Genomic DNA, 72,089 nt, shown 5'->3' on the forward strand with positions numbered 1-72,089 from the left:
AGAAGGACATAGAATAATCACAGTTTTAATATGTAGTGCAGTTTATACTTGATGCATCTATGATAATGAAGACAGCCTGGCAGGAGGTCAGGAGACCTGTGCCCGTCCAGCCCTGTGCTGACTGTATTGATAGAGGTTTTATAATAGGCTCTTCTTTTCCCTTAAACTTGGGTGGATTCACTAATATTTTCCATTCAAGTAAGGTGAAGAGGTTTAAAAGAGAAGATAAATGAATAAGAACAAGAAAGATTCTACAATGAAGCTTCTGCTATGGATGGGTTCGACTTTTGAAGTCAGAATTTACTCAAAGGTGTAACAGGACATATGGGTGATGGATTCCTTTACAAAGGAAAGCTGATTGCTGAGGCAGACTGTAAATCAAAGGAATTCTTTTCATTTATGCATAAAGAAAAAAGAATTGGGGAAGGTACAAATGCTGATAATATTGGTATTCATGTGGTCCCTAGAATGACATTGAATTTTCTAGCCAGCTTGTGAAGTCATGGTTTGAATTTTTATCTTAAATTGATAAGCTTATCAAATTCTAGCCTGAAAAAAATCTATTATCAAAACCCTTTCTACAAATGTAAATTTACTTTAGGAAAGGAGGACAGGTATTTTAGATGCTGGAAGATGAGTGTGGGACTGATTGCCTTGGGTAGACATCACAATATTTATTTTAAATTCTTTTGGAGAATAAACCAGGTCATTGATTAAAAAAAAAGATAATCTCTTTGGAATCTGAGTCAATGAGCTGATATAGTACTCAAAATTCTCAGTAAAACAAAAATGAATGTTAAAGTAAATATTCCCATATAATGCATGTAATTGATATGCTGCAAATATGCTTAGTGAGTTAGCAGTGTTTATATGAAGACACATTATAACAATTTTTTGGCAGTACAGAGCTTGTTTGGTGAATGTTCATCCTCATTATGTTTTCTGGAAAACCTCACCTGATAATGGTATAGGACATTTCTGTTCTTTGGCCAAGACTGCTTTGTTGAGCCTGGTGTGAGAATGTACATCTAGAGCTCCTTCATGGCAAATTCCTGGACCTCTTTGCATGGCCAAGGGGCATGCTTCTTGAAACCCACTCCAGGAATGCACTTGTGAAAGTTGATAGTGTGTTCTCTGGTCACCACCTCATTGATAGAGAACGACCCTTCTTCTTCACGCCACCCTTCTTGTGGGAGCCATTATGCCAGGCTCAAGTTTGAAAGAAAAAGTGCCACATTTTAACTCTTTTACATGAAATATTATTTCAACTAAATACCTAAGTTAATGTTCATCTTAGTGCCTCCTTGGTTTGGTAGAAACTCAGGGATTAAATATTTTGTGTAAAATATTTGTTATAAGGAAAACTGCATAACCCTTGGTAGTATGCTATTTAATATGGCAAGTGGGAAGCCCTTTAGTGTAGTTTATACTTGGTGCATCTATGATAATGAAGACAGCCTGGCATGTGGTTAGGGGACCTGTGACCATCCAGCCCTGTGCTGACTTGAAGAGTGGCTTTGGGCATGCCTCTTAACCATTCTGTGCCTTAAACCATGAGTGTGTGGTGTAGATAATTTTACTTGCAGCTCTAAAATTTATCTGATAATTCATAGGAAAAATATGGTTATTTAGGAGTTATGTCAGGAGTTGATTTTCCTGAATTTAAAAATTATTAATACTTTTGGGGAGAAATTCCTGAGACTATGCCATAGATGAAGAGGAACTATATTAAAGCTGGTTTAGTTTCATGCTCTCTAGAGTAGATGGAGATTAAAGTGCAATTACAGTATAGGTTCAGGATTAAGGTTGAGTGTGGGTTCTGGAAGATTTATGTAATGCTAACATTGTCAAATTTTGTAAGCAAAATATCCCAAATACGCCCTGGCTGGCATAGCTCAGTGGATTGAACTCGGGCTGCAAACCAAAGTGTCGCAGGTTCGATTCCCAGTCAGGGTACATGCCTGGGTTGCAGGCCATGACCCCCAGCAACCGCACATTGATGTTTCTCTCTTTCTTTCTGCTTCCCTTCCCTCTCTAAAAATAAATAAATTAAATCTTTAAAAAAAATATCCCAACTACAAGGAGCATGGAGGCAAAAATGATATGGTTTACTCAATGATGTTCTCGATTATGATGACAGATATGCACACTTACTGAGCACTCACTGTGTGCCAGGCACTGTACTAAATACATGGAATCATTTTTTTTCTCAACACTGCAAAATAAGATAGTGGTATGCCTATTAATCTAATGAGAAAACAATACAGTTTAGCATTCAGTTCAACTCTAAATTATCTTCACCTGGAGGAGATATAATCCCCAAACTTAGTTATAGTCGTATATAGAAAAAAGAGTGTCCTTATAGTGTACCAAGTGGGAACTTTTCCTAGCTTTCTTTCCAGGTCTTTACCAGGAAGAAATTGTACTCCAAAATATGATAGTTATGTGAGGTATGTTAATAACATTGTAGCTTCTTGTTCTTTCTGGGGACTTTTGAGAATTTCATAATAGGAAGAATAGGGAAAACCAACTCTTATTCGTTCATTTTCTTCATCAAACTGAATGGCTACATACCTTACCACCTCTTCAGTCTGTCTCAACCCATGGCTCCCACCCAGGCAGGTGGGGGTTCTTATTTATGTTATATGGTTGCTTGGTTGTGACATTAATTACCAGGGACTCAAAACACTGTGCCTGATATGCTTCCTCCTAGAACTGCCTTTGGTGGCATTATAGCAAGCTCTGCTCAGTGATGTTTCTCTTTCCATTTCTAATATGTAGGTTAAATTAAAATTTATTGATTGATTGATTGACTGCTCACAGTATTAGGAAACTTCTACAAAGACAGCATGTGGAGCAGAAGAAAGATTAGACAAAATCTTCCTAGGAAATCAGACTGTGTTCAATGAAGAGGCCTTCTTTCTGTATGCAGTAGTTCTGCCCTTATCTGCCAGTTTTGCTTTCAGTTACCTTCATCAACCACAGTCCAAAAGTATTAAATGAAAATCACAGAAATAAACAATTGTTAAGTTTTAAATTTCATGGTCGTTCTGACTAGTGGGATGAAATCTCGCACCGTTCTGATTGGGACATGAATCCTCCCTTTGTCACACATCTCAACGCTGCACACACTCCCCGCGTGTTAGTTACTGTGTCACCATCTTGGTGATGAGATGGGCTGTTCAGTATCGAAGTGCTAGTGTTCAAGTCACCCTTATTGTATTTAACAATGGCCCCAAGGCAGAAGAATAATGATGCAGGCAATTCTGACAAGCCAAGGAGAAGCCAGAAAGTGCTTCTGAAGTGAAAAGGTGAGTACAGCACAATAAGATATATTGAGAGAGACCATGTCCACATAACTTTTATTAGTTTATTGTTATAATTATTCTATTCTACTATTAGTTGTCATTAACTTTTTTTGGTACTATCCATAGTTTCAGGCATTTGCTGGGGGTCTTGGAGCATATCCCCCACAGATAAGGGGGGACTACTGTACCCAGGGAGAAATTCCAAATGACTTCAAGCCTGGTATTAGGAAATGATGTATGTTACATGTGTGCAGTATACTTATTACTTAAAAATTGGTATATTTGAATATGATTGAGTTAGTTGATATATACACATAATATAAAAATCTATATACAATTAATGTTTATAAATTAATTTATTTTTAAATGATGAGAGAAAATACATTTTTAAAGCCAAAGGTAATCTTTTTGTAATCTGAAGAGTGATTGTTTAATTTTCTATATTTTTAAAAAAATTGGTTATGTTCTAGAACAGGCTTTCCTAAAAGGAGGTAGCTATTAATTTTAATACATGTCATGTGAGATGTATTAAACTATATAAAAGTTTGCAAATGAAAATATATTTATTGTATAAATATTGTTTTTTACCATGCTATTTAAGTTGTACTAAATAAAAATGTATTCATGATCACACAAATTCTATGTAACCCTCAGAACTTTAAATCTACAACATATTAAAAATATTCAAAGGTCAAAGTGCAACTTATTCAAAGTTTAACAATTTAAATTTATAGCTAATTCTTGAGCCAGTGGCTATAAATGATATGCTATTAATGGCTTCAACTTGTTCTGAGCTGAAATAAATTAAAGAAAAAAAAATTTGAAAACTGCAAGAAAATTGAGGTGAGCTTTTAAATCTGGTTTCATCTTAAATTCAACAAGGTTTGAGAAAACCTTCTTCGGTATGCGTCAGAGTCCCCTGCACAGAGCACAGGTCGCAGAGCCTTCCCTGAGTCAGGAACCAAGGTGCAGGGCCCACAACTTGGATTTCTACCAAGTTCCAAGGCAATGCTGATGCTGCTAGTACCTGGATCACAGTTTGAGACCCACTCAAATTTTCCTCTTTATTTATGCCAATAATTACTTGGCGCTATTGCTGGTTTTCATTTTTGAAATCTTCCTGGTTCTAAAAAAAACCTGCAAGAGCAGTCCACCTATTGTTAATATTTAAGACACAGAATTCAATGCTAAAGACTCAGGTCATTTTCAGTTACCCACTTTTGATTCTATAATGGTGATGAGGCTCAGTCCTGTTACATCAGTGACTGTAACTAGGAAAACTATGTTTGGTCACCCAACTAATGTTAAATGGATTACTATTTAATATATCATAATGTTCAGCCCTGCTGTCCATCTGTTTTCCAACTTTATTTGCTGATGATTGCAATGTTTATTTTTTTCTAAAGTATTTGATCATGTGCATGTTCAGCTGTGTTGGTATCTTGTCCATAAAACTTACTTTGGCCAACTAATATAGAAACATTTACTGGATTCGTTATGAGTAACTAATAAATTAATGTAGATGAAAGAAGTAGTTAATTAGCTCTAATCTTCACAGAAAGGAACACTAGCATTAAATGAGAATTAAGAATTTCATAAGACATAGAAATATATTGCCCCAAGCCAAAAAGTTTATAACCATAGTATTGCAAATTGCTATTTAAAATTAATGTATGACATTTTCCACATATTGTTAGATGATCTGTAATATTTTTATGTGGTACCTCTAGGTCCAATGAAGTGTATACTAGGGTCATGTAATTTCAATGTGATTATTCCAGTTAAACTGACTTGCGATTCTGTCCTCCTGTGAAACGCTGATCCTCTTTTCCTGGCTAACTCCTACTTCAGTTTAAATACTGCTTTCTCTAAGACACTTTCTCTGATCCCCTACATCCATCCATCCCCCGAGTCTCTCTCATGGTGCCCAGTTCTTACCCTATCAATCAGAAAACTTACTGTGATTAGTAAAAATGTACTTACTTTCATGTTTTTATGTGGTTACTATTTCTCTTTCTGTTTGATTACAAGTGCCATGAAGGACAAGCACAAAGGTCCATGATATCATGAATGAAGACTGTAAGTGTGAAAGACATCGGATAACCCCAAAGTCTAATTTTTCTTTATTGGCTATAAATGAATCAGGGATTAGTTGAATATGTCAGGTCTAGTCAACTTGAAAGTTTCTATAGCCATCAGTGAAGTCCTCTTAAAGGTTTTAGGCTGTGTTGCTAATATGACTCTAAACTTTGACTTTGAAAAATAATAGTAAATAAAACCAAATACCTATCCTATCCAGGCAGCATCATTTACCATTGATTGTGGTATTGAATAAAGGTCAGTTTTTCTCTCTTAGTGACCATTCTTATGAACAAAGCAGTGAAACTTCAAAGTAAATCCTAATGTCACCTTAATTGTGACATTGGATCAAGAGAATCTGTGAAGGGTCAGAAGTTGTTATCTGTACTCTTGGGTAACAGTCGACACTGCCCTGCATGATTCTTCCATGGTGTCCTGTTTTAGCAAAGTTATTTCATGAAGATCCTTTATTTTCAAAAGTAACTTAACTTTTACAAAATATCCTTAGGCTAAAATCCATAATAAGACAGAGAAATTGCCCCTCATCCTCGTGTGAGAACATTTTATCACTTTAAATGAGGCTACTTGCATTACGGAATGTGGACACTGATACTATATTAGTACATAGAATCCCTGTACCCTAATATGACAGAGCCTCATTTCTGCTCACTTCTAGGCTCTTCTTCTCCTTACATGTTACACAGTGTTGCTATTTTGTCTTTCTGAAATATAATAGTTATGATTGTACCATGTCTCCTTCTATCTGCTGAACCTTCGGAGTCTCCTGGCTTCAGAATCAAGCCCAAATCCTTAGGATATGACCTCTGAGACTATTATGATGTGACCTCAGCCAACATTTCCAATCTTAAGCTCTTCTACTCCCTTCAATAAATCCTGCCCTTGGCTCCACCAAACACTTGCTTTCTGTTACCTACAGGCTGCATTTTCTCAGCTATAGGCCATTGCTCTTCTTGTTGGCGATAGCCGTCTTCTTGATTTCTGCATTCTAAATCCTATGCTTCAAAGACTAGTTTAGTTGTCTTGTCCTTTATGGAGCCTTCCTAAGCACCTGAGAGTTGCTGCTGCTGTCCCTGCCACCCATCTGGAATAGCATTTTTGCCCAGTTTTAAGACATGACTTTCTACCCTACCTTATGCTTATTAACGTTCATTATATATATTTTTAATATATATATTTTGAAAATAATATATATGTATTATTTTGAAAAGTTATCACAAGAGGTAGGTTTCTATTTTCTTATTTCCCAAAGTGTTTAGTATAGTTCTAGTTTGGCAGGATGTTGCAACACTGAAGGAATTAATGATGAAATAAATACTATAATATACTATAATGAAATACTTTTAGTTTCAGCATATATCTGTTTTATATTGTGCATACAAGTGTGCTAAAATCTTGGTACAATACTAGTGTGTTTATGTTACAGTTCACAAAATTTGCTGAGTCAAGAATGGCAAATAAAGGGGTTAGAACATGCCACCCCACAATGTGCCACTTTGGCATAAGGATTATTTTGAGCTGAAGGCACCTGAGAAGCAGCAGATGTAGGAAGGGTTCTCAACTCTCTTTTCCACCTAAAAGCAAGTCATAAATTTGCTGTGATAAAGGTGCCCTCCCTGAAGCAGAAAGAGAAGAATGTTCTTATGATCCAAGACTGGGAATCAATGCTGAGATTCCCTAAATTTCTACCAAAAAAAAAATAATAAACCTAACAAAAATAATCCTTATCTTCCATAAGTTCCCTCATTTACTTCTTAGTCACTTTCCCACAATATACTGCCCCTAGCCCCAACCCCCTTTTCTTTTGCTTGTCACATCCCTGCAGTTTCTCACTGTTTCAGTGGTGTAGAAGCCCTCAGGCCTATCCACTGCTTTTCATCTTTACTTCCTTTATATGAAGGGCATTGTGTATACATAGAAATATTAACATCAAATAAAACTTGTATGCTTTCCTCCTATTAATCTGTCTTTTGTCAGTTTAATTCTTGGGCCCAGCCACAGAACCTAAGAGGATAGGGGGAAAGTCTTTCCAGCCCTACATAAACATTTTATAACCAAGATATATTTTTCTTTCCTTAAAGTCTTGAGAACACTAGAGTGAGTGTGTGTGTTGTTGGTGAAGGAATCCTGATGAAAAGCCTCTAAGTTTGTCGGGGGAGGGGATTTTGCTGGTACCTGTGCAATTGTTATAATTTGCTGAGGGACTGAGACCAAGTATGTGCCCTTCAGATCTTCCTGATTCTTTCACAGCCTCAGCAATCTGTATTCCATGACTTGCTATCATCTTAGTTAATTCATAATGTTATCTTCCAGAGTAACAGTTCTGTATTTTCCACTATATGCTGAAATTGGATGTCACGTTAATAACTTAAATTCAACATCTTTATTACTGAGCTCATCATTCCCTGTTTTTTACCTCCTAGCCTATTTGTCTAGACTTGCCAAACTCAGGGTCCTGTTACTCTCACTTATGTGTCCCTACCGCTCCCTTTAACACACTCTCTAAATCATGAATCATATCATCTTTGTTCAAAAACTTTCTTTTGTATTGATTCATGTTCACACTTCCAGCTTAGACTTCAAAATCCATGGCCAAGAGAGAACCAGTATGACATTAGCAGTACAGAGCTGAGTCTACATGGCTGGAATGAAGCAGATCACAGGGTAATTATCTAGTAATTTCTAGAACATTCTTGACAAGTTGACGAGGCAGACCAGACATAGCCATCACACTGGCTTTTGTGCCTCTCTGGTCAAACTGACCACAATCAAAACAAAAACAAGAGTGTCCTGACTCTTTTTTTGGAGGATTTACTGTAATTTGTTGAGAGCCTCTCCTCCATGCCCTGGCAGTCTCTAAGTCACTTCTGCTTGTAGATCCTGTGTGCTAGCCTCAGGAAGATGACTGGAGGCAGGGGCAAAGAGTATTGCTTGATGAGAAACACAAGGTGACTGTAACTGTCTTCCTCATATTGCAGGAACACAGCCTGCAGATTCAACTCCTCACAGAGCACCTTCATGCAGGCCCCCCTCTTGGCCTCTTTCTGCCCATAGTTCTCCTGTCGGATCTGGCGCTGTTCTGGAGAGGCTTGTTGCAGACACTGAATCACCAGCCAGCTGTATTTGTTGTCCTGGATGTTAGTGCCAATCTTGCCCATCACACTGGAGTCCCCAAAGAGGGCACAGAATCATTCTGAATCTGAAGGAGCTCTCCCATCTCCAGCAGGATCTTCCTGGCTTTGGCATGTTCCTTCTCCCCCTTTTCCCCACCATATACATGGCAGCAGCTACAGGAAGGCGGAAGGAGTTGAAAGCTGTCTTACACTTGACAATAGATTTGTACTTCCTTTTGGTGAGTCTGCCATGATCCCCATTGCCCTATGGGGCTGTGCTAAAGTCTGGGTCTGTCCAATCTCAGTCTGCTAGAAACTCTGCAGGAAAATCTTGATCAGATTCAGATATCAGGGCTGCTCCCAGTACTAGAGCTTCTGCAGTAAGTAGATGCATGCTTCCAGAAGCATAACACCATTTATCGCATCCAACCTATGCCTGGCTTCTGATACCAGCAGATCTGCCCCCATTGGGTGAGGGATGAATCCATTAATGTTGTCTGATACCAGGAAGAAAGCTTGGAGCAGTTCCACATGCCAGCCCACAGTCATAGCCAGCTGAGCCTATCAGTGTCCTGCTTTCTTGGTTCCACCAGCTCCTGAAATATAAAACCCCACTGGGTATTTGCCTCCAATGACATTGTACTTCAGGACCTCCTTGAGCCAGGCAATAGCATCTCCAGTATCTTGGTGCCCCATGTCATCCTCAGTCAGCGCTTTGACAATCTGGGAGAAATGCTGGATGAAATTCTGCTTTTGGGGGTCATAAATGTCCAATTTCTGGTCTCCATTCACTCTGAGGGAGGAGTAAAGTACTCTGTTTTGGATGCCAGTTCTTGTGTTCTGACTTTTGTAATGCCTGTGTGCTGGTAAATATTTAAGTTCCACACCATATCAAGTCAGCACACTATTAGCAAACTTTTCTTAAGTTTTAAATATGGGGAAAAAAGTAAAATGAAAATCCAAAACAAATTTTGCTCAAGAATAAACTGATGGTGTGTAAGTGTTGGGGGGAGTATGAATGGGGAGGAGAGAAAAATGTGTTTCTGAGAGTTCTTTTTCTTTGTATGATTTAGCTTAGCTTTTTGTACTGATCAAATTCACAAAAAATTATTGAGCTCTGTTTTACTTTGCCTGAGGACTCATGGCTTTACTGATATTGCCCAGTCATTCGGAAAAAAAACTTAAACATGGTCTGAAGTAGAAAACCATTTTCTGTAAGGCCCATGTTTAGTTTTTGTCTCTGCTTCCACCCAATCCCATATAACATAACCAAAGAGTCAGTGTGAAAATATTGAAATGCTTTTTTTTGTTCTGTCATGTAAGCCTTACATATTATATATTATTTCAAGATCTTACCCATTTGGGATTTAATAAAAAAAGAGTCAGACTTACTTGTTATGGGTCATGACCTAAGATTTAAATTCTTAATCAGATAGCTCTCCTATTACTAAATTGTGTTCACTATTGATGCAAAAATTAATTATTCAGCATTTGCAAATTCTTAGTTAACAATGAAAGGAGGATCTCATCAATTAACAACTGTTTGGGGTTTATTGATTTAATTCCATCAATCTATTCAGGAATGGCTATTATTTAACTTGTTCTCTACAAAAAAGAATAGAGGGTGGAGCAAAAGTAGGTTTACAGTTGTTCATATACAAAATAATACAATAAATAATAATACATGAACAAACTCTGTGTTTTACATACTCACATCTGTAAACCTACTTTTGCCTCTCACTCTGTATACGCATATTTATTTTATCTGAAATTCTTCTGTCTCAGTCCTCTCTTGTCATACAATAAGGCCCTGACTTTCTGCCAACTTGAGTACAGAAGATTACAAAGTCTCCCTGCTCCTTCTCCCTGTTGCAAAGGAGGCGCTATTGGACGAGGAGTCCATACCCCTGGTGACAACAGCTTTTCTCTGTGCACAAGCAGCCTTGACCTCTGGACTAGGTTCAGAAAATTTATATTCTACTTTTAGCTCTGCTTCCAACTAAGTGTGCTTACTTGTGTATTTATTATATTTCCCATAATGTAACAAACATCCTAAAACCCATTATACAAAACAAAAGTTAGAACCTTGACAAATAACCCCAATCTTAACCATATGGCTTCCTCCCCATCTCATATAACCTTCCCTGACCTCACATAACCCTCTCCTGACCTCCCATAACTCTGACTTTCCCTGACCTCATTTAACCCTCCACTTAAATCCTGTGTTCATACTTTCTTTTTTCTCCCTTTTAATATGGTTTTATTGCATGTGTGTTTTTTAAAAACCTTTTCTGTTTCATTGTTTTTCTACCTCCAGACTTACCTTTTGTGTGCCAGTGAGTTGTGATTGTTTAAACTAGTTTGAGTTAGGTTTTTCTGGCACTTATAACATAAAGACTCATAACTGCTTCAGTGACCAGGCTTAACTGGAAATGAAGGACATGGTCTCCTTTCACATTTGTTTACATGAGCCCAGAGTGTTTACAGATGTCCTGCAGCAGCATTCGTATGCATCCATGCTTCTCATGTATGTAATGGAAGGGAATTCTTAGATATAATGCTTTTCAGATACGATGGAAGGGAATTCTCCTGCCATCTCCTAGACAGGGTTTTAACTAGAGTGTCTCAGTGTTAACCTTGTCTTAATTTATGGACTCTCCTCACTATTCCTAATTTAAGGGTTAGATTTAAAGACAGGGAAAGGAAGCTAGCTAACTCTCTTATTGCAACTGAAACTTGCCCCCTGCTTTTTTCATTTTATATTCAGCAAAGGTAGGAAACAGCATAAAATTCCTTTCTTTTTTTCATGAAAGAGATTTGTTTTGTTTTGTTTTGAAGATATGGCTTAGCTATTGATGTCAAGAAGGACAATTACATTCTTCTATGATAGATTCACCAATGTCACAATATAAAGCTATCTCAGAGTAGCAGTTTTTACGAGGTCTGTCCAGAAAACGTCCAGCCATTGTTAATATAACAAGAACAGTTTGTGTGATATCGATGTAACCTGGCAGCCAAGGAGAATGGACTGGAATGGGCATTTGTGACCAATGACAACTTCACTGTACTAGTCAGTGCGGGCAGTAGATACTGTTGAGTGAGCGTGTGTACTGTGTGACCATCTCATTCAAAATGACTGAGTAGAGCAACGAATCTGCATCAAATTTTGCATTAAGCTTGAACATTCTTCCACAGAAACAATTTGGGTGATTCAGAAGGCCACAGCTATGGGCAACTACTGATTGGCAGCTTCATCAGGGCAACATGGCCACTCATGTATCATGTCTTATGCAGAGTTTTTTGGTGAAACATCAAATCACCCAGGTGACTCTGCGCTCCCACACCTGAGATTTGGTGCCTTGCAACTTCTGGCTTTTGCAAAACCTAAAATCACCTTTGAAAAGGAAGAGATTTCAGATTATCAATGAGATTCAGGAAAATATGATGGGGCAGCTGATGGCAATTGGGAGAGCTGTGTGAGGTCCCAATGTGCCTACTTTGAAGGGGACTGAGGCACCGTTGTCCTATGTACAGTGTTTCTTGTATTTGTATCTTCTTCAATAAATGCCTATTTTTTATATTACATGGCTGGATACCTTCTGGGCAGATCTCGTATATTTTTACTGAGAGCAAACTATTTAATTCATTTATTTATTCAACAAACACTTATTGAATATCCACCATGTGACAGTGTTTTAAAAAGTACCTGGGATTTGCTTTTATCAGTTGTGGTAAGACACACAGACATGAAAATAATTGTCATGGAGGAAGATGTTCATACAGATCCCTAGAATCAGGAGGCACGGTATAGCACACCATACAGGGCCACATGGGGAAGCACCAGAGCTGGGGAAACATGGACAGTAGCCTTTATGGTGGTTTCTGTGGAAAGAACTAATGAGCTTGGGTAAGCAAGCTTTGGATTGACTAGTTTGAGTAATTTCAGCAGGCTCTGGGGTATAGGAGCTGTCTCTAGTTGTCTCTTACCTGGCTCCAGAGTAATTAGGGCAGAGGAATAATGGTGTGGAGTATTGAGGGCCTTGTGAGAACCTAATAAAGGAGGTGGTTAGGTGTATAGCTTATGGATTGGTTAGTTTGCATACAAAAGGTGTGTCTGCAGGTGAGTCTTTTACTATCTCTAGGAATTGACTAGGCCTGGGAAGGACAGTCACTCCAAGGTCAGGGAAATCCCAGATGTAAAAATCTCAGAATAAAAAGACATGATATAGACAGGTACTATGTTAGATGGCAAAAATGAGTAATATATAGTCCCTGCATTCAAGGAGCTCACAATCTGGAAGGGAAACAAGCACAGACATGTTGATAGAATAAAGCAGCAAGTGCAATGATAGAGATGTACACTGGGTATCAATATGAAAGATAGTCATCTAGCTCAAATAGAGATTATTGGAAAAACCAGAAAGAAATTTCTTGAAGAAATGATGCAGAACTGAATGTCAAAATAGGTGTCATCTAGATAAGAAAGCTAATAAAGACAAACTCCTGCTGAGAGCAGAGCCTGAACTAAAAAAAAAAAAAAAAAAGAAGCCAACAACATGGTTTATATGGTTACTTACAAAAATGTAGTGTTGGAATTTAAGATCTCAGGCAGCAAGCAGAAGGATTTGAGGTTCAAGTGGTAGGCAGAGATGAGGTCAAAAAGTGCTTTGTGTTTCTTGAGGCTTTGATTCTGGTTAGTTAGACCAGAATCACACTGTACTGTGTTCTTAGAAATGCGTAGGTACTGTGAAATGGTAATAGTGGGTTTTTTAAGGAAGGCTTTGTTCAAGACTGTTACAACATGGGAGAGATTGAATTCAACTCCCAGGTAACATGGTGTGTTTTCTTTTTCAGTTTTATTGAGGTGTTATTGACAAATACAGTTATAAGATATTTAATGTGTACAATGTGATGATTCAAAATGTATATAATTGTAAAAGGATTTCCCCCATCAAGTTAATTAACATATCCATCACCTCACAAAATTTTCCCCTCCCTTTTTTTTGGTGAGAACATTTAAGTTCTGCTTACCTACCAAATTTCAATTATACAATACAGTGTTATTGACTATGGTCACCATGTTACACACTAGACCCTCAGACTTCACTCATCTTAGAGCTGAAAGTTTGTACCCTTTTACCAGCCTCTCCTTATGTACTTTTCCCACAGCCCCTGCCTACCAATTTTTTACTCTATGTTTCTCTGAGTTTGAGTTTTTTTCAGGTCATAGTATTTTAACTCATTCCTTCCTCCCACTAAAAAATAAAAGTTTAAGCTCGCCAAATATATTTGAAAATCCCTGAATATTCCATTATTCTCAGAAATCCCTAATGCACATTGGCGTATTAAAGGTTCTGAAAATTGAAAACAAATTAAAACAAAACTTTGCTTTGTTCAACTCAGTAACTCCTATACTTATTTGACTGCAAAACCTCTTTTTTTCACCCTACAACACATCTTGAGAAATGCTGCCAGCAAGTGGTGGTGCCCCACTGAACCATCTGACATTAAGGAAGGACATTGTTAACTTTAAATCTTATAGATTGCTTTATAGATTATTCCAGTTCTTAGGACTAGTAACAGTGATAGGAATGGAGAGGAACAGATAAATTTAAGAATTATTTAGGAGCTAAAGCCATGTTTTATAGATTAAACAGAGGTAGTAAAGCCAGATTATGGGAAAGATTATGACATTTTGGGTTTGAGGAGTCTGTCTGACCTTAGAGATATACACTGGGCAGTTAGGATAGAACTTCTGTATAAGAGATATATGTTTGAAACAGTAAGATTGTATTTTATTTCACCAGGAAAGTTTGTTGAGCAAGAACAGCATTGGACAAAGTATAAATCCCAGAGAAAGAAACTCAGCTCCTAAGCAAGAGAAGAAAAACGAGTCAAGAACATAACAAGCAAGAAATAGTCAAAAACGTAGGAGGGGGGTCTCAAAGGTATGGTGTCATACAATGCAAGAGAGTGGGAAGTTGAAACAAGGATTGATCAACAGATACTCATGTAACAGCAGGTTTAGAAGGCTTGTAATGACTCACAGACCCAATGTTAAATTTTCAGTTTTGTAAGCCCGTTGGCACCAAGTTGGTAGCTGAAATGAGCCCTGGTGAACATAGTTGCACCACTGAAAGTGCAATACACTACTAATCCAGGCTCCTTAACTCCTGTTCTTAGAAGCTAGTTGTTCAATATTTACTGGGTCACCACTGGAATAATGACTAGAAAAAGCTCTTTGGATTTGTCAGGTAGGAAGTCATTCCAGAGGGCATTCTCATGAGTGGTGGAAGCCAGATTGCAGTGGGTTAAGGAGTGGGAGGTGTGAAAATGGAAAGGCTTTAATGAGAAAGGAAAATATAAATTATATTGTAACCAGAGGATAATATGAACTTTGGGAAAGAAGAAACAAGCATATTTATAGCTCAGAGAGATGTTTCCAATACAGAGAGAAAGCGAGGCTGAAGGTACAAGATGCTGCAAAGTGAAGGTCTCAGGAGAGTAAGGAAAGTTTGGGATTTGAGGCAACAGTGTAGGCATCCAGGAATATGAGGAAACATGGTTTGTCATTCAAGGTTAGAAGAAAGATGGAATATCTAAAAATGAACAAATATTTGCCATTCAACCTGTATTAAATTCATAGAACTTCACATTTATTTTCAAGTAACCTGGGCTGCTTCTGGCTTTGGAAGCTAACAATTGCTGCCACTTGTTTTTCCTTTGGGCAAAAGTCTGGATTTTTCCCTTAGTCACTCACATGCGACACCATTAAAAATACTCATATTTTAAAAAAGATTAGCCCTGGCTGGTGTAGCTCAGTGGACTGAGCGCAGGCTGCGAATCAAAGTGTCGCAGGTTCGATTCCCAGCCAGGGTACATGCCTGGGTTGCAGGCCATAACCTCCAGCAACCGCACATTGATGTTTCTCTCTCTCTCTCTCTCTATCTCCCTCCCTTCCCTCTCTAAAAATAAATAAACAAAATATTTTTTAAAATACTCGTATTTCTAAAGAAATTAAGGGAGATATAACATGTGTGAAAAGGAATATAAGTATTGAAATGTTTAGGTCTATACTCCAGTAAATTCCAATCATGGGTAATTTAGCTGTCCTAGATTCCATATTTGGATGGGCAATGAACAAATCCTGTATTTATTTTGTTGCCCCCATTTATCCTGTTTCTCCTGACATTTTCAGGCCCAGATTCAGGCTGCTGTAACTGCTTATCTTAGTCAATTTCTCACCAAAGTTCCTCTCACTAAGGAATATGAAGTCAGGATCATGGATGTCATCTTGCTCTTATTGCCATTTCTAATCCTGGTAAGGAAAACAAATAATTGAGACTGGAGGGAAAGATTTGTATGTGCATTTTCTGAGCTAGGAGTGTGTCTTATTCATCTTTAAATCCTCATTATCCATTTAATAAATATTTATTAAGAGTACAGTATTTTCTGGGCAAATTGCCAGAGGCTAACAATGAGGGGATAAACATACAGAGCTTTTAGTATAATGGGAGAGACATATATTAAGTAGCCACACAAATAAATATATATAATTACAAAAGGTAGTACATGCTCTGAAAGAAAAATGATGAGTTATATGAAATATTAAAAAAAGAATAAGCTGACCAAATTTCTAGAATAAGAGGGCCCCTCTTGGAGTGTTCTGAGTAGGAGCTCAATAGGGAAAGAGCATTCTAGGAAGAAGGAACAGCCACTGAGAAGGACCAGAGGCAGGAAAGCTTCATAATCTTTAGGAAATAAAAGTAATGTGAGAAGATCTCCTGCAAAAAGAAGGGCTTGAATAGGTAGACTCTCTTAAAAGTTTTGGATTTTACTCTAGGTGCAATTATAAACCAATGGAAGGTTTCAGGCAAGGAAATGACATAACCTAGATTTTGTTTTTAAAAGATTACTCTGGCTGTTAAATGCAGGAGGAATGGAGAGGAACAGAGAATTGAGAAGTCCACTTTGGAGGTGAGATTAGTTGATCAAGTGAAAACGTAATGGTAACTTAAACTAAAGAATTTGCCTTGGAGATTGAAAATAGGGTACTATTTGGATTAGATTTTCAGAGAAACTCTACTATTGCATTGCATTTGTTCATTACTTTACTGTATGTCTTATATAAAAAATAAGAAAAATAAAGGGACAAGAATTGGAAAGTAGGAATCTAAATTTTTTTTCATTTTGCAGATGACATACCTAGAGACACTACAAAATCTGCCAAATTAGAAATTATCTGAGAGTTCATTAAGGTATCTAATCATAATACTTTATTTTAAAGTGAATAGAGGAGGAATTGAGTACAGGAGACAGGTGGTAACCAGAAAGTGGAAGAATATTGGTTAAAAAGATAAAAGAGGGAAAGGGAGAAAAAGAGAAAAAAGGAAAGAAAAGAAAGAAAGGAAAGAGGCAAAGGCAAAAACTCTTGTTTTCTAAGTACTTGAAATAGAAGGACATAACAATTGTTGGAAGGGGGCGAACATTCATTAGTATCATTGATGTGATGCAGGTCCTGATCTAGGTGTGATTTGGAAGTGGCTCATCAAAGTGGAAAAGGAAACATAACGAAAGAGGAGACATTCAAGTTGTTGAATAACTAGTTGATGGGTCACCTAAGCTTGTGTTGAAATGACTGAAGATGGTTATAGGAGCTGAGGTAAAGGAAGCCTGAACCATCCACTGGACATGAATGAGGAACAGTAGATGATTGCTGGGGAGGGGAAAAGGTAGGTATAAGCAGACAGTTAATTCTCTAAGGAGCAGGAGTTTTACAAAAGGGAGAGGAAATAATGTGCTGGGAAGGGGGTGTTTAGGAGGGTCCTCTATTGGGGAGGACTGCAGAAGACACGGTATCCCTATGGGACATTTATGGCTCAGTCATGGCAAGAAATTGAAGTGGTTATTTGGAGATGATAAAAGTAAAGAAGAGTTTGTTCATTTTAGATCAAAATTTTTAAGAGTGTCTGATCAAGTATCAGTGCATAGTAGATGTTCAATACACATTTACTGATTGAATTAATGAAGCAACCAGTTAATGATGAATGGAGTAGAGAAACCTGTACCATCTCTAGCCTATAATCCAGCCTGATTTGCATGTTACCATTGAATGGGCTATTTGACTCAGACTTCTTCAGCTCTGCTTTCTTTATTTTAAAACTCCATTCAGGCATCATGAAGACCCTCAGCTCTCAGTTGAAGAGATACCTTTTTTTAGAATTCTTTGTTTCTATATACAGGGGGGTTGTAGTCAAAGAGAATGAATTTCCTCCACATTATCTTATAATTATTATTCTCAGAATGAGGTTAAATCTGATCCTCATATTTCTGCTAAACTGAAAGTATCAAATGCCTTTAACAAGTTCCTACTTATCTACTTCTTATTTTAATTTTCTCTACTGACACCCTTAAACACACTTTTAATTTATTTTTAAATCTTTATTTATTTTTAATAGTTCATTTTTGTTGTATTTTTTCATTACCATTTGTCCCCCCAATACCTTTTTCCACCTCTACCCACCCCCTTCTCACCACACTGTTGTCTGTGTCCATGTGTCCTTTTTATTTTTTTTTCACATTTTTTACTTGTTGTTTAAGTATAGTTGTCTTCATTTTCTCCCCACCAGTCCCCAACACCATGGCCATTCCCATTTCCCCTCCTTGATCCTGCCCTTCTTTGGCTTTGTCCATGTGTCCTTTATACATGTTCCTGAAAACCCCTCCCCTCTTTGTCCCCATTATCCATTTCCACCTCCCCTCTGGTTACTGTAGGTTTGTTCTTAATTTCAAAGTCTGTGGTTATATTTTGCTTGCTTGTTTGTTTTGTTGATTAGGTTCCACTTATAGGTGAGATCATATGGTATTTGTCCTTCACCACCTGGCTTATTTCACTTAGCATAATGCCTTTCAGATCCATCCATGCTGTCACAAAAGGTAGGTGTTCCTTCTTTCTTTTTGCTGTGTAGTATTCCATTGTGTAAATGTACCACAGTTTTCTGACTCATTCATTTACTGATGGGCACTTAGGCTGTTTCCAGCACTTGGCTATTGTAAATAGCTCTGCTATGAACATAGGGGTGCATAAGTTCTTTTGAATTGGTGTTTCAGGATTCTTAGGGTATATACCCAGCAGTGGAATCACTGGGTCAAAAAGCAGTTTGATTTTTAATTTTTTTGAGGAAATTCCATACTGTTCTCCACAGTGGCCGCACCAGTTTTAATTCCCACCAACAGTGCACTAGGATTCCCTTTTCTCCACATCCTCATTAGCACTTGTTTGTTGATTTGTTAATGATGGCCATTCTGACAGGTGTGAGTTGACTTCTCATTGTGGTTTTAATTTGCCTCCCTCTGATGGCTAGTGATGCTGAGCATCTTTTCATATGTCTATGAGCCATACATTTATCCTACTTGGAGAAATTGAAAGGTTTTCTTAGACTCCTCTGAGGAATAAATGCTAGTCAGCCACAAAGTTAGGCAGCATAGAACTTTATTGGAGTTTGCGTACCCAGGCGAGGTTACCCAGTCCTCACAGTGGGGCTGAGAAAGTCCTGCAGAGCAGGGAAAATGACGGGGTTTTATTTTGGGTTGGCTCTCCATGGGAGCTGGGGATTGGTCCCTTGTGAACAATGCAGCAACATATCATTGGTGGTTCCCCTCACGCCCTCCTTTGACATAGGCCATCTCTTCTGGGTTATAGTTCAGCTTCCATGATTAATTGTAGTCTAGCTGCCATTTTGATTGTAGTCCAGCCACTGTCTTGTCCTACCCTGCCCATCCTGACAGAAATGTCTATTCATCTATTCAGGTCCTTTGCCCATTTTTTAATTGGAGTGTTTGTCTTCCCAGTGTTGAGTTGTATGAATGAATTCTTTATATATTTTGGAGATTAAACCTTTGTCTCATGCATCACTGGCAAATATGTTCACCCATACACCAGGTTCCCTTTTCATTTTGTTGATGGTTTCTTTAGCTGTGCAGAGGCTTTTTAATTGGATGTAGTCCCATCTGTTTATTTTTTCCTTTATTTCCCTTGCCCTAGGAGATATATTGGCAAAAATATTGCTATGTGGGATATCTGAAATTTTACTGCCTGTCTTCTGCTAGGATCTTCATGGTGTCACATCTTATATTTAAGTCTTTTATCCATTTTGAGTTTATTCAGGTGTATGGTATAGGTTGGTGGTCTAGTTTCATTTTTTTTTTTGCATGTACAAGCTCAGTTCTCTGACCACCACTTATTGAGGAGACTATTTTTATTCCACTGTATTTGTTAACATTTATTAAATATCACCTGTTCTTCAAAATAGCACACTATTGTCCTGCCTGGATAGCTCAGCTGGTTAGAGCACCATCCCAATAAGCCAAGGTTGTGGGTTTGATCTCCCATCAGGGCACATACAAGAATCAACAAATGAATGAATAAATGGAATAAGAAATTGATGTTTCTCTCTCTCTCTCTCACTCTCCCTCTCTCTAAAACAAACAAACAAATAAATAAAAATAAAATGTTCTGGTTAATGACAAAATAATGTACTATTTTTAACTAAGTAAATTTGCTTATATGTGCTTTTAAGCTGGGAGTAATGCAGCCATATTTTTTCTTTGGATTATCCATAGTACCTAATCTGCATGTTCTTCACTCATTAGAATAGGATTTCTGTCTTGCTCCAACACTTTTTCAGACCTGAAAAAGAAAACCTCCATTATAGTCAGAATGGCTTAGTCCCCCTCAACCGTAGGCAAGGAAGCTAAGGAAGCTCTTAGTGAATTCTCTAGTTAGCCACAGTAAGGCAGTCATATTGAGCAAACTTATCTATCTGCTGCTGAAATATGGATTTAATCTTATAAAGAAAACCTACACATAGGCACTCTGGGCACATACAGGCCTATTCTTGCAGTGTTCACTGGGCATCCCTCTTGGTTTTCTTATTTGCACAAGGACCTGAGCCTTCCCTGAACTTCAACTTAAACCAAGGTTCTGGTACTCTGAGTGGGGTTTACCATCATTGTTCCTAGAGATTATGTCCCCCAGGAATGAGCTAAGAATTTGTCCCTAACCAGATATACCATTAGCAATCAGGACATCACCACAGTTCTGTCGCCATCTCTGTCCTCTGAGTTAAACCACCCTTGATACCAAAACAAGTTCAGATCAGTCCTGGGGTTACTATACACAATTCTACATCTCAGTTAGTTTTCCAAAGTCTGTTTCTGCCCATTGTAGATTAGCCTGATGCTGAGATCTCAGCATGCTTGGAGCTTGTGCTTGTCCAAAATTCTTGGGCTAAATTTACTCCCTAACCCTGAACTTTCCTCTTTAAAAATGTATGGAAAGAAAATGAGGTATTTCTCTATAAGCCAGCTGAATATTTAACAGGAGGCTGCCCTACTTTGAACACTTTCACTTATTTTATTTTAACTTATCTTTAGTAAGGATATATAATAACCTTTATACTATTTTAGACATAATAGTAGCTTTAAAAACACCTTTGGTTTTCTACATCCCAAGTATCTTTAGTTTTCTACAACCATCATTGGAATCTGTGTATGATGGTTTTTAATTTTTTTTATTGTTGTTAAATGTATCCCTTCTGTGATTAGCAGTGTACATCCAAGCTTAATAGACAGACTGAAGTTCTAGGCTTTGAGTGTCCCCAACAAAGGTGGCTCAATCAAGACTGAAAAAGCCAATGCAAGAGCTGATATATCCAAGGAATGTAGGTCCCTACTGGGAGCACTACAGTTTTATAGTGCCTTTTTGTTTGAAGAGTTGCTGATTTAAATATCTATGAGTTAACTGGGGACTTTATTCCATTTACAGTGCAATGCTCAGTAAACATTATCATCATTGTGCATTATTGTCATCCTCATTGTTATGAGCTGACATTCTTCAGGTATAAGCTTACCCTTTTGTGAATATTGTACATTAGGAACACATTCTCTGTGAATAAAGTGCTATGGGATGAGATAGAATAACTTTATTGCAGTGAGTGGGTTTAATTTCTTATGCACAACTTTGGTTCAGAGGATAAGTGAACCAAACACCATGGTAGAAGGTGTCTATTCAACATACTAGAAGTGCACTGTGTAAAAGCCTAGTAAGAGCTAGAAATTGGAATGATGTTGTGCTCCTCAGCCTACCCTCTCACTACAGACCTGGAACAAGAATTCAACCATTACACAAGGGCAAAAGACAATGCACACTTCTTGTCCAAGAACTTGCCTTGATTGAGAAGGAATAAGGAGAAACAAACCTGGATACGTTCATTGAGGCTAAACTTATGGAGTGCTGCTCAGTGCTGGGCACTGTGACAGGCATGTTACACACAGGAGCACATTTATTCCTTTAAAAAACCCAGTGTTATAGGAGCTCTTATTGTCTTTTTTATAGATGAGGAAACTGAAGCTTAGAAAAAATAACACAGCATATATTATGAGCTACTAAGCAGCAGAGCTGAGCTTTGAAACATTTCTTCCAGAATAAGAAATAAAAGAAAAAATGAACATCATCTAGAAGAGTCAAAGAAATCTCTGAAAATAACCTGTTGCAGGACTCAAAAGAAAATTTCAGAAAACTGCTTCTTCAATAGGCTGCAAGAAGACATGGCCCCAATGAACTGGACAGAGAAGCCATAAAGATACTTAAGGTAAAAGTTTAACAGAATACAAGGAAAATATGAAAAATAAAGGGAACCAGAATAAATCATCCAAGTTCCTATTTTTATTTGCATCTATTTCTAGACTATAAAACTGCCATTGTTCTATCTATGTTAGTGTTAGTACCACACTCTTGGTTGTAACTTTGTAAGACATTAATATGTGGTAGGGCAATACTGCCTTCATTTTCTTCAATATGCATTTACAATTTTAAAATCTCTCTCAGAAAAATACAATAAAAAGGAACTTTCCCATTATGGTGAAGAGTACTTAGGAAAAACCTCCTGCAAATGTCATATTTAATGGTGCACTATTGAAAACATGTCCTTTAAAGTTGGGAACAAGACAAGGATACCAGCTATCACTGCTCCTATTCAATATTGTTTGAGAGGTCCTACCCAGTAAGATAAAAAGAAAACCAAAAAATATAAAGATTTGAGAAGAAAAACAAAACTGGCATCAGATGGCATGATTGAAAGCATAGGAATTTGGAGGGAATCTACAGATTAACTATTAGAACTGATATAAATGCTCACCAAACTTCCTGAATACAAGACCAACTATCAAAATAAATTACATTCCTATATAATTAGGAAACATAAATTTTTAAAAGCTTCCATTTACAATAGCAATATAAACTATAAAATATCCTTAGGGCTTGAGGAGTTAAACAATAATGACCTAACCCCTCCCTACATCTGGGCTTGGAAACAATTGGAAGATAGATAGGGAAGTCAAGGAGAAGGCCTTCAAAACATCAGCATAGATCTAATCAAAGCCGGGGGTTGAGACTTAGGAATATGTAGAGAAAGAGATTTCAAGTAGAGGAAATAGAAATTGCCAAGATTCCTGAATAGGAACATGCCTGGTGAGCTGAAGCAGCATGATAGTAAGGAAGCTGGTGTGGCAAGAGCAGGACAAAGGAGCAACAAAATGGTTAAAGTTAGGGAGGCCAACTCAGGGGCTATGTTTGGATGGTACACATGGAAATAGTAAGAAGTTTTGTCAAACAAACATTAAACAATAATTCATGAAAATAATTATTTTAAATTGGCATAAATACTAAAAAAGAAAAGTTAAAATGCTAAACATGAACATAGTAATAGGATATAATATGGCAAAGAATGAATAGCCCAAGACATAATTTCTTACATGTGATGGGAAAACACAAAGTCCTTAATAATTAGTGTCTACCCTGCTTGCCTCTGTGAACTGATTGATATTCATTCACAAACTTCAAAATAAATTCTGGTCAAGTATGTTGACTTAAAAATCTATTGACATACAGCAAGAAAAGAGAAACTTCAAAATGGATTAAATTCATTCACTGGTTGAAAAGAGTAACACTTCATTCTGAGAGTCAGAACAATTCCAAGTACTTATGAGTTAGAAAATACAAATAGCATATTTTAATCTGGATAATATAAATCAAAATTTCCATCTAGTTTTTATTGTTGCCATTTAAAAATATTCCTGATGGGATGTTTTATGTGAAGAATCTGGGAAATTGTAAAGAAAAGGCAAGCCCATGTTGCCACGGCCCAAGCAGCAGCAGCAGGTCCTACAGGGAGGACACAGCACTGCCTGGGGGGAGAGGGCTGCAGTAGGAGGCAAGGCGAAAGAAGGAAGAAAAATGAGAGATGCCACGAGATACTACCCAGACATGGGTATAACATCTTGGGAAACACCCCTAGGGGCTCCCAGAAATCTTTTCCAGAGACATCGCTAGAGGATGAAATTGATACCTTCATACATGTCCCAGTCTAAGTATTATTATATTTTAAAAATTAGAGAAAACACCCCTTGAAATAAAGGCCACATTTAGAAATGCTTGAGCTTGAGAACTGAACAAAGCAAATGGTTGTTTACCTTTATAGACAACTCAAAGGTGTAAGTCAAATTGATACCATCTGTGCCTGTCTCATGAAAAAAGGCCTTCTTCACCCTTAAAAAAGATGAGACATAGTTTGTGCAGAATCATTTGAGTCCATGGGCAGGCATAAAGCCAAAATTAAATCCCTGTTGGCTCCTCCACTTCCTTAGGTGTATGAGCACCACTGCAAGCTGACCCCTTTGTTCTCAGCTTTTGGTTGTGAATATTACATTTTAAAATATATAGTACCTTGAGCACTGCTTTAAAAAATCTTTACTTTAATTAAAAAAAGCTACTGAAAAAAGAGGTAGCAGTTGGAAGAGCTGCTCTAAAAAAAGTCTAGGGTAGTTCTAAAGCTATATTACTGAGGAAGTCAAGGGAAATGGAATCAGTTTAAGTCTTGAGAACTTATCTCTTATCTCTTACCCCAGCAAATCTGTTCTCACCATTTTGCATGAAATCAGAATTAGCTATGAACATTGATGTTTCTTTTTATTTTGTTCCATTTGAATGGTGTTTCTGATTTGGTCTACCATCAAAAAGAATGGAGATAAGAATCAATCTGCCTTTGAAGACAGGAGCACAATGCTGGTGACAAAAGAGAGGACCTGGGCCAAGGTAGGGCCTTGAAGTCCACCTGGTGTTTATGCCGAAACATATTTCCTAGGAAGACTCAGATTTGGATCGCTGCCCTGTGCAGAGTGCTCTTTCACTTCCCTGGCCTATAAGGAACAACGGAAACAGGTCCTGGATGATTTTTTAAATGTGTTGAAGTGATACTGGAAAGCCCAGATGATGGCTGGGGATGTTGGAGAACCAGTTTTGGGGAATGTGCAGGAAGCAGGATGATAGGAAACAGCAGGAACTGTACTTGAATGCTGCCAAGGAACCACCTGTGGGGCCAGTGGTATCCCTGCAGCACCCCCTCAGCCTTCTTTGGTGCCCCACACCCATACTGCCAGACCCTCCCTGCTGCCTCCCTGGCATTTAATTCATGTCTCTGGTAACTGTGTTGGTCAAGCTTAGGTCATACATCTGCCTCCAACTGCAAACAAGACTAAGAACAGAAGATCTGGACTTTTCAGCAATGTTTCCTATACAACACTCATGAGATAGGGAATTCCTCACACAGAGGGGTTCCAATGCTGGGCTGTCAAAAACAAAACAAAACAAAACAAGACAAAAACACAAAATAGCCTCCTACAAACGTCCATGACACACCAGGTTTAAGGTGCAGAATGTAATTAACTGTTGCTGAACTCAAAATATGGCAAAAGTGCCCATTAAACAGTGTTCAAACTCCATGGTTTAAAAAACCAAACAAACAAACAAACCTCTAGTTAGAAATGGTGAGCCTGTTCCTCAATTTCACACTGATGTTAAAGAAGCTGTTGTGTCTTCATGCCAACAGTAACACATGAAGAGCTATTTTGGGCCACTTCCTCTGACAGTGATTTTGTGGATACAGGTCCATGCACAGCAGCGCCCCATTGTTGGCTGCTGTTGCTGCATGTGAGGGAACACGCTGCCACATGCCTTGCCAACCAGCATCTGAAGAAGTTCCACTCAGATCTTGGTGAGCAATGGTGGGAACCTTGAGCATGGGGTTAAGGGAGAATGACATCGAGTCAATGTGCTTGAAATGACACCATGTGTGCGAAAGAGAAACTAATTAAAAGGCCAACTAAAAGACCAAAGATATTTTCTTCCATCTTCACATTTTGTAAAATAGATGTGGATGTTTACATTATTAGCAAGAGAGAGAACTCCCTTAGCAAAGCTACCTGCAAAGCACCAACCCCATGTAAACCAACCATGTACAATGCAGAAAATAAGGACACTCTAAATAAATCTGGGTTGTTCCAAACAGCATCTATGCATATCTCATAGATTAAAATGGGAGAAGAAAAGGAAAATAAAGTATCAGTCTGAAGAAAGGTAAACTGTTTAAGCTATCTGGCACTTGATATCATAGCGATATCTAGCCAAGGGTATATATTATAGAGGTTCTGTGGGGTTTTTTTTTTCTTTTTTCTTTTCCCAAAGAAAGTGCATGTCTGGCAACCTTCCCATGATTTGTGGAATGCATCTAGAGCACTGTCTCTACACTGGGTGGTCAGCCGACTCTCCTAAAGTTTCACTTGGCAGTTCCTTTTTAACAAAATTTAAGTCCCAGAAAGGCCTCTGGACCCTTCATGTGTTTTTCCTTTGCTGCTGCTCACAGCTGACTCATGTCAGTGGTCACTTAAAGTCTGTTTTTCTTGTTGTTTACTGACGTGTTAGAGATGTGTCTTGCAGATGGCAGATTGTTTTAATGTTGGCTTATAACACGTCATGTCAATCAGTTTGCACTTGAGATATACTGAGTGCCAATTGAGCTAGAGAAGGGTTAACGCTTGGCGTGATGCGTCTTTATGATATTTGAAGAAAAAAAATATGTTGGCCTTAACAAAACCCCTGCTTTCAAAAAAGAGGAAGTATTTTTTCAGAACACAGCAGTGGAGAGATAAAACTAGAATAATTCAGTTTAGCTACTTTGGCCTGGGGTTCTTCAACAGATGTGATAACAGAATGTAAATATTGATATCCAGCTGTCAGCCTATTGGCCTTCCTCACAGAGGTTAGGAGAACTTGGCTTCTCTTGCTGAGAGCTGGCTAAGGGCAGACAGGAAATTCAAAAGAGAATATATTTATCAGATTTTTTTCCTTCTCAGTTTGAAGCTTTAAAAAAGAAAGAACACAGAGGAAATGCAGGGCTTCCTCTCCTATGGGTCTTGTTTGCTGAACTCCCACCTTTTTCATCTGTCACAGGTCCAAGGGACTAAGAAGCTGGCTCCTACAAGCATGTTTCTAATAGGTTAAATTCGACCTTGATGGTGAGTACCCAACCTGACTTAGCCACAAGGCACAGAGTTTGACCTTGAGAGCTTCAGGGTTCACCACCAGCCTCCTTGGCTCCCCCTGGGTCCTCTGTGTTTGCTTTCACCCTCTCGGGTTTGCCTTCACATTTACTGCATGAGTGAGTCTTCCAAAGTGCCAGCCCGGTCCCATCATGGCCTGTATGTAAAGCTTTCTGAGTGGGGCCTACTGCTTAGTGAAGTCTTTTCATTTGGTTTGCACCCTGAAATATGAGAATAAAGAAAATATTAGGTAATAATGAGTACTATGATGAAATAAAACAGGGCAGAGCGAGAAAATGACTGGGGCTAATTTATATGGTGTCAGAGAAGGCCTCACTGAGAAGGCAATATTTTCACTGAGATCTGAATGAAGAAGCAGCCAGCTATGTGAAGATCTGAGAGAAGATAAATCTAAGCAGATGGAATAACAGAAGGCCCTAAAGCAGCTATTTGGAGAACACTGGAGCTCAGGGGAAAGGAAAAAGAACTGGAGTCCACCCCATATTGGTGGCACTGGGCGTTACGGAGCCTTGAGTCTATGGCAAAGGCTTTAGATCTTATTACATTAGTAATGATAGAATTTTAACTAGGGGAGTTATATGATTTGGTGTACAGTTTCTAAATATCTCCTTGGCTGCTATGTAGAGAATGAATTATGTGTGCATGTGTGTGGTAAGGAATGGAAGAAATTATCTCAGTAACAAGATTGTCATAGCAGTCCAGGAAAGAGAGGCTGCTGGCTTAGGCTCAGATGGCAACAGTGGCAGGAGAGACAATGGATGGATTTAGGATGTGGTTTGAAGGTAGAGTTGACCCACCTTGCTGGTAAATTTGATGTTGGGAATGAGAGACAGGGAGAACAGTAATATGATGGATGAGTTTTTGGCTTGAGCTACTGAGGAAATGGCAGTGCCATCTACTAATGTCAGGAAAACTGGAGAAAGAACAGATCTGTAGAAGGGGACTTGAACAATTCTTATTTGGCCTTAGGAACTGTGAAATGACTGTCAGAAACCAAAGTGAAGATGTTAACCAGGCAATTAGATGTTATAGAGTTTATGTCAGAAACTCCAGGTTAGGTTGAGACTAGAATGTAAACTTAAAAAGTAAAATGAAAAAGTTCTTAAAATTTTTTTTCTTTTATTGATTCTAGAGAGAGAGGAAGGGAGAGAGAAAGAGAGAGGAAGAGTATTGATGTGAGAAACATCCATTGAGTTGCCTCTCATACATGCCCCAACCAGGGACTGAACCCACAACCCAAGCATGTGCCCTGACTGGGAATCAAACCCACAGCCTTTTGGTTTGCAGGACAACAACCAACCAATTGAGCCATACCAGCAAATGAAAAAGTTGTAACAGAAAACTAAGATGACTGTTTCTATAATCTTGAGTATTATAAAAAATTTGTGATATCAAATATAATTTCAAATCATAAATAAAACAAAAAGACTGACAGATTTGACTATATAATTGTATTGAGGTATAATTGACATATAACTTTATGTTAGTTTTAGGTGCACAACATTGTGATTTGATATTCATATATATTGCAAAGTGATCACTAAAATGTCTAGTTTACATTTGTCACCATCCATAGTTACAACATTTTTTTCTTGTGATAAGAATTTTTAAGATCTATTTTCTTAGTAACTTTAAATTTGCAGCACAGAATCATTAACTTTAATCACCATGCTGTATATTACACCCCAATGACTTATTTATTTTATAACTGCAAGTTTGTACCTTTTGACCCCCATCACCTATTTCCTGCACTCCACCCCCTCACGCCACCTCTAGCAACCACCAATCTATGTTCTATATCCATGAACTTGCTTTCTTGTTTGTCATTAGTTTGGCTTTGTTGTTGTTGTTTATATTCCACATATAAGTGAGATTACATAGCATTTGTTGATCTCTGTCTGATTAATTTCATTAGCATAATACCCTCAAGGTCTACCCATGTCATCACAAATGCCAAGATTTCATTTATTTTTATGGATGAATAATATTCCAATTCATATTTGTACCCATATTCATCAATACATATTTAGATTGTTTCCACATCTTGACTATTGTAAATAATGCTGCAATGAACCTCAGGGAGCATATATCTTATTGATTTTATTTCTTTTAATAAATTCCCAGAAATGGAATTGCAGTTCTATTTTTATTGTAGTTCTATTTTTAATTGTTTAAGGAACCTCCATACTATTTTCCACAGTGGTTGTACTAAATTACTTTCCCACCAATATTGCACAAGGGTTCCCTTTTATCCATATCCTCACCAACACTTATTTTTTCTTTTAGAAAATAGCCATTCAGGTGTGTGGTGGCATCTCATTGTGGTTTTAATTTGCACTGCTTTGATGATTAGTGGTGTTAGGCACCTTTTCATATCCCTATTGACCACCTGTATGTTTTAATTTACACTGCTTTGATGATTAGTGATGTTAGGCACCTTTTCATGTCCCTATTGACCACCTGTATGTCCCTTTTGGAAAAAGTTGTATTCAGATCCTCTGCCCAGTTTTAAATAGAATTTTGTTGGTTGGTTGGTTGGTATTGAGTTGTGAGTGCTTTATCTATTTTGGATATTAACCTCTTATCAAACATATGAGTTACAAATATTTTTTCCCATTTAGTAAGTTACCTTTTCATTGTGTTGGTGGTTTCCCTTGCTGTGCAGAAGCTTTTTAGTTGGAAGTAGCCCCGCTTCTCTATTTTCACTTTCGTTGTTTTGTTTGTGGTGTTATATCCCAAAAATCATCACCAAGACCAACATCAAGGAGCTTACCATCAGTGTTTTCTTTTAGGAGTTTAATGTTTTCCAGCCTTACATCCAAGATGTTAATCCATTTTGAGTTGATTTTTGTGTATGGTGTAAGATAGTGGTCCAGTGTTTCCAACACTATTTTCTTTAATCCTCACCTGAGGATATGTTTTTATTGATTTTTAGAGAGAGAGGAAGGGGGAGAGAGAGAGAGAAACATCAATCAGTTGCCTCCCATATGCACCTGACCAGGGATTGAACCCACAACTTAAGTACGTGTCCTGACTGGGAATCAAACCCACAACCTTTTTTAAAAAAGATTTTGTTTATTTCATTTTCAGAGAGAAGAGAAGGGAGGAAGAAAAAGAGGGAAAGAAACATCGATGTGAAAGAGAAACATCAATTGACTGCCTCTTGCGTGCCCCTAACCAGGGACCTTGCCCACAACCCAGGCATGTGCCCTGATGGGGAATTGAACCAGTGATCTTTTGATTCACAGGCCAGTGCTCAATCCACTAAGCAACCCAGCCAGAGCCCAACACCATTTATTGAAGGGACTTTTTCCCACATTATGTATTCTTGGCACCTTTGTCATGCATTAGTTGACTTCATATGCATGGGTTTATTTCTGGGCTCTCAATTCTGTCCCATTGGTCTGTGTGTCTGTTTTTGCACCAATACCATACTGTTTTGATTAATATAGCTTTAGAATATAATTAGAAATAGGGGAGCATGATGCCTCCAGTTTTGTTCATCTTTCTCATGATTGTTTTGGCTATTCAGGGTCTTTTGTGGTTCCATTCAAATTTTAGGATTGCTTGTTCTCTTTCTGTGCAAAATGCCATTGAAATTTGATAGGGATTATGTTAAATCTACAGATTGCTTTTGGTAGTATCAAAATTTTAAAAATATAAATTCATCTAATCCTTAAATACAGAATATCTTTCCATTTATGTGTGTCTTCAGTTTCTTTCGTTAATGTCTTACAGTGTTCAGTGTACAAGTCTTTAACCTGCTGCTTGATTAAATTTATTCCTAGGTATTTTATTCTTTTGGTGCAATTGCAAATGGGATTGCTTTTTAAATTTCTCTTGCTGATAGTTTATTACCAGTGTATAGAAATGCAACAGATTTGGGGCTATTGATTTTGTATTCTGCAACTTTATTAAATTAATTTATTTTAACAGTTTTGGTGGGGATTTTAGGGTTTTCTGTACACAATACGATGTCATCTGTAAATAGTGAGAGTTTTACTTTTTTCCTAACTTGGATGCCTTTTATTTCTTTTTCTTTCCTAATTGCTATGACTAGATCTCCCAATACTGTGTTGAATAAAAGTGATGAAAACGGGCATCCTTGTCTTCTTCCTCATCTTAGCTTTCAGCTTTTAATTATTGAGTTAAGATGTTAGCTGTGGGCTTATTATTTACAGCCTTTTTTATGTTACAGTATGCTTCCTGTATACCCATTTTATCAAATGTTTTTTCTGCACCTATTTAGATGATTATATGATTTTTATCCTTTATTTTGTTAATGTGGTATATCACATTAATGTGTTTGAAGTTGTTGAGCCATACTTATATCCCTGGAATAAATCCCACCTTTACCATGGTATATGATCCTTTTACTATATTGTTGAATTTAGTTAGCTAATATTTTCTTGAGGATTTTTGCATCTGTTTATCAGGGATATTGGAATGTAATTTTTTTTACTATAGCATGCTTGTATGTTTGATAGCAGGATAATTCCAGCCTCATAAAATGAATGTAGAAGTATTCTCTCATGTTTTATTTTTTTAAGAGTTTGAAAAGAATTGGTATTCATTGTTTTTTGAATGTTTGATAGAATCTACTAGTGGAGCCACCTGATCCTGGACTTTTGTTTGTTAGAAGATTTTTAATTATTGATTCAATAGCCCAGCAGTACTTGGGCTATTCAGATTTTCTGTTTTTTCATGTTTCAGCCTGGATATGTTGTAGTTTCTAGGAGTTTATTCATTTCCTCATAGTTGTCCAATTTGCTGGTGTATAATTGTTCATAGCTGTCTCTTATGATCCTTTGTATTTCAGGTTGTATCAGGGTATTAGTTATAATATCTCCTCTCTACTTTCTGATTTTACTTACTTGAGTTCTATTTTTTTTCTTGTGGAGTCTAACTAAAGGTTTGTCAATTTGTTTTTCTTTTCAAAGAACAAACAAATTGTTTTGTTTTCAAAGAACAGGCTCTTAGTTTCATTGATGTTTTCTAATGTCTTTTTAGTGTCTGTTTCATTTATTTCTGCTAAGATGGTTATTTTCTTTCTTCTACTAACTTTTGGTCTTTTTTCTTTTTTTTAGTTCCTTGAAGTGTAAAGTTAGGTAGTTATTGGGGACTTGTTTCCTTTTTTTAAAGATTTTTAAAATTTATTTTTAGAGTGAGGAGAAGGAAGGGAGAAAGAGAGGGAGAGAAACATTGATGTGAGGTAGAAACATTGATCAGTTGCCTCTCGTACGCTTCCTGTCCAGGGACTGAACCTGTAATATGTGCTCTGACTGTGAATCAAACTGGTGACTTTGCACTTTGTGGCACAACACCCAACCAAACGAGCCATAGCAGCAGGGCAGATTTTTCTTATTTTTTGATGTAGGCATTTATTACTATGAAGTTCCCCCTTAAAACTGCTTTGCTGCATCATATACATTTTAATAGATTTCCATTTTCATTTGTCTCAAGGTATTGTTTGATTTCTCTTTTGACTTTTTTTGACCCATTAGTTGCTCAGTAGCATGTTGTTTAATTTCCACATGTTTGTGGATTTTCCAGTTTTCTCCTTGTAATTGATTTCTAGTTTTACACTGTTGTGGTTTGAAAGATGCTCAATATGACTGAAATTTTCTTAAATAATTTTAAGACTTGTCTTTTGGCCCAACATCTGATATATCCTGGAGAATGTTGTATGTACACTTAAGAAGAATGTGTATTATATTGCTTTTGGATGGCATGTTTTGCCTATATCTGTTTAGTACATCTGTTAAGTTTGTGCGTCAAACTAGTACTTGAACCTCAGGCTGAAGCTCCAGGACAAACAAGTAGGTTTCTTTCACAGAAAGACTAGGAATGTGTTTCATCTGCTGTCCATGTTTCCCACAAATGGGAGCCAGCCCAGAACTGTCTTTCTGGTTGTTGCAGTCCTGTGGAACTCAAATTCCCTTTGCTGCCAGAGCCAGGAGATCTAGAGGTGTCCCCTGGCAGCAGCCACAGAAATCCAGGGCACCAGAAAAGGGTCCAAGTTCCCTTCTGGGAAATCCCAGCAAGCTAGAGTGAGGCAGAGGGAGAATGCAAATATGGCTCCCACCAGCCTCTGTTTCTAGTGAGTACCCCAGCAGGCCCCTAGATGTGTACCAAATTAGATGTCTGCCTCAGAGGCCAGTGCTTTAAAATAAGCAAATAAGCCCTTTCACATGAAGTCTGGGTGCCTCTCAATCATCTGGTTCTGTGCTGGTCCCTGCCTAGAGCAGGTAAGCACGAGCACACACAACCATAAGAACCATTTCTCTGTTTACTATAGTTTTGTGGGTCTTACGAACATGAGCTCTGCTGGTTTTCAAAGCTAAGTTATTTGGGGGGTTTGTCTCTCAGGTGTAGGTCTTAAAAGCTGGGGTGCCTAATGTGGGGTTCATAGCCTTTGCTTCTCGGGAAGAAGTTCCAGGTTCTGAGTTCCTTCGTGATTGTGGGTTGCTGCATCAGGGGTGAGCTTTATGGCCATATTGTGTCTCAGCTCCTTCTATCTGTATCAATGTGAGTTTTTCCCTTCATTTGCCTGGTATGTCAGAGTCACTCAGCTAATTTTAGTGTTTTCTCCAGAGGAAATTGTTTCATATGTAGTTGTTGATTCAGTGTGTCTGTAGGAAGAGGTGGGTTTAGAATCTTCCCATTTCGCCACCTTGAAAGCATACCAAAAACTCCTTTTGATTTTATATGAAGGGTAAGCTGGAGGAAAGTGCCAAAAACATCCTTTAAGGTTTCAAGTCTAAGAAACTAAGAAAATAATGGTGCCAATCCAAAAAATATAAAATCATTGGGTGGGAAAGGATATTGACCTAGGGAAAAGGATGAGTTTCGTTTTAAACAGGTTGAATTTCAGGTGACAACATTTATCCAAATAACATATGGCTCTCAGGCAGGTGGAAAAGTGAGTCTGAAGCTTAGAGATGTCAGAGGCAGACAGATCAGGGACTCGTCCAAAAAGCAGCCATCAAAGCAGATGAAACTGCTAAGGTTGGGTGACCACAGAGAAGACCTATATGAGAACAACTGAGTCTTGAACATTGTCCACACTTCTCAATCTGAAGGAGAAAGTAAATCACAAAATAAGAGAGAAATATTCAAAAAGAAGTAGAAGGAGAAACAGAGCAGGGTAGCATAATTCATGAGAGGACACAGTTTCAATGTGAGGGTAAATGACCAAGACAAAGTGAATATTATATATATCATAAATTATATATAATTTTAATTTGGTTATTCTATATGTAATAAAGTATAACACAAAAAGTCATCCTGCCATTTAAGTGCTCAGAGCTGAATGTTTCTGCAGATCTTGTGGTATTTGTCTCTCTGGTGTGATATATAAAGGTGCAAATAAGACAAATTTCTAATCAAGGTGCTGTTAATTTGCATTAACACTATAAAAGCTTTTATACTGTTACATACTATATTGTCATGCAATAGTTTTATACCCTCTGCATAATTAATAAAAATGCATGATTTTTTTTTAATAGACTTTTAAAATTATAATTTTAGGTTTGACATGTAGACCTTTATACACTTGACTTTTTGACATAGCAAGGACAAAAATAACCTGAATATTATTTTCTTCTGCATATGTGGAGAGGGCATTTTTTATTACAAGTGGGCTAATCAATAATTTAAAAAAAGTTATCATTGTGCAACTAACAACAATAACTAGCCCTTAATTTTTATGACAGTTCCTTATTGGTGTGTGTGAGATTACTCCAGCAACTATTACAGTGAAAGACAATTGGATGATTTCCCCGCTCCTGCCTGCCCCCCATATCTTATTGTGCAGATCATTTACAGTTCTATTAACAGTGAGGTCGATAAAGTATTTTTAAAGATTTTATTTATTTAGTTTTAGAGAGAAGAAAAGGGAGAGAGAAAGAAAGAGAGAGACATATTGATCGATATGTGAGAGAAACATGGATCGGTTATCTCTCAAATGTACCCCAATCCGGAACTGGGCCTAAAACCCAAGCATGTGCCCTGACAGGGAGTTAAACTGGTGACATTTTGCTTTGTGGGATGATATTCAGCCAACTGAGCCATGATGGTCAGGGTGAGGTTGATAAAGTATTACTGATTTTAAAAATTAAGATTATCTAAGGGAAAAATAACAAAATTATTTGTTGTAGCCATCTTACATGCTTATGTGTCCTACAAAAAGCTAAATATTTTAGCAGTGGTGTAATGAAATTACATCCTACTGTTGATGGGTATATGCTGTCATACAAATGTCATTTTCATGTCATAGCACTATAGTAAAATACACAAATAAAAATTTAAATTTACCCAATCATCTGTTGACAGACACTTGGTTGTTCCCAAATCTTGGCTATTGGGAATACTGCTGCAATAAACATGGGAATATAGACATGTTTTTGACATAGCAATTTCATCTCCTTTGGATTTATACCCAGGAATAGAATTGCTGGGTCATGTGAGAGTTCTATTTCTAATTTTTTCCATACTGTTTTCCATAGTGACTGCACCAATTTGGGAAGCATCTTTGACTCTGCTCAGACACTCATTGGTACCTTGTTGAAAACCCTGAATTCTGCACTCTAAGCATAGGAGACATCATCTTGGTCTGAAAGAACTTTGGGGGGTTAGCGGTAACAATCATCTACTTCCACTATAGTAGCACCTCTTTCTAATGCCTGTGCAATGTTTGGCTTTGAGCAGGTCTGTGGACAGACCATGATGATTTAATTCCAAAACCCACTCTTAAAATCAGTGTAAACCAGAAAGGTTATAGGGGCTCAGCTCCCCAGAATGTGACACCTAAACCACGTCTATCCAGAAAGTCTCCAGGTTCCCCAGACCAAGCTTTAAATTTAGGGTCTTTGGAAAAATCATATTGTCTACATCCGGTGAGGTGCTGCCATTTTTGTGGAATTTCTGTATGTACACAGTTGACTCTTTCACTGCTACACATGCCTGACAGCTTCTGCAAACATTTTCCAGAGTCACCCACCAGACAGGCCATGCAGAAAACCTACAAAGTGTGGGCACAGATTCAAGAAATAAGAGCAGGCCTCTTAGAGTGGAGCCAGGAGCTGTAACTTCAAACCAAATGATCTTAATTAGCCTGTGTGGAAAAACACCAAAGATGTTTGCATTTCACGTGCTGCAAGGCTCTCACAGCAGCCTTTCCATCCCAAGCCCCTCTTTCAGGGTGAGGACCCTGCAAACCTCTAGCTAATAGGTTCTAGCTGTGTACCCTGCTCTCTGCTTCTTCTTTACCCCTGGGGGTGTAATTGAGTGAATCTCACTTTTTGTTATTGCATGACAGGTAAGTCCCTTCAATTTCCCAATTAGGACATAAATACCCATGGGCAAATGATCTTGTTGGACAGGAGATAATGCCTTTTCCCTGATTCTTCCATGGCCAAGTTCTGTATTTTTTAAGTATATTTTACTGATTATGTTATTATAGTTGTCCGAATTTTTCCCCTTTGCCCCTTTCTGCCTGGTACCTGCCTTCCCTCCAGCAATCCCCACCTTAGTTCATGTCCATGGGTTGTGCATATAAGTTCCTTGGCTTCTCCATTTCCTATACTATTTTTAACACCCCCCTGTCTATTTTGTACCTACTAATTATGCTTTTTAATCCTTGCACCTTTTCCTCCATTCTTCACCTTCCCCCTCCCAGCTGATAACTCTCCAAAATGATCTCCATACCTATGATTCTGTTCCTTTCCTGGTGTTCGCTTAGTATTTTTTGTTTTAGATTCGATTTGTTGCCTTTTTAATGTCCATAGTTTTGATCTTTTTTTTAAATAAGTCCCTTTAACATTTCATGTAATAATGGCTTGGTGACAATGAACTCCTTTAGTTTTACCTTTTCTGGGAAGCACCTTATCTGTCCTTCTCTTCTAAATAATAGCTTTTCTGGATAGAGTAATCTAGGTTATAGGTCCTTGCCTTTCATCACTTTGAATACTTCTTGCCGGACCCTTCTAGCCTGCAAAGTTTCTTTTGAGAAATCAACTGATAGTCTTAAGGAAAGTCCTTTGTAAGTAACTCTTTGTTTTCTCTTGCTGCTTTTAAGATTCTCTCTTCATATTTAACCTTTGAAATTTTAATTATGATGTGTCTTGGTGTGGTCCTTTTTGGGCCTAAGTTGTTTGGAATTCTCTGTTCTTCCTGGACTTGTATGTCTATTTCCTTCACCAAATTAAGGAAGTTTTCTTCCATTATTTTTTCAACTAACTTTTTAATTTCTTGCTCTTCCTCTTCTCCTTCTGGCATCCCTATGATTCAGATGTTGGCCCTTGTGGAGATGTCCCAGAGTCTTCTTATACTATCCTCTTTTTTTTTAAAATTCTTGTTTCTCCTTTCTGTTCCGGTTGCATGTTTATTTCTTCCTTATGTTCCATATCATTGATTTGAATCCTGGCTTCCTTCCCTTCACTGTTGGTTCCATGTAAATTTTTCTTTATTTCACTTAGTGTACCTTCAGTTCTTCCTTTATGTTGTTGCCATACTCAATGAGTTCTTTCAGCATCTTGATAACCAGTGTTTTTGAACTCTGCATCTGATAGGTTGGCTCTCTCTGTTTCACCTAGTTCTTCTTCTGGGGTTTTGTTCTATTCTTTCATTTGGGCCATATTTCTTTGTCTTCTCAATTTTTCAGCTTCCCAGTGTTTGTTTCTGTATATTAGATAGAGGTGCTTCAACTCCCTGTAAAAGCACCTGTAATCTGTGTGGAGTGGAGCCCTAGGTAATAGCCAGGGTAGGGCAACTGCTTCATTGCTTTGTGGCTCTGTGTGGGGGAAGGACTCAGAGAGGGGACTGTGCCACTCCCTGGCTTCTGGGTATTTGCCCAGCACTTGCCCCTTTTCCAGTCACTTCACCCACTCTCTATATTCAACTGGCACCCTTCCAGCTGTTGCCCTGGTGTTGAATCCCAGAGAGGGTGGGTTTATGTATATTTTAATACCATGTGGGTCCTTTAAGTGAAGTTTCCTGAAAATCCAGCTCTTTCCTCCATCGCCACAACCCCCATTGATTTTTACAGCCAGAAGTTATGGGGGATTTATCTTGTTGGTGCTAGAATGCTGGGCTGTGCAGTCTGGACTGGGGCTGGGATTGCTTGCTCCCAAGGTATCCCTCCTTCTTTTGATCCCACCACATGTGAATGTGGGACCATCCATGCCTGTTTCACTGCCACCACTGTCTCACTGCACCACACCCTATCTCCTTGCCTCTCTGCTCCATCTCCATGTCTCCATCCCTCCTACCCATCTGTATAAATGTGGCTTCTTTAAATCATTGATTGTTGGACTTCCATACAGTTTGATTTTATGACAGTTCTGGTGTTATTTGTTTTGTAGTCTAGTTGTAATTCTTTTTGTTGTTGTGTAAGGAAGTGAAATGTTTCTAGCTCTGCCTCCATCTTGACTGGAAGTCCCAAGTTCTGTATTTTAAAACAAATGTTTATGGATGGTGATTGTGGGGGCAGGGAGGGCTTGGTGGAGGTGGAAGAGGGTATGGGAGGATATAAGGTGATGGAAAAATTAAAATTAAAAAAGCATTTTAAAAAGTAAAATAAGTAAATAAACGTTTGTAGTTGTCAATGTGCTAATGAATAGGCAACTTTTAATAAGAGGACCAGAAGGATAACAGTAATCCATCTGACTCCCAAGAGTATAGAGAGTAGTGAGCAATATTATTATCCAGAGACTGGATCCCCTCTTGCCACCACTCCAAAATCATAAGACAGAAATGCAAAGATTTCCTGGCTGTCCCCCAAATGCATTCATTAACATTGCTATCCTCAGGAAGCTTTAGAGAACATGTGGAAGTCCAAGCCACACAGAGGAATGGAGAAGGAGGAAGGATTGACCCAGGGCAGATATACTGGGGAAGGGGGTCTGTGTTCTCTTCTGGTAAGTAGGCCATCAAGAGGTGTTCAGGCTCTCCATCTTCAAGGATGTTGGGAGGCTTGAGCAAGAGAGAAGGGGTTGGAGATGGGGTTTGTGGGTTTCACCTAAGGATTTGGCTACTGCCTCAGGGTGCTCAGGGAGCTGTCCTGGTAAGGAACCAGGGGCCAGAGAAGGCAATGATGACCTCATAACAGCTCCATTTTTGAACACTTGGAGCAGGCTTTTGCCCCAAGTGAAGTGTAACAAAAAATAGCATGGACAGCATTCCAGAGTGTACCCAGAAGTTCTTCTATCCCCAACCAGTAGTTCCCTGAGCATGGGGCCATGCCACCAGCCCAACAGACACCACAACTGACTCCTAGAATGTGTACTAATACCAGCAGTATTAGCATCAAAGGTCCTGGGAGGGGAGATGAGGCACTTAGCAGCATGGTACCTGTCCCCAGTCTGCTATCCCTTTTCTGCCCCTAAGACCAGCACCGGAGCATAATGGGATGTAGGAATGGGGGGAGGGGTGAAACACTACCTCAGGTTTCAGTGGGGTGTCAGAGGTTAGGTGTTCTGAAAGCACACAGTGAATTTGAGGTATAAGATATTTACTAGAGGTTGAAATCTGTGGAGGGGAAGGGAAGGAAGGAGAATCAGACAGAAGGAGAAGTCAAACAAATGCAAGCTGAAAAGCCTTGGCTAACCACAGGAGAGTTCTGCAGAGGAACAGGCCCATCCAAGTTGTCTTCTTTTGGGCCCTTATTCCCCTGCTGGGAACAGAAGCCTTACCACTTTCTGAGATTTTAACATCACCTTGGAGCAAGGTTACCCTGACATCACCTTTGGCATCTTGTTCCGTTGAACTTTGATCAACTGCATGGTTACAGGGATCTTCATCTTTTACTCCATGTTGCATCCTGAGATGGACTCATGTTAGGCAGCTGCCACTGTGACCAGCAAGAATGGACTTGCAATGGGAAAGAACCACAAAGACAGAGAAAGATTTGCTTCTGTTATAGAATACCTCAATCAGCAATAAACTTCAAAACCTTCATACAAAGTATGAATCAAACTATTTCCTAGCTATGAAGTACATATTAACTTTTTGTAAATTTTTAAAATCAGATATTTGAACAAGTACAAGTATTTGAGAGCTTGTTATAACACTATTCAAAGGTTCATTCTATTTCTCATCTACAAGTTAGTACATGCCACTTTCATTTCACTTTATCCTGCCTTGTACAGTGATACTGTTTTATGACAATAAGATGAGGCTTTGAATGCATTTGGTGGCAGATATTCAGAAAAAAATACAGATGTTGTTAGAATGTGAAATGGACTTTTCCTTTTTGTTAGTCAGCTGATGAGCTCATATTTATCGTACTGTGGTGAGAATTTATCTTTCTGAGAGTGCCACATTTTGAAAATCTCAGAGTAATTTTATAACTAAAAGAAAAATATAGAGTAAGGACTAAACTTAGAAAAACCTAATAGAAATATAAAGTGAGCCACATATGTAATTTAACATTTTCTAGTAGCTACCTTTTTAGTCCTAGGTTGTTGGGATTAAAGGTTAATTCTTTCAATCTTTATACTTTTCTGCATTTTTCTTTTATAAAATTAAACTTGTCAGAATGACACTGATTAATAACATGATATAAGTTTCAGGTGTACAATTCCATAACATATCACCTGTATATTGTGTTGTATACTCACTACCCAAGGTCAAATCTCCTTCTGTCATCACATATTTGACCCCCTTTACCCTCTTCATTCTCCCCCATCCCCTTCTCCTTCAATAACCACCATACCATTGTCTGGATGAATTTGTTTGTTCACTTGTTACTTTGTTTTATATCCCATACATGAGTGAAATCATATGGCTCTTATCTTTTCCTGTCTGACTTATTTCACTTAACATAATATCTCAAGATCCATCCATGTTGCTTCAAATTGCAATAGTTAATAATTTTTCATGGCTGCATAGTATTCCATTGTATATATGTACCACATCTTCTTTATCCAAGCATCTGTTGAAGGACACTTAGGTTGTTTCCATGTCTTGTCTAATGTGAATAATGCTGCAATGAGCACAGGAGTACATATATCTTTACAAATAAGTGTTTTCAAATTTTTCAGGTAGATACCCAGAAAAGGGATTTCTAGGTAATATGGCAGCTCTATTCTAAATTTTTTAGAGTAACCTCCATACTATTCTTCATAGAGACTTCACTAATTTACATTTCCACCAGCAGTGTACAAGGGTTTCCTTTTCTCCACATCTTTTCCAATACTTGTTATTTCTTATCTAATTGATAATAGCCATTCTAACAGGTGTGAGATGATATCTCATTGTGGTTTTAACTTGCATTTCCCTTACGGCTAGGAAAGTTGAGCATCTTTTCATATATCTGTTGACCATCTATATGTCTTCTTGAGAAAAGTATCTGTTCAGGTCCATTTTTTAATTGGAATGCTTGGTTTTTTACTGTTGAATTTTATGAGCTCTCTACATATTTTGACCCTTATACTATTAGGCCCTTATAAGAAGTATTGTTTTCAAGGATTTTCTCCCATTTGGTTGTCTACCTTTTGGTTTTGTTGGTGATTTCCTTTGTTATGCAGAAGCTTTTTTTTTTAGTTTGATGTAGTCCCATTTATTTATTTTTGTTTTTACTTCCCTTACTTCGGGGATTGAGTTCACAAAAACCTCTCTGAGACCAAGGCCCAAAAGTTTAGTACCTATATTTTCTATGTATTTCTTCTATTTTTCAGTTCTTAAATTCAAGTCCTTAATCCATTTAAGTTCATTTTTATATATGGTATCAGATAGCAGCCTAGTTTCATTCTTTTGCATGTAGTAGCCACATTTCTGAAAAGTAAAATATAGCCAATAAACTACAATTTTGACACATAATTAATATGCATGGCAATACAATCAACAGTGCAACACTGATTTACAACAAATCAGTAGTGAAACATTTTGTACATTCTTTTTTTCATACTATGTCCTTGAAATCCGGCATGTAGCTTACACTTACAGTACATCTCAGTTTGGACCAGCCACATCTCCAGTGCTCAATAGTCAGAAGTGTGGGCACCATATTGGGTGGCACAGATTTAAATAGTACTTTTAACAAATTTTGGAACTCACGAAAGAGATTGTTTTTACCATCCCACTTATTCAATTCTGCCCTCACTTTTTCCAGAGAGCTGCTACTTTACTCTCAGATAGGACCCGTGATTGGAGATCAGGGAAAGGAAGAAAGTGAGAGGGTACTACTGTCCTCACTTGGCTAGATGGCCTTGAGCTCTGAGATCTTGGGGTTTGTCCAGGCAAATATTCAAAGCTGACTCTTTAATTGTGTGTCTTCCAGGGTTCTTTGGCTAGGTTCCTTGGGGCACATCTAATGTCCTCACTTTTTAGGTGATCCTATTGTATAGGATTCAGCCCTCTCCTGCAGCCCCTGCTATAACAGTTCACTGAGATCCTTCCACCATGCTTAGAGGTTGTCGGGGCCTCTTAGAGGCCAGGCCATTTTAAACACAGCAGTTCTCTTCTGGCTCTGCCATCAAAATGACAGGCCAGTCAGACTCTCTCTCTGGACTTTATGGCTGAGTTAGACCTTCTCCACAGTCTTCCATTGAAACCTGACTTCCCTAAATTTGGTGTTAGGAAGTAACACCTCCACCCCTACATTCAAAGAGGTAGTGTGGAAACTCCAAGTTCTGCAGCCAACCTCCAAGAAATTTCTGCAAAAGTAAGAAAGGAGGAGCTACTACCTTTTGTGACAGCATGGTTGGAACTGGAGAGCATTATGCTATGTGAAATAAGCCAGGCAAAAGACAAATACCCAATGATCTCACCTATAAGTGGGGCCTGATCAACAAAACAAAGAAGCAAGCAAAATAGAACCAGAGACATGGAAATAAAGAACAAACTGACAGTAACCAGAAGGGAGGGGAGGATGGATAACGGGGGAAAGAAGGGGAAGGGTCATCAAGTAACATGTATAAAGGACCCATGGACAAAGCCAAAGAGGGGAAGGATTGAGGGTGGGAGGTGGGGGTGGGTGGGGTGGGGGAAAGTGGTGGCAGGAAAATGGAGACAACACTACCTGAACAACAATAATTAAAAAAAGAAATTTCTGCCACAATATTCTACAAAATATTTTCAATACTTTAGCCCTTGTTCTCTAAGTGGGTAAGGGAGTTTGAGAATTATTAATAAATAACTCCTGTGTCTCCACTGTACATTTTGCACTTGGTGGAGGGGGATGTCTCATCTCCTGTTGTAAGTGTATGTTTGGCAATATAGTCTTTCCTATAAGTCAGTTGGGCAACTGCTCAGCTAGCTGCCTACTGTGCACCCCGGAACCAAGGAATAGATAAGAATCACTTGAGGTAACTATGCTATTCACTCAGCTTTTACTGAATGTAGGTTCACTCAAATTAGAACATCAACATACATGAATATCCTACTCACACTCTAACAGTTTAAGAGAAATACAACACACACAGCAGTCAATGGGGATAACAAACCTGAGTTCCAATGTCTTAATCAACAAGTCCAGGAGACAGCATGGTAGACAAGGGAGCTGTCAGGGTCTTGCAAGGATGAACTGGTCTCACAGGTTGGAGAGGGTACAGTCTTGATCCAGTGGAGCAGAACCTCCAGTGGCTGATTCCAAAGATCAGTATGGCATGGAGCAGCTCTCTGGTATGTGGAGCTCAGCTGTCTCAGCAGTGGTCTGGAGTCTGCCTCAGTTATACCCTTGAAAGTGGTGCACTCCACCCTTCTGGGTCTCTTGATAAGTGTCTTGGCACCCCTGATGGCAAGTGGGGAATTTCCCCAGGAGCCTATCCATGGGGGGTCCTGCTCTGCAGACATGGATGTTCTGGTCACATGTGTAGATATCTTAGGTGTTTCTTCTTGCCAGATGTGTCTAGCATGACTTAAGTAGTTTCCTTCTTAAACCAAAGTGTCATGCCTGACTGGCAGCCATCTAGGTTGACATGAATGATGCCATTTTGTTTTATACACTGTATGCCAGAGATGTCAAGCTCATTTTCACCAGGGGCCACATCAGTCTTGTGGTTGCCCTCAAAGGGCTGAAATAATTTTAGGACTGTATAAATGTAACTACTCCTTAACTGTTAAGGAGTTGAAATTACATTTGGCCCTTTGACGGCAACTGCGAGGCTGATGTGGCCCCCAGTGAAAATGAGTTTGACACCCCTGTTTTATGCTATTTTGATCAGACCAATGCCATTTTATTGGTCCTACTCTCCATATCTCTCACTCTCATTGGTATTTGGAAGTCCACTCTCCCCTCAGCTGACCTTGAGGCCAGGAGAATGTAACCTCCTGTTCCACCTCACCACCTTGTTTAATCCTGCAGTCCTAATGAAGTAGATATATTATCCTAGTGTCACATGCAAGGACACTGAAGCAGATAGAAGTGACCTGGGTCACTGCCTAGGTTGTAAAACTAGACATTGGATTCAGGTCTTTCTAGATCTTTCAGGTCTTGACTCCACTCTGTGCTCTTAACTGCCAAATCAGCTCCTTAGTTTAAACATAACACAAATTGCTTTGAAGCCAAATAAAATTAAATTGCTTGGGTTTATTTTGAATAATACAAAATGAAAAGAAATACAGCTTCAAAGGAGAGTTTGTTCACTCAGATACATTGTTATAAATTGTATTTGCAGGTTTCAGGAACTCGACGGAACAGATACTGTTATATCAATGAGCCAAAGATGGCATCTGTGTATTGGACCCTATGTTGTTTATTCCTTTACTGAAGGCTGAGACTCCTGAGCTCAGAAGCTCAGGGGTTTCAAATTCCAACTTTTACACATCTGATTACTTAAAAAGCAGCTCAATAAGCAGGTTATAAGCCACTGAGGGCCCTCCTGCTTTGTATCACATCACCCCACATCTTCTGTCATTCGTAAAACAGTGTCTTATGGTTATGAGGCCCCAGGCTACTTTGCCTGGCCCTTCAGACCTCTCTGACCAGATATACCCTGCCATTCTGCTAAACAACATGACTGAGACACATATGCCACTCTGGCTTCCCTCTCCCATGGAACTTCCCTTGCCCTCTTCCCCTTCTGGGTGGTGAATCACCTATGCTGTAGCCTCCGAACAGACTCCTTCTGTGAGGAACTCCCACATGCAACTGTTTCTAAGTACCCACCCAACTTTAGTTGCATGCTACTGTCTCTTGGGGTTGGATGTTTTCCTTGACCAGCCCCAAATCCCTTAAACCTCACCAAATACACAGTAAGTGGGAAATGAATTCAGGAGTAGAAAAAGAGATGAGCCATTCTATGTTTATTTTTCCTTTCTTATTTAAAGCTCCTTGATATTACTAATGTGCTCTTTTTTCCCAAGTATTACTAAGTATTGTGGTCACCGAAAGCTTGGAACATTTGCGAGCATGTCTGAACAGTCACCTATACACTGACCGGCATAAGGTGGACCCCCAGCAAGGTTACCTACTGGCCTTGCCCTAAGTTCTCATATTTGCAAAATTGTGTATTTGGTGCATCAGTTCATGTTTCTAACATACATTAAAAACTCAAACTGTTTTTTTTAAAGTTCATCCATGAACTAAAAATAATCTTTTTACCACACTTGGGAAAACACTGGCCACATTCTAAGTCTTTAGAGTGAGTCACAAGGCCCTTCAAGATATCTTGCTCCCACCTTTCCCTTTAAATGTTGAGGTCTGGAAATACAGAACTTCCCCAGTCTCACCATGTTATCTCATGGCTCTCTCTTTGTATGTGTTATATTATATATGAGGTGTCCTTTTCCTTTGAGACAATCTTGTTGAGTTTTTGAGACTGATGTGGTACAAGACCCCATGAGGAGGCCTTTACTCACCACCTCAGTGGATTCTTGTCCCACCTACCCTCCTCAGTCAGAGTCAGCCCACCTACCCCCAGGTCTCTCCTTGCAAGGAGAACATAAAGCAAAGTTTAAACTTATCCTGTGGCCTATTGTTTATTTGCCTGCCTCTGGTGCCTACAGTAACCCCAAACAATGAGAGGACACCCAGCAAATGTTTTAATAACTGCTATCCTTTCTTTTTAGTTTAATAGCATTGACCTACTGTTTGCCTGTGGGCTGAGTTTGTGGAAATAGAGAGGGAAAAGAGGGAAGTTGAAAAGGAGAGGATGGAGAGGAAAAAGGAATGTTATGGTGCTTTTTTTATGATGCTGTCATTAAAAATTCAAGACAAAGCAATAAGAGTTCCTACTTGTGACTTCTGTTTCCCAAGGTCCCACTGCCATAGCAGGAATAATTTCTTTTTTTAAGAAATGGAAACATAACAGAAAATAAGAAGGGAAATCACCTTAGAACAGGAAGTTTGAGGAAATCCTGAATGAGGAAGCAACAGGATGGGAAGCTTGGCAGAGAAAACAGCAGTGCAAGGCAGCCCTCCCAGTGCTAACCCAGCTCATGACTCCCAAACAGATGAAAAGAGTGGGCGAGGGCTGACAGCTATTGCAGAATGACCAATTGGTGAACTGTCTTGATAAGAGCTGAGACAGTAGGATCCCTGTCCCTTGTCCTGCTCTCCCCTCTTCTCAGAGCATTCTTCTTTGGCAGAACAGGGGCCTTAGAGCTGCTCCCTAAAGGCAGTTACTTGCTTCTTGGGGCTCCTCAAGTAAAAGGGGCCTCAAAAAAGGCAAAACAATTTGAAATAACTCTGGACCCTCACAAGGGATCACAGAAGGGACAAAAGGACAAAGCAGCTTTGCCCCAGAAAGATGCCCAGTCAAGTATTCCAGTAGCCAATTAACAGCTACATTTATTGACATCTGGGGTTGAGATGGGGCAGCTTGTCCCCTTGTGGATGCCTCTACAAGCCTAAAGCAAAGCCTGCTAGAGAACACAGCCTACCCCTGTCCACAGGTCCCTGGTCAGGCCAAACATTCAGGAGATATTTCTATTGGGGAACAGACCTGGTCAACTGCTCCTAACCATAATAACCAATCTGGACCTTCAGTCACAAATGTGACTGGACCAGCCAGAATCAAAAAATATTTTAGGAGAGACAGCAACATAAATCAAAAAGACCAAGATGAACTTACTGGTCAACTGTCTCCAGAGAGAATAGATAATTTAGAGAAAAGAAGAAAATTTAAAATTTTTTATTAATAACCACTGAGAGATTCAAGACATTGTATCTATAAAACATGACAAGACTATTCTAAAGAAGCAATCAGAAGACAAGAGAAAGTTCTGGAAAAAGTATGATTTCTCAAGTGATAAATGTAACAGAAAAATTTCATATTATGGGTGGATAGTAAACAGTCCACTTGGAAATGAAGTTTACAAAATATCAAGATTATAGAAAAATAATAGAGTTAGGAAATATGAGAGAACAGTTAAAGGACATGGATAATATATCACAAAGTCTAATATCTACTTAATAGGAGTTCAAAAAAACAAAAAGGTAATAAAAATATTAAAGGGAATATGTAATCAAACAAATATCTTAAAAATATATTTGAGCTAAAGAAATACATGAATTTTTAGATTGAAGAGGTCCACTGCTTTCTGGACAAAGTGAATGAATAAAGATTCACACTTAAATATAACCTGGTAAAATGTCAGAACTCCAAAGATCTTAACAGCTTACAGAGGAGAAAAATCCATATCACTTACAATGGAATTAGAAACATATTGGCAATAGACCTTCACCAACAATATCGGACACTAGAAACAGTGGAGTAATGCCTTCAAAACCCTCAAGGAAATTATTTTAAATCTAGAATTCTATAACAAGCCAGAACATTGTCCAAGTGTTAGGGTAAAATAAAGATACATATGAGGTCTGTCCAAAGATATACAGCCATGTAACATGAAAAATAGAGACATTTATTGAAGAAGATACAAGATACAAGAAATATTGTACATAGGACAGCAATGCCTCAGTCTTCAAAGTAGGCACCTTGAGACCTCACACAGTTCTCCCAATCACCATCAGCTGCCCCATTGTGTTTTCCTGAATCTCATCCACGGTCTGAAATCTCTTCTTCAAAGGTGATTTTAGTTTTGGGAAAAGCCAGAAGTCACCGGGCACCAAATCTGGGCTGCAGGGGGGCTGAATCACCTGAGCGATTTGATGCTTCTCCAAAACACTGTGCACAAGACGTGATGCATGAGCAGGCGTGTTGTCATGATGAAGCTTCCAATCACTAGTCACTGATAGCTTCTGAATCATCTGAATAGTTTCTGAGGAGGAATGCTCAAGCTTAGTGCAAAATCTGATGCAGATTTTCTCCGCTGCTCACTCAGTCATTTTGAATGTGACAGCCACACAGTACGCATGCTCACTCAGTGGCATCTACTACCCCCACTGACTAGTACAATGAAGTCATCATTGTTCACACGTGGGCATTCCATTCCACTCCCCTTGGTTGACAGGTTACATTGATGTCACGTAAACCATTCTTGTTATATTAACAATGGTTGGACTTTTTCTGGACAGACCTCATATATATCATAAGAAAACATTTTTTCCATCACATATTCCATAAGTATGAACCATCAGTATAAGAAATAGGACAATATGATATATGAAACAACCTCAGTTGAATATGAATTATGAAGAACTGAAGAAGCTGCAAAAGATATTACAATAGTATCTGGTTATTCTTGTACTGTAGACATCCTCCTGCAAGGAGTAAGGGTTTATTAACTCAGGATTATAAATCTTTCTCCATACATTCAGTCACATTTCTTAATTCTACAACCGTACTGTAAAATGCTGTTTATAATGGATTTAAAGTTTTAGTTTTTTATTTAAAAGCATAGATTACTTAATTATTGTCACTGACAATAATGCAAATGTTAACTATGCCAATGTAAATAAAATTAATAAAATAGCCAACAATAGTTAGGAGCACAGGGGTGGGTAGAAGTAATAGAAAAAAATCTCTGTTAGATTGGCCTGGGGTCAATTGGAAGAGGGATATTCTGCTTAACTTTATTCATATTCAATTTTTAGAAGAACCTCTTGTTGGCCAAAGCAAGCACTTCTGTGGGCCACTGCTGACAATCACAGAGTCAGGCTCTGCTTCTAGATAATGAATCAGTTTACCATCTTAAATTGTTGTTTACCCAAGCACGCTACCCACCTTTGTGACAGATGGATTTCCCTACTTGTAGATATGTCATTAATTGATATTAATTGAATACTTCTTAGTAACTTAATGAAAAATATCAAAATGCAGAAAGAATAAAACAAGAACACCAATCATGGAAATGGAGAAAATGCAGAGGCAAAATACAATTTGTAAATAAGAGAAGCATCAGCACTGGTCAAAGCCAAATTGGGAGGGAAAAAAAAACAAATTGGTGCAAAATCTGAAGGTTTTCTTGTCTGTTCTAAGGAAAAGTATGAAGTCAATATATTTTGTTTTTATATAGAAATTCAGAGAAGACTGTTACAAAAACTGAAAATAGTAAGCAGCTACAAGGGCCCAGATATTTATTTAGGCTTCTCTGGTCTCCCAGGGGCCCAGCCCATATTTCAGCATGAAAGTACTAAGAGTCCTTGGCTGGTGGCCACTGTTTGCAAGCCTGGGTCAGAGTGTGGCCTGACGAACATTTCGTTAACTTCTAATTTATTTAGAGACCTTAATGGAACCAGTGTGGTTAAAACGTTTTGTATTAGCAGAGTTTAGGATGGGTAACTTAACATCTCTGCAGTTTTCTAATATGCTTAAATGTCTATTTAGACATAATATGTCTAATATGTCTATTAGATGTTCGAACATCTGATCTGTTAAATGTACACCTTCCATTATAGTTTGTTGGTGGAGTTAGCTAAATTTAAGTGAAAATGATTCAGAAATCAACACACAGTTTCTCTAATGTAAACTTAAACTGTAAACCCTAACCTGAATTATAATTATTCTCTTTAATCCATAAAGGGACATTTAAATATATGTGGTATATGTGGTAATATATATGTGGTATTTCATGTTCCACCATGTAAGTCAAATCATGAGCTGTAGAAAAAATAAATATATATAAACTTTAGAAGTCCCAGAAGGAAAAGATATGGGTCTTTTGATTGATCTAGATCATCAAATTATAGGCCAGAATAATGGAAAAAGCTGGTCATGTCCTGGAAGTTCCTATATTCCAAGGGTGATGTCTCGCAAGCTTTCAAAGAGAATAACTATAAATCTTCCCATCTTCCATACTGGAAGTTAGAAAATAGTAAAATTACATTTAGAGGACAGTGAAAGATCCAAGAATCAACTACACAGCCAGGCGATGCCAAAATAGAAGACATTTTCACAAGCAAAGAGCTCAGAAAAATATACAACTACATATATACAGCACGAGCATGTGGGATTTATTCTGGGAACACAAGGATGGCTCAACATAGGAAAATCATTAATGTAATACACCACCTTAACAGAATTAAGAACAGAGACCACACAATCACCTCTATTGATGCAGAAAAATCATCTGGTAAATTTCAACATCCTTTCATGATAAAAACATTCAACAAATTAGGAGAAGAAGAAAACTATGTGAGCATAATAAAGACCATATATAAAAAGCCCAGAGCCATCATGCACAATGGTGAAAAACAACACTTTCCTTCTAAGATCAGGAACAAGGCAAGGATGCCCATTCTTGTTGCTCCTGTTTAATACAGTACTGGGGTTTCAGCAAGTTAAAGAAATAAAAGGCATACAAATTGGAAAAAAAGAAGAAAACTTATCTCTGTTCACAAATAACATGATCTTGTATGTAGAAACCCTAAAGATTCCACACACATACCCACAACAATCTCTTAGACCTAATGAAAGAGTTTAGCAAAATTTTAGGACACAAAATTAACAAACAAAAACCTATTGTGTTTCTGTATGCTAACAATGAACAAATAGAAAAGGAAATTAAGAAAATAATCCTATTTACAACAGCATTAAAAAAATAAAGTACTTAGGAATAAACTTAGCCAAGAAGGCAAAAGACTTGTACAGTGAAAAACTATAAAACTTTGCTGAAAGAAATTAAAGAAGCTACAGATAAATGGAAAGATATCCTCTGCTGATGAACTGGAGACCTAATATTGTTAAAATGTCCATACTACCCACAGTGATCTAGAAACTCAATGCAATCTCTATCAAAATCTCAATTGCATTTCTATGCAGAAATTAAAAAATCCTAAAATTCATATGGATTCTGAAGGGACTCAAATAGTCAAAATGACATTAAGAAAGAAAAACAAAGCTGAAGATCTCATGCTTTCTGATTTCAAAACACATCACAAGGCTACAGTGACCAAAACAGGATGGTATTGGCATAGAGACAGACATACAGACTGATAGACCAGAATAAAGAACCCAGAAATAATCCTTCACCTATATTTCACCTATGGGACCAAGGCTACACAGTAGGGAAAGGATTGTTTCTTCCGATAATAGTGTTGAGAAAATTGGACATCTACATGCAGAAAATGAAGTTGGACTCTTACCTTATACAATATACAACAAATAATTCAAAATGGTTAAATACCTAAATGTAAAACCTGAAACCACAAAGCTACCAGAAAAAAAAAACATACAGGAAAAGTTCATGATGTTGGATTTGACAAAGATTTCTTGATTATGACACCAAAAACACAAGCAATAAAAACAAAAACAGAGAAATGGCACTACCTCAAATTAAAAAACTTTTGCCTCACAAAGGAAACAATCACCAGCATAAATAGGCAACCTGTGGAATGGAAGAGAATATTTGCAACCAATATATGTGATAAGGAGTTATTATCCAAAGTACCTATAGAACACTTACAATTCAACAAAAAAAACCCAAATAAACCAATTAGAAAATGGTCAAAGGACTTGAATAGACATTTCTCCAAAGGAGATGCGCAAATGGCCTAAAGCACATGAAAAAAATGTTCAATGTGGAAAATGCAAATTAAAACCACAATGAAGTATTGCCTAACATTCATTAGGATGACCATTACAAAATTAAAAAGCAAACATGAAAATAAGAAGTGTGAGAATGTGGAGAAATTTCAACTCTTGTGTATTGTTCGTGGGAATATAAAATGGTGCATTCATAATGGAAAACAAAATGGAGGTATTTCAAAACATTAAAAATAGAATTCTTATGTAATACAGCAATCTCAAAAATAGAATCTTGGACAAATATTTGCACACCCATACTCATTGCAGCATTATTCACAATAGTCAAAAGGTAAAATCAATCTAAATGTCTATCAACAGTTAAATGGATGAAGAAAATGTGGTATATACATCCAATGGAATATCATTCAGCCTTTAAAGGGAAAAAGATCTGGCCATATGCTACAACATGGATGAACTTTAAGGACATGATGCTAAGTGAAATAATTCAGTCATGGAAGGAAAAGTACTACATGATTTTGCTTATTGAGGAACCTAAAATACTCAAACTTTTAGAAACAGAAAGCAGAATGGTGATTTCCAGGGCCTTTGGGAAGGAAGGGATGTTATTGTTCAATGGATATGGAACTTCAGTTTTGCAAGATGAAATAGTTCTAGAAATTTGTTGTGTGGTGATGTGCATATAGTTATCACTATTGTAATATACATGTAAACATAGTTATGATGATGAATTTTATGTGACATGTTTTTGACTACAATAAAAAGTATCCTCCTCAAAGAACAACAATAAAAGCTATGTAATATAGGATTCCATTGTATGGCATCCTCAAAAAGGCAAATTCCGAGTATAGTGACAGAGACAATAAGTGGTTCCTGGAGGTTTGGGTTGGAAGAAGGGCTCCAAAAGGAAATGTTTGGAAATGATGGAAATCCTTTGTCATCTGAGTGTGGTGGAGGTTAGCTATATGAACCTATATAAATGTTGAAATCCATACCACTGTTCACCTCCCAAACTCAGTCTTTCTATATATTAATTTCTCAAAATAAAAGTTAAGTGTAAAATATATGAATTTGTGAATATGATTTTATGACTTGCATAAAAATCTTGATACTGTGTCATATTGTCATTTAGGTGAGCAAATTATGTATGCTCTTGATAGAAATCAGTCATTTTAAGAGAACTCTATATAGTAGTGAACATTTAGCCTTCTATACCATGTTACAAAATACTTTCTGTGGGCTCTTTCAACCTAGTTTCCTTTACCCCTGGTTTTTTTTTTCCTTTTAATAATGAGACTTGAAATTGTTCTCACACTAAGCTATCATTTTATACTTTTCCTGATTAATGGGAAATAAAAGCATTTATCATTCTATCCATCCACTTCTTCTAGTCTTTCTCCTCATATTATGTTTAACGCCTCCCAGCTTGAAGTCACTTAAACATGTAATTAAGGTTTTTTTTTTAAGTCAGTCTTCTGGATTATTTACGAAGATGTTAAAGCTCGGTTTGACCTTAAAAATCTACCAGCCCTCCTAATCTAAACCAAGATCACTCATCCACATGCTGCTTCATTTTAAACTGTCCGTTGTTTATAGTCCCAAGATTCATTTTGTAGTATCAATAGCCCAAGGAACTCATTTCCATTTCTCTAATGCATATGTTACCAAATGCTTACCCAAAAGTCCAGATGTTTTATATCCTTTCGTCTATTCATTTGATAATTGTATGAAAAATTTGATCTCACATCCTTTTAGTGGCCACCTACTAGGAAGCAAAGAACAGTGTGAGTCCATTAGAATCAGTTTGTTCCAAAGAGTTAGATGATAATCAGTAAGTAAAGAAAAGAAATGAGCACTAAAGACAGACATGCCTTATACAGATAAGCAGATCTTCACTTTGGATAACAACATGGAGAAAGAGAAAGAAAAAGTGAGTGAGCAAGAGAGAGAGAGAAGAGACAAGAGAGAAGAGAAAGAAGGAAAAAGAAATGAAAAGAAAGAAAGTGTACAGAAAGAGAGGGAGGAAGGAAGGAAAGGAAAGAAAGAGCAGTAAGGCAGAGAAATTTCTTTCTATGAAAGATAAAAATGCATGGGTTCACAGACAGTTAGAATTAAGCAAGTCATGTAATGAAAAAATTGCAAGTTCTGTAATAGATGACACACTGTGGTATTTTGATGCAGAGACAAAAGAATAACAAAAAATAGAATCAAGTCTGCACTCTAAAGAGAAATATGGAATGTTATAGCTGTAAGATTTATGTAATGATAAGAGAAAATAATTGAAAAGAAAAAGCATTTGGGTTCATTCAATTAAGGCGCAGACAACAGGTCCTGGGGGACAGTATTTTTTTAAAAAAGCTAAAAAGGCAAGAAGACTCTTAAAAAGGAAAATTTAAAAATAACTATATGGTGTCCTTTAAACAGGTATGAAACATAAAAGAATAGGCATAATTTCACCAAAGATATCTTCACTCTCTAAAAAATAATAAATGAAACAACGTTGTCATATTGCTAGATTTAGAATACTGGTGATTCAATTTGTGGGAGGGGAATAATAAACTTGATTATGAATGTGATAATACTGAAGTGTCTTGTTAAGGTAGTTATAAACCAAAAGAAAGAATTACATAGTTCTGATCATGCTACTCCTTTGCTTAAAATCTCCTTATACTCCAAACTGGATGAATTTCAAGGTCCTTTGCCACATGGACTCACCCCCTCTAACATTTCCTCTTTCTATCTTGTGCCTAATTACTGCCTCACATTCTCAGAAAAGAGTTAATGATACACCTTGTACATGGTACATTGTAAGCACATTGTAAGTGCTTCACAAATGCTCATTTCCTTACTTTCCAGTTTTCCTACCCAACAGCCCTGTATTCTCTACATCTCAGATTATAGGATGCTGTGCTCATAACAGTTCTGTGTTATTTTTCTTATCCACTCTCTGAAATATCTTCTCACTCTTTGTTTCTTTAATTATATTTTATTGTTTATGCTGTACAGTTGTCCCAGTTCTCCCCCCTTGTCCCCCTCTACCCAGCCCCTACTGCCCCCGGCAATCCCCACACTGGCATCTATGTCCACGGGTCATGCCTGTATTCTTTGTATACTCTATTGCCTACACTATACTTTACATCCCCTTAACTACTCTGTAACTACAGATCTGTACATCTTAATCCCTTCACCTATTTTGCCCATTCTCCCAACCCCCACCCCACCTGGCAAGCATTAAAACATTTTCTTTGTTTATGATCCTATTTCTGTTCTACTTGTTTATTTTGTTGTTCAGAATCAATTGTTGATAGATATGTATTTATTGCCATTTTATTGTTCATATATATTTTTCTTCTTCTTAAAGAAGACCCTTTAACATTTCATATAATACCAGTTTATTGGTGATGAACTCTTAGCTTTTTCTTGTCTGGGAAGCTCTTTATCTGTTCTTCAATTCTAAATGATAGCTTTTCATCCTCTGTTTTTAATTTCACAAAATGCAATTCATTACAAAGGACCAGATTCAATATGTGTGTTTTTACCCTAGCAAGCAGAAATGATTACTACCTCTTTTTTAATTTTTCAATTATAGATTATATTCAGTATTATTTTGTAATAGTTTCAGTTGAACAGCATAATGGTTAGGCAATTATATACAAAGTGTTCTCTCTGATGTTTCCAGTATCAACTAGCACCATACATAGTCATTACAAAAATATTGACTATATTTTCCAGGCTGTACTTTATATCCCAATAACTGTTTTGTATCTACCAATCTGTACTTCTTAATTACTTCACCCTTCCTTCCCAGTTCCCAAAATCCCATCCCCTGTAGCAACCACCATTCTGGTCCCTGTGTCTATGAGGCTATTTGTTTTGTTTGTTCATTAAGATTGTTCTTTAGATTCCACATACAAGTGAAATCATATGGCATTTGTCTTTCTCTGATTGACTTATTTTACTTACCATAATACCCTCTAGGTCCATTTATGCCATTGCAAATGGTCATATTTTCTTCCTTTTATTGCCTAGTAATATTCCACTGTATACATGTACCACAATTTTTTTTCCATTTGTCTACTGACGGGCACTTGGGTTGCTTCCATATCTTAGCTATTGTAAATAACAGTGCAGTGGATATCAGGGTGTATATGTTCTTTCAAATTAGTGTTTCAGATTTCTTCAAATAAATTCTCTGAAGTGGAATCATTGGTTATAATGCAGACCCATTTTTATTGTTTTGAGGTATCTATACTGCTTTCCACAGTGGCTACACCAATCTGCATTATCCCCAATAGTGCAAAAGGATTCCCCTTTCTCTACATCCTCACCAGCGCTTGTTGTTTATTGATTTATTGATGGTGGCCATTTTGATGGGTGTCAGGTGATATCTAATTGTGATTTTAATTTGCATTTCTCTGATGATTAGTGACATTAAGCATCTTTTCAGGTGTCTTTTGGCCATCTGTATTTCCTCTTCAGAGAAGTGTCTATTAGATCTTCTATTTTTTTAATTGGATTGTTTGTTTTTCTGGTGTTCAGTTGTATGAGTTCTTTATAAATTTTGGATATTAACCCCTTATGAGATGTATCATTGGCAAATATATTCTCACATTCTGTGGGTTGCTTTTCATTTTGTTGATGTTTTCCTGTGCTGTGCACAAACTTTAGTTTGATGTAGTCCCATTTGTTTATTTTTTTCTTTTGTTTCTCTTGTCTAAGATACATCAGAAAAAATATTTCTAAGAAAAATGTCAAAGATTTTACAGCCTATGTCATCTTCTAGGAGTTTTATGGTTTTGAGTCTTACATTTGAGTCTTTAATCCATTTTGAGTTAATTTGTGTATATGGTGTAAGAAGGTGGCCTACTTTCATATTTTTTTGCATGTATCTGTCCAATTTTCCCAACACCACTGACTGAATAGAATGTCTTTAGCCCCTTGTATATACTTGTCTCCTTTATCATATATTAATTAGCCATACAAGCATGGGTTTATTTCTGGGCTATCTATTCTTTCCATTGATCTTTATATCTGTTTTTATGCCACTACCATGCTGTTTTTATTACTGTGGATTTGTAGTCCACTTTGATATCAGGTAGCGTGATTCCTCCAACTTTGTTCTTTTTTGTTAAGATTGATGTGGCTATTCAGGGTCTTTTTTGGTTTCATATAAATTTGGGGGCACTTGTTCTAGTTCTATGAAAAACACCATTGGTATTTTTATAGGAACTCTGTTGAATCTATAGTTTGCTTTGGGTAATATGGACATTTAATGATGTTAATCCTTCCTATCCATGAGCATAGTATTTGGTTCCATTATTTGTATCTTCTTCAACTTCTTTCTTCAGTATCTTGTAATTTTCTGAGTACAGGTCATTTATGTCCTTTGTTAAATTTATTCCTAGGTATTTTATTTTATTTTTGATGCAATTGTGAGATTGTTTTCTTGGTTTCCCTCTCTGATAGTTTATCATTGGTGAATAAAAATGCAACCATTTTCTGGATATTTATTTTGAATCCTTGTACTTTACTGAATCTATTTATCAGTTTCAGTTATTTTTTGTGGTATGTTTCTTTATATGCAGGATGGGGCAATAGTAGGTTTATAATTCTTTGTATATAAAATGAATTAACAATAACACAAGATTAAACTGTGTTTTATGTATTTTCAACCATAAAACTCTTTTTGCCCATCCTGTACAGTATCCTATCATCTGCAAATAATGACAGTTTTACTTCTTCTTTTCCAATTTGAATGTCTTTAATTTCTTCTTCTTGTCTCATAACTGTGGCTATGATTTTCAGTACTATGTTGAATAAGAATGGTGAAAGTGGAGTCCTTGTTCGTGATCTTAAGGGAAATGTTTTAGTTTTTCCCTATTAAGTATGATGTTAGCAATGGGTTTGTCATGTATGGCCTTTATTATGTTGAGATATGTTCCCTCCATCCCCAGTTTGCTGCAAGTTTTTATTATAAATGAGTGCTGGATTTTGTCAAAAGCTTTTCCTGCATTTATTGATATTATGATATGTATTTTATCCTTCATTTTGTTTATGTGGTGTATCATGTTAACTGATTTGCAGATATTGTACAAACCTTGCATTTCAGGAATAAATCCCACTTGATTGTGGTGTATCATCTTTTTAATTTATTGCTGAATTTAGTTGTTGAATATTTTGTTGAGGATTTTGCATCTACGTTCATCAGGGATATTGGCCTGTAATTTTCTTTCTTTACAGTGTCTTTATCTGGTTTTAGACATAGGACAATGCTTGCCTCATAAAATGAGCTTGGGAGTCTTCCAACCTCTTGAAATTTTTGGAAGGATAGGTGTTAGTTAGTTCTTTGAATATTTGGTACAATTCACAAATGAAGCCATCTGGTCCTGGATGTTTGTATTTTAGGCATGTTTAGATTACTGTTTCAATTTCATTAGTTGTAATTGGTATGTTCAAATTTTGTCTTTGAACAGTTTTGTAACATTATATGTTTCTAGGAATTTATTCATTTCATCCAGATTGTACAATTTGTTGGAATACATTTATTTATAATATTTTCTTATAGTCCTTTGTTTTTCTGTGGTGTTAGTTGTTTCTTCTCATTTTACATTCCTGATTTCTTTTACTTGGGTCTTCTCTCTTTTTTTCTTGATGATTCCTTTTAAAGTTTTATCAATTATGTTTATCTTTTCACAGCACCATCTCTTGGTTTCATTGATCTTTTATAATTTTTCAACTTTATTTCAATTATTTCTACTCTGATCTTTATTATTTCATTTCTTCTGCTTATTTTGAGCTTTGCATGTTGTTCTTTTTCTAGTTCCTTTTAGTGTAATATTGAATTATTTATTTGAGATTTTTCTTGTTTCTTGAGGTAGACCTGTAATGCTATGAATTCCCCTCTTAGGAATGCTTTCACTGTGTGCCATGGATTTGGGGTTGTTGTATTCTCATTTTCTTTTGTTCAAGGTATTTAGCCATCATGTCTATGTGTTTTTCAGCGTTTTTTCTCTTGTGATTAATTTCTAGTTTCATACCATTCTGGTCAGAGAAGATGCTTAATATGGGTTCAATCATGCTAGGACTTGTTTTGTGTCCTAATGTGTGTCCTATCCTAGAAAACATTCATGTGCACTTGAAAATAATCAAATATCAGAATATCAGTGCAAATATCAGAATTTATATTCTGATATTTTGGGGTAAAAATGCTCTGAAGATATCAATTAAATACATCTGGTATAGTATAAAATTTAAGTTTGCTGCTTCCTGTTGATTTTCTGTCTAGAAAATCTACCCATTATGGCAATGGGGTTTGAAATCCCATACTATGACAGTGTTACCATTGATCTCTCCTTTTATGTCTCTCAAGGTTTACTTTACATATGTAAGTGCTCTATGTTGGGTGCATAAACATTTACAAGGGTTATATTTTCTTGTTTGATTAAGCCTTTTATCATTATGTAGCATCCTCCTTTGTCTCTTATTATAAACTTTGTTTTAAAGTCTGTTTTGTCTGATGCAAGTATTGCTACCCCAGCAATTTTTTTAAATTTTATTTGCATGAAATATCTTTTCATATTCCTTTACTTTTACTCTGTGTTTGTCTTTCATTCTGAGGGGGTCTCTTGTAGAATGAATATATATAATCCATTTCCTGTTTTCTTACCCATTCAGCTATCCAATGTCTTTCGATTGGGGAATTTAGCCCATTTCCATTCAAAGTGATTATTGATAACCTCATATTTATTGGCATTTTATTCTTTATAACTATTTTCCTCTTTTTTCCTTCTTAAAGAAGAGCCTTTTATAATTTCTTGTAATACTAGTTTGGTAGTAATGAACTCCTTTCTATTTTTCTTGTCTGGTAAGCTCTTTATTCCTTCTTCATCTTAAATGATAACCTGGCTAGGTAAAGTAGTCTTGGTTGTAGGTAGTTGCTTTTCATATCTTTGAATATGTTGTGCCAGTCCCTTCTGGCCTGAATTGTTTCTGTTGAGAAACCAGCTGACAGTCTTATAGGAGTTCCCTTGTAGCTAACTCTCTTTCTCTTGCTGCTTTAAGATTCTCTCTTTGTTTTTAACTTTTACCATTTTAGTTATGATATGTTTTGGTTTGGGCCTCTTTGGGTTCATCTTATTTGGGACTCTCTGGTCTTTCTGAACTTGTGCATCTTTTTCCTTCACCAGGTTAGAGACATTTTTAGTCATTATTTTTTCAAATAGTTCTCAGTCCCTTGCTCTCTCTTTTCTCATCTGGTTACCCCTATGATACAACGTGTTTATGCTTAATGTTGCCCCATAGGTACCTTAAACTATCCTCATTTTTTTAATCTTTTACTTTTTAATGCTTTGATTTGAATGTTTTATGCTACCTTATCTTCAAAATCATTGATTTGATCCTCAGCTTCATTGAACCTACTGTTTATTTCTTTTAGTGTATTCTTCATTTCAGATATTTTTGACTGGTTCTTTTTCATTTTTTATATCTTTTTTCATGCTTATTATCTCTTTGATTAGGTTCTTAATGATTTCATGTACTCTTCTTCTAAGTTCTTTGAGTATTCTTATAACCATTGTTTTGAACTCTGTATGTGGTAGATTGCCTGCCTCCATTTTATTTAGCTTTTTCTTAAGATTTTTCTCATTCTTTTATTTGGAGCATATTTCTTTGTGTCCCCATTTTGGCTGCCTCTTTGTATTTGTTTTTGTGTATGATATTTGCTATGTCTCCTAGTCTTTGTATGTGGTCTTATGTAATGGGTGTCCTATGGGACCCAGTTGTTCAGTCTCTTTAACCATTTCTGAGCAGATGCCTTAGAAATGTCCTTTTTGTGGGTTATATGAGCCCTCCTATTGTAATTAAGTCTTGATTGTTATTGGCTCATTTGTGTGTGGGATAGACCTTCCAGCTTGCTGACTGTGTAGCTTGATAGTGACAACAGTGTATGAGCTGCTGTGCAAGTAATGACCATTAAAGCAGAATTTCTGTCAGCTGTCTGGAGCCTAATGAGATCTTCCTTTGGATATGCCACATGTAAAGCTACTTGAATCTTGCTTTGATATTGTCTGAAGCTCACCACTGAATTGGCTTTGGAGCTTCTTGGGGGGGACTGTGATGCTGGTCAATGTTAGATGCTGTCTTGACTAGACCTGGGCAACCTGTTTGGAGCTACATGGCAATCTACAGTTTGGGACTGCATCTGCTGGGCCTCGGTGTGCATGGGAAGAACCAAGATGCATACAAAGGTTGGCTTCACCAGCACCGAGCCCAGGCAGCACTTCAGCAAAAGGCCTAAGGAATCCTGAGATCTGCCTCCATGTGCCTCCACCTACCTCATCCTGCCAGCTGTCTGTTAGGCTCAGTCACTGAAAGATCCTCTAATGGTACCTGGGTTGCATAAGGTAGGTTTTCAGTGAGTCACCAGGTATATGTGAAATGTGTTCACTAGGTTGATACAGGTCCAAACTCAAGGTCAGCACTGGGTCTGAGGTCACTCAGCAAAGTCCCAGAGCACACCAAGGCTAGCTACTACCCACGGGGTATCCACAGACCTTTGTGGAAGGGCAGGGTCTCAGGGAGTCATCAGGTGAGGCCAGCAAGGTTTATCAGGCCCAAACAGAGTAATATTTGGCTGTGTGATGGGAGGATTCTGCATGAGGGAAAAATGACCAGACAACTAGAGCCAGACAACTTTGTCTCATATTCTGCCCAGAGCTCTGGGAGAGTCTAAACTCAACAGTGTTGGGCCAAAGGGAGTCTGGAGGGTGGGGCTAATAGAGCTCCTGTGATCTTCTTAAATAGGAAAAGAAGAATAGATTCCATTATGGTAAAGCTTACATTCATGAATGACACAGGAGCCATTGCAAATGCATTTGGAATTTTGGGAGTTTAAAAGATAAGTCTAGTTGTGAAGTTTCTACAGTATATATGCATAAATTTACATCAGTGAATACCTTTGCCTTCATTTTATGAGATTTGTGTTTAATTTAGTGAAATTGTAGGAGTTTAGAAAACCAAGAGTTTATATTTTTAAAAGTAAAAATTCACACAAAGATAAATAGAAAAAGTATAATCCTAAAGTGCCTGACCTTTTCAAAGTCTACCCCTTACAAAAAAATGAATGTAATGATGTTGATTCCAGTTTTATATGACACATTTAGAGAGAGGACCATAAGACAGTCAATGTAGTAAAGGTGACTTTTGTTTAATACAAGAGCTGTGAACTCTACACTATGCAGCCAAAGTCATTTTTACAGAAATAATGCCATCTCATGTAGTTATTGAGACTTCCACTTAAAATTTGTGTGCTAATTAGACATAATATAATTTCACTATTCACTTTAATTGTGTAGTTAATCATTAACACTTTTCACCAAAAATCCAATCCAGATTTCTAATTATCAATTCATTACAAGCCCTGCCAATTCCAACTCTAAGTTGTCTTTATTCCTACCACTAACATCACCTCTACCATCATCCTTTACCCAGGCTATTGGTATAGCCTCCTAATTGGTCCCCTGCTCTCTTCCGCCGTGGTCCATCTCCTATCTCTTTTCCATATTGTAGACAGGAGTGTTTGCAAATGCATATATATGAAGAGTAAGATCAGTTCTTATGCTCTGGCCCTTATGTACTTCCCACATACCATCTTGCACAAGCTGCTGCTCATGCTGTGTCAGACCCTCATACTGCCCTCCAGCCACAGAGCCTTACACATGCATCTAGGACCCTCTGTCCAGAATCCTCTCCTCTTCCCTCTTTATCTAATTAATTCCACATGCCTTTTAGGTCTCTCAACTCAAGGATCACTTCCTCGAAGAAGCCTGCCTTGATCTCTTTCCCTGACTCTATCAAATGTTCTCTTAAGGACTGCATTAGCACTGTGTAACTCAGTAACAAATAGCACTTGTCACAGTCACACTACTTTATTGGTTTGGTGATTATTTGGCTAATGTCTCTCTCCCCTACTTGACTAGCTGTTAACTGAGGAGAGGAATCATGTCTGTTTTCACTCACTCTGGGGCCTAGAAGTGTACCTGGCCCATAATTGGCACTAAATAAGTCTGTGTTGTACCAATAACAAAAAAAAATAGCCTAAAATAAATATAAGTGCATTTAGTGTATGGATTGAAATGTAGAGATGAAAAATTATTATGTCATGAATCCAACTATTATAACAATTAAGAGAAAAAATAACAAAACTCAACTTAAGTTTTAATTTACTTATTTGCTGGGAAATATTAAATCATTCAAAGAGTTGTTTTACTAAAATATTTAGTTTCTCATGCTATCCATGAATATAAAACAATTAAACTATGTATGTCAACCTCAAACTCCTGTGATATCTTTTCTACTCCCCAAAGTTAAAAAGCTTATTGTCTCATGATTTGGAAATATTAAAGTGATTTTCAGTTTTAGCTTTGAGTTTTACAGCTCTTTTAAAAATAAAGAAACACTACTAAAAAACTTAAAGTGAAAAGTGTTACTGATGTTAAGTATAGTAGAGGAATAGCAACAATTTAAGAAAACTAGGGATATTGTGCTCTATTTTAGAGTGTCTAGGTGATTTCTCAAAATTTATGTTTCTGCTTCAACAAATAGTGCTGTTTGTGAATTTTTCCTTGTCTGGACCTCGTGTGGATTTAAATGTGTTTAAAGATTTGGATAGTTAACTTTTATGACCAGAAACATTTGATTTGAAATTTATAATCCTTGGTGCTTTCAGTGAAATAGACATGTGTGAACAGTCTGGAGGGAAAAAAAATCCATTACCGCATAGAACAGAAATGGAATTAACTCCTTAATTTTCTGTGTGACCTTTGAGGGGATTTCCCCACATGCAGTGTACTATATAGCCTCTAATAGCTTAACTATTTAAATAGAAATATTTTGCCTCACTCAGACATTAGCAATTAGGTATTTAGGTGATGTAAGAAAGTACTCTTAAAACAAATTACGCTAATGATTTAAGAGCACTTTGTTTCTTGTTCATGGCTTATCCCTGTCATCTGAAAACAGTGCCTGGCATAGACAAAGCTCTTAATATTTGTCGAGTGATAAAATGTATATGTAAGTCTAACTTTAAAAGCTTAAATAACATATAAAATATAGATCTTTCATTTTTAGATATTAATTCTTAATTCAGCTAATCTTAATGGCTTTGCAGTCAGTGGACTGGTGGTCTCGTGCTTCAGAGGAAATGGAGGCATATTTCATTTGTGAAAAGGAGAGTTCTTTTCAGTGCATTTTTCATGTCTAAAAGAGGCTGTGGGCCAGAATGAAAGAGTCAATTACTTGTGACTTAATTACTATTCAGTTTATTCAAGATTTTAAATTCAACTTAGAGATATTGATGTTTAATTTATAAATCTAGTAATTATGTGTTAAAATACAAAATGAAGCCCATCACCTTTTCTTTGATTGATTTCTAACAGGTCATAAATCTGACAGTTCAATAACTCCTACTTGTTTATTTATTTTTTAAAAGATTTTATTTATTTTTAGAGAGAAGGGAGGGGAGGGAGAAAGAGAGGGAGAGAAATATTGATGTGTGAGAAAAACATCCATCTGTTGCCTCTCACATGGCCCCAACCTGGGACCTGGCCAGCAACCCAGGCATGTGTCCTGACCAGGAATCAAACCAGCAACCTTTTGTGTGGCTGGCCAACGCTCAGTCCACTGAGCCACACCAGCCAGGGCCTTACTTGTTTATTTTTTAAATACCAAAGATATAAAGAATAATACAATACATTCTGATGCTTACCACTGGCTTAAGGAATAAAGTGTTACAGATACTTTTGAAGTTCCTAGACTATGTCCTCTGAAGTGTATTTTCTATCTCCTCCCCCACCAATATTCTGAATCATATTTTATAAAAAGTTACTATAGATAATATTCTATGTTGTTTTGCCTGCTTGAAAACTATAAAAATAGTATGTCACAGCTTGGGCACTCTAGAAGCAGATGCTAACATTCAGTTTGAAATGTTTCTGTGGATTGTCTTTTTATTCTTTTTAAAAACATGGAATCACTTGCTAGATAGAAGTTTTAATTTTTTTCACACTTTCATCAAATTTATCAATCTTTTCCTTCACAGTTTATATTTCTGTATTTTATTTTCAGGATTTCTCTCTCTACTGCAAGGTCAAAAAGATATTCTTCTATATGTTAAAGTTTTGTTGTTTCTACTTACATCTTTAACTCCTGTGATGGTTGATTTTATGTGCTAACTTGCCCGGACCACAGGGTGCCCCAATAGTTTGTCAAACATTATTCTGGCTGTTTCTGTGAGGGTGCTTTGGGATGAAATTAATATTTAAATTGGTGGAATTTTGTAAAGCAGATTGTCCTCCCTAATGTGGGTGTGCCTCATCCAATCAATTGAAGGCCTGAATAGAACAAACAGGCTGACCCTCCCCTGAGTAAAAGAGAATTTTCCAATTGACTGCCTTCAGTCTTTATCTGCAACATTGATTCATCCAGCCTTATGGCCTTTTAACTGCAACATTGGCTCTCCCAGGGTCTCCCACACCACTGACCCACCCTTGAGACTTTAGGCTTAACAGCCTCCACAATTGTATGAGCCAAATTCCTTATAATAAATCCATCTGTCCATCTGTCTATCTACTTATCTATCTATCTATCTATCTATCTATCTATCTATCTATCTATCTATCATCTATCTATCCATCCTATAGAGACTCTGTTTCTGTAGAGAACCCACTATTATAACACTACTGGAAATAATTTTTGTGTATCTCTTGGGGGAGAAGATTCAATATTACACTCATGCAAATAGAAAACCAAGTATTCCATTGCCATTCTTTAAACATCCACCCTTTCCCCACTGATCTGCAGTGCCACCTCTGTCATAAACAGTCTTAAGTTGGCACAGTGTCCTAATTAATATAGCTTTGAAATGAAACTTGATATCCAGGAGAACAGGATCTCTGCTCACCTTCTGGCTTTTGGGGACTATTTTTTTTGCTGGATATGAATTTTATGACCATCTTATGAAATCCACAAAAAGTTATATCTTTTTATTATAATTTCATTGGATTTTATTAATTTGGAGAGAATTGACATTTATATTATTTAATTTTCCTATTCCTAAATTTATTTAGGCCATAAAGCTCTTAGATATCTATTTTTAATATTTATTTATAAGTCCTTTTAGGAGGAGGGAAACCAAATGTTCTATTTGTTGAGGATGTATAGAAATGCCATTGATTTTTGTAATAGTTGATTTTAAATAGAGTCACCTAGGGGTGTCAAACTCATTTTTACCAGGGGCCACATCAGCCTCACAGTTGTCTTCAAAGGGCCGAATGTAATTTCAACTCCTAACAGTTAAGGAGTAGTTACATTTATACAGTCCTAAAATTATTTCAGCCTTTTGAAGGCCACCTCAAGGCTGATGTGGTCCCTGGTGAATATGAGTTTGACACCCCTGGAGTAACCTACTGAACTCACTTATTAAGTGTGTTAATTTACCTGTTGATATTTCTTGGATTTATTTGTAGACATCTGTGACTACTGTCAGATTTTTTAAAACTGTCTAATCTTAGTTCATAGTATTTCTTTTTTTCTGTTTTGTTTTACTACAAGCACTAGGCCTAGCACTTGAGGAGAAAGAAAAGCAACAAAAGTAGCTATGCTTACCTTATTTTTATTTTTTATTGTACTTTTCCTTTACCATTTAACCCCCGTATACTCCCTGCTCCCCACCATTATCACCCCTCTGTTGTCCATGTCCATGAGTCCTTTTTGCTTGATCCCTCTACCCCCTAACTGCCCCACCCCAACATAGCTGTCATCCTGCTCTCTATCTATGAGTCTGTCTCTATTTTGCTTGTTAGTTCAGATTGTTCATTAGATTCCACATATGAGTGAAATCATATGGTATTTGTTTTTCTCTGATGGCTTATTTCACTCAGCATAATGTTCTCCAGGCCCATCCATGCTACAAGGGGTAAACGTTTCTTCCTTTTTACAGCCAAGTAGTGTGTAAATACTCTGGTTTCTCTTCAGATTGTATAAATCTTTTGCCTTCTACCTTATATTTAATTTTAAAAGGAACGATTCAAGTGTTTTACCTTTATACCTGTAGAATTTTTGTACACTTTGTATCAGATTAAGGACATTTCTTTTTTCCTGTACTAATTTGCTAAGTCTTTTTTATTAGAAAATGGCTATTTCATTTTATTTTGATTTTTAAATATATTTTATTGATTATGCTACTACAGTTCCATTTTTTTCCTCCTCTTTATTCCCCTCCACCCTGTGACCCCCTACCATCATTCCCCCACCTTAGTTCATGTCCATGGGTAGACAGGCCATTTGTATGGAAAAACCACTGGAAGCTTGGGTGGGCCTACAAGTTAGGTGGAGCAAGGTCTCAGGAATCACCAGGGCAGGGCACACAGTGTGAGCCAGTTAATGGAGACTCAGATACAACATCCACCTGCTGGCTTTGTGGTGGTGGGGGTCTCAGAAAAGGAACAATGAACTCTGCCAGCACTTTTGTCTGGTGGAATGCTGCCCCCCAGCTCTCACCCTAATGCCATACAATTCAGTTCCTCCCAATTTGTCCCTGCTTTTTTTCAAGCTGCTAACCCAGCTGGAATACAGAGGGAGTGAATCTGAGTAAGCAAGTCCTTTAAGAGGAAGCGCCCAAACTTCTAGAAGCCTTCCATCTCACTCAACCCCAATCCCTGCTGGTTTTTCACAACCAAGTTATAGGGACTTCCCTTCCTGGCCCTGAAACCCTGGGCTAGCTGGGTCCTGGTGTGGGTCTGGGACCCCTCTCTCTTCAGGGAGGGGGGCCTCTGCAGCCGAGACATCCCTCTCAATTTTATTTGCCACATGTGGGTGTGGGACCAGCCTATTCAGCATCTCAGCCCCTTCTACCAGTCTCAATGTGGCTTCTTCTTTAAATCCCTAGTTATAGGACTTCCATGAACCTAAATATCAGGTGGTTCTGAATGATGGTTGTTTCGTAGTTTAGTTGCAATTTTGGTTGATTTGGTTGTGGGAGGATTCAAGTACTGTATTTTTACGTTATGCCATATTCTTAATTTCGCAAACTGCTCTGTAATTCTGGTGAGTTTTCCTACCCGATAATTTGATGCTGTGTTAATGTTGTGTTTGACATTTCCATATTCATACACAGTATGAATACTTATAATATTCTGTCAAAGCAGTAGATTATTAGCATTGTTCTTTCATCTGCAAGATAAAAAAGAATAAACGCCCACAGCTCGACTAGATTTCTTATTTCACAAGGAGATTGATCATCTTGCCTTAATTATATTAACTACACTAATGGCAGGACTTCAGCATTTCTGTATATTGTGTGCTGCCTTTTTATTGCCTGAATTGGAAGTTCACAGATCTGGGTACAGTAACAATTGGTGGATTTGGTAGACATCTATGGTTGTATTTGAAGAACTGCACCAGAGTTCATTCTTCCTGATCATTCTATGTGTTCTCATAATTGTAGCAGGGACACTGGAGGAGGAGAAGCTCCTGTCTCCTGATTATGCTTCTAATTCAGCTTGTGACAAGGCTTTGATACTGTCAGAAACTGTCAGCTCTGAAGTAGCAATCTGCTGCCCAGTCTTTATCCACCAACCATATCCCAAGCTTTTCTCCTTATCAAAAAGGAAGGGGCAAAATGTTAGGTTTCTTCCATTTCAGGCTATCATACAATTGTGTATTCAATAAAGGAGAATGGTTTTCCATGTACCATTCATGTCTTCAGCAGTTTTTTATTTATTTTCTTATTTTCATTCCAACTTGTCAGGTCTTTTCTTGTGTAATTGGCATTGTGTCTGGTTTTCACTGACTTATCACTTACCCATGGTGAGGAGCAGAATTTCCACTCTAGAGCAACTTTCTGTCTTTCCTTCTGTGAGACTTCCCATACTCACATCACCATCAGTTCTGCTCAATTTCAAAGTAAATATATTAGTCACAGATTAGAATCTTGTCTCAACACCTTCTCCTTGCTTCTCTCTCTCTCTTACTCTTGCATTTGTGAACTATATGACAAGTCTAGTATTCTAGCACAAAGCAGGCACTCAATAAATCTTTGCTGAGTGAGTGAGTGGAGAGATGATGAACACTACTTCTGAGTAAGAAGCTGAGGATTTGCTTAGTTTCTCAGAACCTTCTGTCCCTAAAAAGTTCTTTCCTTTTTAAGCATGAAAATGTATTGTTCTATGTAAGTTAAATCACTTATTTACAAAAATACTACCATTGGTATATGAATTCTTTGAATTCTGGTTACTGAGGTGGCAGTTTCACCAAATAAGTAGACATTTTCTGCCTTCTTAAGGGAGGCAATGGACAGGCTAGCCTAAACAGACACATGTCAAAACTTTTGTGCCCTGTGACCCTGGGTTAGATAAACATACAATACTCAGTTTTGGCAGAGAATTTCAAGGCTCAGAACCTCACCATGGTTTCCTTGGTGTCAGAATTATTGCAATAAATACAGGGGTTGGCAAAGGTAGATTTACAGTTGTGAGTATGTAAAATAGAGTTTTTCTTATATTGTTACTTATTAATTATTGTATTATTTTCCATATGAACAACTGTTATCCTACTTTTTCCCACCCCTGTAGTTGTGTAAGTTGTTTTTATTTACTGAATGCTGACATGGCTGATGGTATGAACTCAGCAAGCACACTGGTCTTGCTCCTCCACTAGCTGCTATCTCACTCACTGCTTGCTTAGCCCACCAGACCCCTAGCATGTCCCCACAAAAAACAAGTCAGGCACTGGCTGCTGTGCCCACCCATTGCAATGCTTATCTCAACAATATCTTCTATACCTTGTTAGTGGGGCAAACCTAATAAAAGCTATTTTGAACCAAGAAGAGTCATAATCTTTGCTTATTGTCATTCTAGAACTGACTCTAGGTCTGGTCCAGCCCTTTTGTCATTTAGAAACCAAAAATCACACACATTGTGGAGTTAGATCATGCTGTGAATCCTGAAATCAGGTGGATTGGAGTTGAATTGTGCCTCCACCAACTAACTGTTTTAGTGATCTAGAAGAATTACTTAATTTTTATAAGCCTTAGTGTTCTTGTTTATAAAATCGAGACATAATGCTACCCTTATGATTTGGTTGCAAAATTAAATATATTTGCATAAAGTGAGAGGCTTTTAAGTACTCAATTTGTTAATACTTCATTAATGACTTTCCCAATTTGTGGTTAAATTATAGAGAACAGTAGAGCCTTAGAATTTATTAAAAATATAATATAAATATTGATTGAAAGTAATTTCCATAATTGAGTTTGAACAGTGGTAAAGTTTAAATAACTGGCTACCAGTTCTTCTACTTTATTTTTAGTTGTCTCTTTTTTTAAACAAATCATTATTTTAATATGCTTTGCTTTGTTTTAAAAGGTTAATAAAAAGAGAATACATAAATAACATCTTTAATTTTCTAACTATGAGATTATACTGACAACAAATTTTAAGATTATGAGTTCTGAATTTTATTTATTTTTACATTTACCAAAAATACTCTTCTATTGTGATATAAAACAAATCCAAAAAATCAACAAAAAATTATCTCTTCCTCTAATCAGGTAAGTAAAATAGTCCTCTGACTGACATACAAAAACATACAAAATATTAATAGGCCTGTTCTTCAAATCTAGTCCTTAGAGCTGACTGAGGGGAATTTCCCTGGGAAACAGACTCTGAGATGGAGATTTGTATGCAGTGATTTGTTGGCAAGTGTTCAGCTCAACACCTGTGGAAGAGTGGAGGAAATGGGATTGAGAAGAGGGAGACTAGGAAATGTGGGGCAATTCTACCAGGAGCTCTAGAGCTGGGAAGGCCCTTCGGAATACTCCTGCCTTGAGGCAAGGGAGTTGGTCAGAATGTCTCTACTAGATCCTGTCCTGATTGTGAGCTGTTTCAGGACTGAAAGTAGAGTGGCCCTTTTGCCTGAGAGCAATTAATTACCAGACAGTGTTTAGCTGAGAGGTGGAGAGTAATAGATGGGGTGGGGGCTGCCTGAGTCACTCACCACAGCATTCACTACATGTTTAAATCAAAATATAGTCATACTTTCTGAGTGATATCTTAGATGTGTATTGCAAAGTGATGGCTACTGAACAGTTGACAGTAACAACCAAATTCACGGCAGAGTACCTTTCAAAATCATCTAGAAGAAAAATAATAAAAATATAATAGTAAAATCCTCATTTGAGTGGAAACAGCCTTGCAGTAAGCAACATAATTGTTTAACATTCCAATTATCTATTTAAAAAACAATAATAACAAGAAACAACCCAGAAGACAAATGAGTGTGGCCCTCTTACCAACCTGTTGGTCATCTTGAATATTTAATACTAGAGTTATCTTACTCCCCACTCCCTAATGCTTCTGAGGAAAAGCACAGGTCTCATAGGTAGCTACAAGGCTTGGGACTATCCATGCAGAAGCTCTGACGGTGAAAAGGCATGACTTTCAGTGACTACTTGGCTGTTCCAGGGCCCAAGAGAGATGACCTTGGGATAAGCCCTGTTGAAGCAATTCATCACTTTCTTGAATTCACACTAAGAAAGAAAAGCAAGAGATGGCAGAAAGGGGATGAGGAGTGACAATGGAGGGAAATAGAGAAAGCTTTTATAAAGGATGTCCATTAGTAAATGAGGAAGGAATGACAGGGTCAGAAAAACCACCATGTTGCAACCATCATAGTAGTAATATATTTAGTCAAAAAAATCCATCCATGGATTTCAAAATTATTAGTAGTTTAATGGGAACAGGATTTTTCACACAGTTTCAAAGTATCTCCACAAAGATTATTAATTACAAAGACAAAAATGGCAACTACAGTGAAGAAATCTGGTGCTTGCCACCTTAATTGAACTTTATTCAACAATATTGCTAATGATGGGAAACTGATGTAATACAACAAAAGGTTATATCATCATTAATGTAAAACTTCTGCTAAAAATGCATAATCTCAAATTCATTCATGAGGAAACAATCAGGCAGCCTTGTATTGAGAAACATGCTATGGAACACCTGGCTAGCATGCTTCAAAAATGCCAATGTCGTGAAAGCAAAGAAAGGGTCAGTAGTTGTTCCAGATTAAAGAAGAACAAAGTACAAGACCATGAAATGAAAGGCATGGTCCTAATCCAGATCCTGAATAAGAAAAAATGATAGAAAGGATATTATTAGGGCCACTTGAAAATTTTAAACTTGGGTCTTCTATCGGATGAAAGTGTTGACTGTGTTTATGTTAAATTTCCT

General features: G+C 37.4%; 1 pseudogene; it reads right to left on the minus strand.

The window, feature by feature from the left end:
• Positions 1-8,266: 8,266 nt before the first annotated feature.
• On the minus strand, positions 8,267-39,793 carry LOC123831081 (annotated as a pseudogene).
• Between the last annotated feature and the right edge of the window lie 32,296 nt (positions 39,794-72,089).

The sequence above is a fragment of the Phyllostomus hastatus genome, unplaced genomic scaffold, assembly GCF_019186645.2.
Source record: "Phyllostomus hastatus isolate PE091 unplaced genomic scaffold, TTU_PhHast_1.1 phas_scaffold_1674, whole genome shotgun sequence".
Taxonomy (NCBI): Eukaryota; Metazoa; Chordata; class Mammalia; order Chiroptera; family Phyllostomidae; genus Phyllostomus; species Phyllostomus hastatus.